The sequence below is a fragment of the Salvia hispanica genome, chromosome 1 (genome assembly GCF_029641045.1).
Source record: "Salvia hispanica isolate PSC_SH4W2 chromosome 1, Shi_PSC_v1, whole genome shotgun sequence".
In the NCBI taxonomy this organism is placed as follows: domain Eukaryota; kingdom Viridiplantae; phylum Streptophyta; class Magnoliopsida; order Lamiales; family Lamiaceae; genus Salvia; species Salvia hispanica.
The window spans coordinates 13641759-13711531 of record NC_142692.1 but is presented as its reverse complement, the minus strand read 5'-3'; the positions used below and the strand labels follow the sequence as shown (position 1 = coordinate 13711531).

The 69773-nt window shown below is 34.7% G+C and overlaps 10 protein-coding genes and 1 non-coding gene across 15 annotated transcripts; 7 read left to right on the top strand and 4 right to left on the bottom strand.

Annotated features, from left to right (window-relative positions):
- The first annotated feature begins 15781 nt into the window (after positions 1–15781).
- Positions 15782–17200, top strand: LOC125223671 (uncharacterized). The gene is made up of 2 exons (XM_048126924.2): positions 15782–16027; positions 16177–17200. The coding sequence occupies exon 2, from the start codon at positions 16335–16337 to the stop codon at positions 17070–17072; it is 738 nt and encodes a 245-aa protein (XP_047982881.2). The 5' UTR covers positions 15782–16027; positions 16177–16334; the 3' UTR covers positions 17073–17200.
- A 4489-nt stretch (positions 17201–21689) lies between these two features.
- LOC125222538 (GPI transamidase component Gpi16 subunit family protein) lies at positions 21690–25384 on the top strand. 2 transcript variants are annotated; one of them, XM_048125208.2, is made up of 5 exons: positions 21694–22100; positions 22402–23637; positions 24104–24250; positions 24333–24513; positions 25017–25384. In XM_048125208.2, exons 1-5 carry the CDS (start codon positions 21879–21881, stop codon positions 25196–25198), a joined length of 1968 nt encoding a protein of 655 aa, XP_047981165.2. In that variant the 5' UTR covers positions 21694–21878; the 3' UTR covers positions 25199–25384. The 2 variants fall into 2 exon arrangements, with proteins under 2 accessions (XP_047981166.2, XP_047981165.2); XM_048125209.2 differs by lacking the exon at positions 25017–25384 and having other exon boundaries at positions 21690–22100; positions 24337–24509.
- Positions 25332–26190, bottom strand: LOC125222539 (amino acid-ligase). Of its 2 annotated transcripts, none has more exons than XM_048125211.2 (2): positions 25835–26190; positions 25332–25733 (listed from the first exon to the last, which is right to left on the bottom strand). In XM_048125211.2, exons 1-2 carry the CDS (start codon positions 26094–26096, stop codon positions 25456–25458), a joined length of 540 nt encoding a protein of 179 aa, XP_047981168.1. In that variant the 5' UTR covers positions 26097–26190; the 3' UTR covers positions 25332–25455. The 2 variants fall into 2 exon arrangements, with proteins under 2 accessions (XP_047981168.1, XP_047981167.1); XM_048125210.2 differs by having other exon boundaries at positions 25817–26184.
- Positions 26191–26862: 672 nt separating this feature from the next.
- Positions 26863–30257, top strand: LOC125223447 (uncharacterized). 2 transcript variants are annotated; one of them, XM_089062186.1, is made up of 11 exons: positions 26863–27073; positions 27182–27268; positions 27422–27510; positions 27599–27687; positions 28073–28133; positions 28709–28776; positions 28873–28954; positions 29276–29353; positions 29439–29537; positions 29725–29844; positions 29941–30257. In XM_089062186.1, the coding sequence occupies exons 2-11, from the start codon at positions 27184–27186 to the stop codon at positions 30121–30123; spliced, it is 954 nt and encodes a 317-aa protein (XP_088918312.1). In that variant the 5' UTR covers positions 26863–27073; positions 27182–27183; the 3' UTR covers positions 30124–30257. The 2 variants fall into 2 exon arrangements, with proteins under 2 accessions (XP_088918312.1, XP_047982557.1); XM_048126600.2 differs by having other exon boundaries at positions 26865–27073; positions 27422–27498; positions 29941–30256.
- A 638-nt stretch (positions 30258–30895) lies between these two features.
- On the top strand, positions 30896–33278 carry LOC125218980 (Sterile alpha motif (SAM) domain-containing protein). 2 transcript variants are annotated; one of them, XM_048120814.2, is made up of 6 exons: positions 30896–31149; positions 31611–31675; positions 31774–32051; positions 32185–32256; positions 32341–32403; positions 32958–33278. In XM_048120814.2, the coding sequence occupies exons 1-6, from the start codon at positions 31037–31039 to the stop codon at positions 33006–33008; spliced, it is 642 nt and encodes a 213-aa protein (XP_047976771.1). In that variant the 5' UTR covers positions 30896–31036; the 3' UTR covers positions 33009–33278. The 2 variants fall into 2 exon arrangements, with proteins under 2 accessions (XP_047976771.1, XP_088912173.1); XM_089056047.1 differs by lacking the exon at positions 31611–31675 and having other exon boundaries at positions 30934–31149.
- Positions 33279–34539: 1261 nt separating this feature from the next.
- Positions 34540–34612, top strand: TRNAK-UUU (transfer RNA lysine (anticodon UUU)). Its single transcript has one exon. It is a non-coding gene; the product is annotated as a tRNA-Lys (tRNA).
- Positions 34613–35227: 615 nt separating this feature from the next.
- LOC125219707 (uncharacterized) lies at positions 35228–37341 on the bottom strand. The gene is made up of 2 exons (XM_048121750.2): positions 36496–37341; positions 35228–35830 (listed from the first exon to the last, which is right to left on the bottom strand). Exons 1-2 carry the CDS (start codon positions 36773–36775, stop codon positions 35460–35462), a joined length of 651 nt encoding a protein of 216 aa, XP_047977707.1. The 5' UTR covers positions 36776–37341; the 3' UTR covers positions 35228–35459.
- Positions 37342–40018: 2677 nt separating this feature from the next.
- LOC125219603 (uncharacterized) lies at positions 40019–42631 on the top strand. The gene has a single exon (XM_048121623.2). It carries the CDS (start codon positions 40679–40681, stop codon positions 42455–42457), a length of 1779 nt encoding a protein of 592 aa, XP_047977580.2. The 5' UTR covers positions 40019–40678; the 3' UTR covers positions 42458–42631.
- Positions 42632–53361: 10730 nt separating this feature from the next.
- On the top strand, positions 53362–56565 carry LOC125185173 (uncharacterized). The gene is made up of 9 exons (XM_048081669.2): positions 53362–53542; positions 53858–53938; positions 54092–54451; positions 54563–54658; positions 54995–55078; positions 55281–55460; positions 55627–55800; positions 55877–55938; positions 56017–56565. Exons 1-9 carry the CDS (start codon positions 53416–53418, stop codon positions 56425–56427), a joined length of 1575 nt encoding a protein of 524 aa, XP_047937626.1. The 5' UTR covers positions 53362–53415; the 3' UTR covers positions 56428–56565.
- A 152-nt stretch (positions 56566–56717) lies between these two features.
- On the bottom strand, positions 56718–59859 carry LOC125185694 (nuclear transport factor 2-like). The gene is made up of 9 exons (XM_048082273.2): positions 59657–59859; positions 59454–59527; positions 59226–59363; positions 58799–59060; positions 58458–58720; positions 58130–58298; positions 57905–58026; positions 57726–57791; positions 56718–57332 (listed from the first exon to the last, which is right to left on the bottom strand). The coding sequence occupies exons 2-9, from the start codon at positions 59505–59507 to the stop codon at positions 56991–56993; spliced, it is 1416 nt and encodes a 471-aa protein (XP_047938230.1). The 5' UTR covers positions 59508–59527; positions 59657–59859; the 3' UTR covers positions 56718–56990.
- A 3757-nt stretch (positions 59860–63616) lies between these two features.
- Positions 63617–65139, bottom strand: LOC125223588 (nuclear transport factor 2/RNA recognition motif protein). Its single transcript, XM_048126794.2, has 2 exons — positions 64691–65139; positions 63617–64295 (listed from the first exon to the last, which is right to left on the bottom strand). The coding sequence occupies exons 1-2, from the start codon at positions 65079–65081 to the stop codon at positions 63853–63855; spliced, it is 834 nt and encodes a 277-aa protein (XP_047982751.1). The 5' UTR covers positions 65082–65139; the 3' UTR covers positions 63617–63852.
- Positions 65140–69773: the final 4634 nt, after the last annotated feature.

The following is a 69773-nucleotide window of genomic DNA, read 5'->3' as shown; positions in this document are numbered from 1 at the left end:
ATCTAAAAAATAAGTTAACATCAAACATTAAAATCAGTTTTTGTTCACTTCCTCTTTCTACAAGTAAACTACTTCTTGTATTTGTTGTTTAGCTTATACAATTTGTCCATATTTGCTTCCATCCAATCATGAGCTAGTTGTAACATTGTCGATCTTTGGTTATTGTAAATTGATGCAATCATCGTGCAGCAATATCTTCCCCTAAGTATTTGGATAATCTTCAGACTACGAGCAGAAAAGCCGATATCCCAATCATTGCCCTTTTTCCCAACATAGGTCTCCATGTGCCTCATCAAATAGACACCGCAGTCCTTTATGTTTGTGGTTGTGGCCCAATCTAAATTCAGAAAGTTGAATGAAGACTTGTTTATATTTTCTCAAAGATCTACCAATTTCTTCTCTATGAAGTATGCTTCGAACATATCTTTCTGCAAAATATATAAATAACTAAATTAAACTACACATACAAAGCATTTCAACACAATATAGAGAATATGACATAGATAAAAGCATACCAGTAAAACAATATCAATGTCATAACTCTTCAACGGATCTGTATCTTTATGTGGCTTTATATTATCTATGATGTCAATGATGTTTTTCTTCATCCAATATACTACAAGGTAGTAATGGTTATCTGCACAAACTGGGAAGAAGACCTGTATGACATGAAATATATAATTATATCCATAGAATACTTGTTCATATTCTAACATAGATACCATTTTTAGATCTTATTACCAAATCAATTTTTCTCCAGTTGAAATCTGGTCTTCTTTCAACCTCATTATCTATCTGAGAAACAAAATTTCTCTTTGCCGTCGAAGCATCCCAATTTTCCTGCCGATTTGTTACATTGGAGTTCTGCAATTAACATTTTTGGTTAGGGAGACATCTGACTCAAACAGTTTACATATAATTTAAGATTACTTACACATGGAGATGTACTCATAAAAAAGCGAGAAAGTGATGTTGTTGGCCTTTCATTTTCTCTGTTGTTCAGGTGTAAAGCCCACGCGTTAATTACACACACATTAATTTCAACATGGGGCTTCAGTGATAAAAACAATTCCTTGGTCGCCCAAGTAAAATCATCTTCATAAACGCATGCATTTCTGAAATGAAGTTATACAAATGACATATGAACAATATTCATAAATTATGTTTACTACATAGAAAACTAAAAATACTTTTTAGATAAATGAAATAATTAAATAATGCATACTCATTTGTTTCTTCTGTTTCTAGTATGTAGTAGTAGACAGTTCTTTCATAAGATTCCAGGTATGTTTTTGTATCTACAGCTCTTATGTCAACTGGAGAGCCTAGGAATGGGTCGGAATGCATTTTATCATCAGACTCTTTCACACTAGCTTCTGTTAGAGGAATCTCAGAGAATGGAACAACAGTCTTCTGTCAGTGCAAATAAAATTCATGTTAGTTTCAATTAAAAATCATGTTAACTATATATACTAGTCATGTCAACAACTAGTATAATTATGTCAAGTATGGTGCATATTGTGTCAACTGCACATACGAGTTATATAAATTACAGTACGTACTATGTCTGCTACACACAGATCCATGTTAACAACAAATAAAATTCATGTCAACAACAATTATAAGACATGTCAACTACACATACAAATCATGTCAACAACAATTATAAGACATGTCAACTACACATACAAATCATGTCAACAACAATTATAAGACATGTCAATTACACGTACAAATCATGTCAATAACAATTATAACCAACTGTCAACCACACTTTCAAGCCATTTCATAAAAACAATACAATATTTAATTTTAGTTTCAGTTACTTTACTTTAACAATATTCTCTTCTTTCTCTTTTCCTTTCTCCTCTTGCTTTGCTTTGTTCATTTCAACATGTGCGTCATCCATTGAACTTGCAGCTGGTGGTGAAATAGTAGAGGCTGATTCACTATTGTTATCACCCATTGTGTCTTCTTTTGTTCCTTCTTCTTCTTTTTCTTCAACAGCCTATTAAATTAGTCATTTATAATTAATATTAAATTAATTTGAATTAATTCTAAATAACAAAAGACGAGATTTGGCTCATCCCTTTAGGATCAGAAACTGGCGATGTAGTGATATGTATTATGTTTCTTTCTCTTGTCAACTACGGTACATAATATGTTAACTACTCATAGAGGCTATGTCAACAACACTTATAAGTTATGTCACCTACACGTAAAAGCCATGTCAATAATTATTATAAATCATATCAACTACACTATCAAGTCATGTCAACAACATTTCTTTCATTTTATAAAAATAATATAATGGATTTTAGTTATACTTACCTCAACAATATTGTTTTCTTTATCCAGTGGATTTTCTCTGTCCGTTTCAACATGTGTGTCATCTTCATTCTCCTTATCTTCAAGTTGTTTCAACTGAAATATATTACGTTATGTCAATTATATTTTTATCTATAATATGCAGAATATTTTTTAGAGTTTAAGATAATTATTGTAAATTGTACCTGTACAAGATTTTTCTGATTTTCTATCTCACTCCCCTTGTTATCAGATTCTAGTACAGTTGTTGATATAGGAGACACTGATTCATTATTGACGCCACATGTTGTTTCCTCTTTTGATGCTTCTCCTTCTTCTTGTTCTTCATTATCTTGTTCTTCATGTACTTCTTCATCAGCAGTCTATTGAAATAGTAATTTATAATTAATATTAAATTAATTTCAACTTTGAGAAATGTATGTAAACAAAATGGTCTATGTCAACTACACGTAGAAGCCATGTCAATAATTATTATAACTTATATCAACTACACTATCAAGTCATGTCAACAACACTTCACTCATTTTATAAAAATAATATACTGTTTAATCTTAGTTTTAGTTACCTCAACAATATTATCTTCTTTATCCAGTGGATTTTCTCGGTCCGGTTCAACATGTGTGTCATCTTGGTTCCCCTTATCTTCCTGTTATTTCAATTGAAACACATTATGTTATGTTAATTATATTTTTTTCTATAATATGCAGAATATCTTTATAGTTTAAGATAGTTATTGTAAATTGTACCTGTTCAAGATCTTTCTGGTTTTCTGTCTCACTCCCCTTGTTATCAGATTCTAGTACAGGTGGTGATATAGGAGACGCTGATTCATTATTGATGTCACATGTGTTGTCCTCTTTTGATCCTTCTTGTTCTTCTTGTCCTTCACTTTGTTGTTCTTCATGTACTTCTTCTTTAGCAGTCTATTGAAAGGGTTATTTATAATTAATATTAAATTAATTTCAACTTAGAGAAAAGGTATGTAAACAAAATGATGTACTTACTTTGTTATAGCAATCTCTCCATTTGAAAGTTGGAAATTTAGTCAAATCTTCAAGTGCTTCCTTTTTCTTTTCAACAGTAACTAGTGCTTCACAGATTGTTTTACAGTTGTCAAATGCCTCATCTTTGTCTTGAAGAAATGACTCTGCCAATTTTACACACTTGTCTTCCACAGATTGAACAGAAGTTGTTGGGCTTCCAATTGCAAATCTAGCAATATCACACACTAATCCAAATAGATGATTAGTTTTGACGTGTGTAGGAACTTCTTCAAGGGTTTTTACTAGATTGGTCTTCCCATAATTTATGAGTAGAATGTATTTCATTACATTCTGCATGATATCTTTTGGGCTAACGCTTTGGGAAGACCCAACCCCACTGTCAACTACGTGTGGAATCTGTTGTTGAGGCTCCTGCTCCTGCTCCTACTCCAGATTACGGACATATCTTCTGAAGATAAGTCCATTACCAAATATTCCCACATCTATCTCCCGATCTTCCCTAGTCTGGAGATGTGTGCTTGTCCAGCCTTTCATTAATGGGAATGTGCGAGGAACTGAACGTTTGGCTTGTAAAACTCTATCCATATAGCAGAGCTGCATATAAAATACATATCAATAACAATTATAAGCTATATCAACTACATATACAACATTATGTCAACATTATGTTCACTATTAATAATCTTTAATGTGAAACGTAAAACGTACCATGAGCAAAGGAAGTGGTCCTGCAAAAGCATTCATCTTTTACTTTGACCAATTTTCCTTTGCAAACTTCAGAACAGACAATGTATACGAACACCAGTTGACATTTCGAATATTGTCCAGATCGTCAACTATTTCTCCAATCTTAGACTTTATTGTTCCACATGTTGATGGCTCAATCAATCCTGATTCTAATAGTAACAAGAACAATCTTTTGAACCATGGCCCTCCATCACTATCTTCTAACATAAGCTCTTCCACAGCTTTATGGCTAATATTTCCACCTTCTTTTATTTTACAATGTTTGGCTATATCTCTCATGAAAGACGCATTACTTTTACAGTTATCTCTGGAGTAATTTATCCTACCTCTCGGAAATCTGTATACCAGCTCCACATCGTCCTATGTTATACTAACACTCCTCCTATTATTTAGCTTTATCTTGCACTCTTTTTCATCAAAACATTTCACCAATTCAAATGCCAAATAGGTAGGAATGTAATCGATGTTGAAATGAAAAACATTCCCAAACCAAAGTCCTTGACAGCATTAATCTGGGCCTCATTCAATTTTCTCAGTGTTTCAATAAAATACCACGTCTTCCTTTTGACTAGAAGCCTTTTAGAAAAGAAATTACTTTTCTTTTTCTGTTCCTCAACCTCTGTATATATTTCATTCTGTTTTTTTCTTCTAATCTCAGAAGCAATTAATGGTCTCTTGTCATTTTTTCTTTTACTTCTAATCTCAGATGTAATCAACTCATCCTCATCAATTGATGTACTTCTTTTTTTCTTTTTGTTGTGTTCTTTTTTTCTGTTTTAAAAGCAAGTACAATAAAAATGTCAACAATACAGTAATATAATGTTAACCATATAACTATCTTGACAACCATTCAAACAAGCTCACATTATGTCAATAATTATTGTATAAAATGTCAATATCACTATTTCAACAAAATGCCAACAATACAGTATTATCATTTCAAAATTTATAGCAACTACAATCATACATATGACAATTGCCATCATACCCTGTTGACATACTTTGTAATCCTTTGACACTTCACATATGAATTCATTTTTGTGTGTACAGAACATATCTATTTTATAGGAACCATATGACTATATCAACAACAATTCAAACAAGCATACATTATGTTAAAAATTATTTTATAAAATGTCAATACCACTATGTGAACAGACATCTTCTAATGTCAATAATCATAAAAATTTAAATACATACTACTTAACCTCAGAAATATTCTGCTGTTGTTTTAAAAAAGCAAAAATCGAACTCATCAGATAATTAAATAATGAAACCTAAAAATAAAATCTTTTGAATAATCAAACTGTGTTTTTCAAAAGTGAAATTGAAGTCATACAATTAATAAACGAAAGAAAACTTTAACCTGAATTAGTCGTTTCAGTACTTTGTGTTGATTTGCTGTTGACCTCCATTTCTGACGTCGTTTTTCCAGGAACGGTCGACGATACAACTGAATCACTTGTGTTTCTTTCTCCGATTGACATTCCTAATACTCTCAGTGGCGGACACACAGCCAAGGGAGGAAGGGCTTAAGCCCTCCCCAAATAATTTTTTTTTAATATTTTGTACTTTAAAAAAATTCAAAATGTATGGAAAAATGTCTTTAGCCCTCACGAAACTACTGTATTTGAAGTCTAAAATGTAAAAGATTGAATAAGAAAGAGGGGCTGAAACTTGAAATTGCAGAAGGAAATTTTAAAAAAATGGTTGTCGTTGCTATTTGAAGAAGAAGATGAGATAAGTAAGGCTAATTAAATTAATAAAATGGTAAAATTTGCAAATGTCAGTCCCGTACCTATAGGCTACACCTATATCACATGTTCTACTTTTATTAGTGTTTTTAAAATATTTAATTGTTGCACAGTAATTTATAAATAATAAATACAGTAAATTCATCAAATGTTTATCTTTTGATTCTTTAGTCATTTTAAAATTTCCTATCATATATTATTATTATTTTTAATGATGGGGTTTCATCCACTACGATTAACATTATTTCAACTAGTTTATCAATTTATGTTTCATTCTATATCAATTTTACCTTAAAACTATTGTTGCTGCATAAATCTCTATTTTTAAAAGACGAAAGAAATTTATATTAACTAAAAAAATTTACTGTACAGCCCCTCCTCAAAAATATTTCTACGTCCGCCACTGAATACTCTAAATCGATTTAGAAACCTAGAAAAGAGATGAAATCGGGTAGACGAAGGGTTTTAATATGACAGAGTAGTAGAAATTTCTTTGAGCGGTAATCTATGTGTGAGAGAGTAGGTGGTAGAGAAATATTTATTATTCTGCTTTTTTATGACTTAGCGGAATAGTTTGTAGAGTAGATGGTTTTGAATTATATTTTTTTTCATCCATTTTATTAGAAAAAAAGGCAGTTGCCATTGTTAATATTTGAAAAAAAGGCAGTTGACATGACAATTATTTAGTTATTGGCATTACATAGAGTTTTTATATTTTCTTTTTTGTTTTTCACGTTTAATTTGCTTTATACTGAAATGTATTGTATGACCACAATTCATGAATATGTTCAAAATATTGAGTTATCTGAAATTTTATATGAAGCCTATTGACAAGCTGTTCACATTTTTGCTAAAAGTTATTGACATTTGATAATTAAGGTATGGACAAAATGTTGAGTTTTTATATGGAAACTATTAACATGTTTTTTATGATAATGATGCCAGTACATATTTAAAATTAAAAAATGAAGAAAAATAGATGTACATTTTTTTAGTTAAAACAATTGTTTTTGAGCTGTTGACATAAAATTCAAGTTGTTGACATTACTATTGAAGTTGCTTTACTGATTTCATAGTTGATATATTATTACAGGCTGCGTAGTTCAAATCGATATATGATAATTGTTTTACACATCCATCTAAAAAACATGATAACATCAAATATTCAAACCACTCTTTGTTCAAATCAAAATAAAACAGCTGTTTACTTATTGGTTCTACGGCTAAACCATTCCTTGTACTTGTTCTGTAACGCAGATAATCTTTGCTTGTTTGCATTCATCCAGATGTTAGCATGACATATCATATCCATACACTTCTTGTTGCTCTCTGATGTAAGCATTGCTTCGCAATATCTTCCTCTGAGTACCTGTAGAATCTTGTAAAGCCAATATCCCAATCCCTTCCCTTTCTGCCAAAGTATGTCTCCATATGTCTCATCGTATAAACACCGTTGTCTTCTTTATTGGTGCTTGTGGCCCAATCTAAAGGAATAACCTTGTAAGGAGACTTCTTTATATTTTGTGATAGATCTGTCATGTTATTCTCTATAAAGTATGCCTCAAACATATCTTTCTGCAAATATATAAACAACTAAATTAAAATTAGCATACAAAGCATTTTAGCAAGATACATAAATTATGTCAACAAAAATCTAAACATAATGTTAGCTATATTTAAAAAAGCATACCAGTATTGCAACATCAAAGCTATACTTTTCCAAGGGATTCTTGTCTCTAGGTGGTTTGGCACTATCAATTATCTCAATTTTGTTCATCCTCATCCAGAATACCACAAGATAGTAATAGCCACTTTTAAAAACAGGGAAGAATACCTGTATTGTATGTTAGATAAAATTAAAGAAAAGAATTTGACAACTCCTGTAAAAAACTATGTAGGTGAAACTGTGAGATCTTTGCACAAAAATAAATTTGTTACCAAATCAATCTTTCTCCAATCGAAATCTTCTATTGTTCTAATCTCCTGTTGAATTCGCGACACAAAGTTGTTCTGGGATTGTAATGGATCCCAATGAGGCTGCCGATTTGTTATATTCAAATATTGCATTTAACATTTTTTTGTTAGTGAAATTTGTCATCCAAATAGTTGACACAGAAATTTAGATTACTCACGCATGGGGATGTTGTCAGAAATAGGCGCGGAGGTGACGATTTTGCCCTTTCTCTTTCCTTGTAGTTCAGGTGTGCTGCCCATACATCAATTACACCTGTACTGATTTCTGAATGGGGTTTCAGAGATGAAAACACTCATTTGCTTGCCCAAACAAAGCCATTAATGTAGACACATGAATCACTGAAATGAAAGCGTGCAGACAACATTTAAATATCATTCATAAATTATGTCAACTCCATGGAAATATAAAAGGATTGTAGAGATTATTCAAAGAATTAAATTATGCATACTCATTTGTTCCTTCAGTTTCTACTATGTAGTAGTACATATCTCTTTCGTCTGGGTTCAGGGTTGTTTTCATATGCACGGCTCGTATTTCAAATGGTGAGCGTAGCACTGGGCTAGGACGCATTTCAGCACGAGTCCGTTTCTCTCTAGCTTCAGCCAGTGGAATCTCAGAGATCGGAACAGGGTTCGGATGCTGTTGCCAGTGAATTTAATGTTAGTTGCAATTACAAATCATGTCAACTATATTACACTAACTGTTTCAATAACTAATATGATTATGTCAACTACACTACATATCATGTCAACTGCACTACATATCGTGTCAATAACCGTGTCAATTACATTTTAACAACTATTACAAGCAATGTAAACAATAATTCATTCATTTTTTTACCTTGTAAACAATCATTCTTCTTTCCGTGTTTTCAGGAGTTTTTTCTTTTTCCTCATGCATCTTCTCTTTCCCTTTATGTTCTTGTATTTGTATGTTGGATTCAGGAGGAGTGTCATCCAGTGTTTCAATACCCTCTCTCATCATATACTCAACAATTGAGCATGCAGCTGCATCCTCCCTGTCTTCCTGAAACTCCATGCTATACCATGTCAATTATATTTTTATCTATGTCAACTATGATATCCACAATGTCAATAACAAATATAAAATTATATACAAAGATTCAAGAGTTTAATATAATCATTATAAACTGTACCTGTTCATTTATGATATCAACAATAGCATTTGTTGCCTTGATTGCTTCTTCATTGTTGCTGATTTCAAAGTCAGTACATGCTTTTGATAATATATGCAAGGCATTTTGTGTTCTTAAGTCTATATCAGCTTCATCTTCTGCTTGAATTTCAAATTCACTTCTCCTGTTCTCAAATCCTATAGTTGATGCTTGAATATTGACATGTGCATGAGATTGATTTGTTGGTGATGTCCTATCAGCTTCATCTTCTGCTTGAATTTCCAACTCACTATTCCTGTTTTCAAATTCTATAAGTGATGATTGATTATTGACTTGTCCAGGAGATTCAGTTGTTGGTGATGCTCTAATAGCTTCAACTTCTTATTGCATTTCCAACTCAGTTCCACTGTTCTCAGATTCCATAATTGATTCTTGAGTATTGACATGTCCAGCATATTCAGTAGTTGGTGATGCCCTATCAGCTTGAACTTCTACTTGAATTTCCATCTCACTTCCTCTGTTCTCAGATCCTAAAATTGATGCTTGTTGACATGCTCTGAAGCATTGGCTTCTTGTTGTTGGAGAGATGGGGATGCTGTCTGTGGAGATCCTAGTACGACTGTCAAGATAGGAGAGTTTGATTCATTATCACCATCACACATCATGTTCTCCTTGCTTTGTTCATCTTCTTCAACAGTCTGTCTGACCTCCTCAGGAATATCAACTGGTTATGTAGGTAAATTTTCTCTATTTCTTTCTTCTATAGCCTGTTCAAAAATTAGTTCAACAATGTTACTTTCTAAACTGTAGGAGTAATCCAGTGTCAACTAAGAGAAACATATATCAATAAAATGATGTATTAATCTAAATATAGGTTGATTATGTGCTTACTTTATCGAAGCAATCTCCCAATCTGAAAGTTGGAAATTCATTCAAATCTTCAACTGTTTCGTTTTCTTTTTCAGCATTCCGTATTGAATCAAATACCGCTTTCCAGTTATGAACAGCAACATTGTTGTCTATATGAAATGACTGGGACAAATGCAGGAAAGTGTCACTCACAGATACAACCGGAGATTTTTGGCTTCCAATTGCGCTTCTAGCAATGTCACAAACAAATCCGAATAAATCATTATTCTTGATCTGTGAAGAAGCTTCTTTGAGGACTCTAACAAGATTGGTCCTGCCATCATTTATCTGATTGATGTATTTTACGACATTTTTCACCATATCTGATGGGAGTATGTTCTGAGAAGAAGACCCCACTCCACTGTCATCTACATCAACACTTTGTTCTTCATTCTCTTGCTGCTGCTCTTCATTTCGAATGTATCTCTTCTTTATATTTCCTAAACCAAAAACTCCTGCACTGATCTCTCTATCTTCTCTAGCCTGAAGATACTCACTTTTCCATCCTTTCATTAATAGAAATGAGGAACAGGATGCTTGTCTTGTATAACTCTGTCTAAGTAGCAGAGCTGCATATGTTAAAAAATGCATGTCAATTACTATTGTGTCGTGTCAACTCAATACAAAAGCCACTTAAAATAACTAATACAGCTTATGTCAACTATAGTACGAGCTATATCAACTACACACACAACCTAATGTAATAATGTTAATAATCAACAATGCAAAATGTAAAACATATCATAAGGAAGGGAAGTGGTCCAGCAAATGCATTCTTCTCTGTGATTGACCAATTTTGTTTTGCAAATTTGAGAACAGATATTACATACGAACACCAATTTACATTTCTCACGTTATCCAGATCATCAATTATCTCTCCAATCTTAGATTTTACCATTCCACATGTTGATTGCTCAATCAATGTTGATTCTAGCAATAACAAAAACATTGTCTTAAACTGCCTTCCTCCTTGAAGATCATTCAACATAACCTTTAAAACATCGTTATGGTTCACACTTTCTTTTTGCGTACCACATTTCTTTGCTATCTTCCTCATGAAAGCTGCATTACTTTTACACTTATCTCTAGAATAAGTAATGTCACCTCTTGGGAATCCATATACAAGCTCCACATCCTCTTCAGTGATATGAATTTTTTTACCATTGTTAAGCTTTATCTTGCACTTATTCTCTTCAAAATTTGTTAATAATACTAATGCTAATATGCTAGTAGGAATGTAATCAATCTTGAAATGTAGGACACTCTCGAAACCCAACTCCTTCACATAATTAATCTGTTCCTCATTCAGTCTGCTTATTGCATCAACAAAATACATCGGCTTCCTTTTCACTAGAAGCCTTTGAGATAGATTTTCAGCAATAACAATCTGTTTTCCATCCTCTACACTTTTCTTTTGCTTTTTGTTAACAATAATTAACTCTTTCTGAGATACTGAGGTACTCCTTTTTCGCTTGGATGTTCTTCTGTTTTCTGGTTTAAAATCAAACATAATAAATCTATATCAATTATACAAAGTATCATGACAATAACAAGTGTACTCTGTTGACATCAAGTGTGTGTATATTACTAAAGTTATTTCATTAGATATACCAAGCACAATTAACAGAATTTCAGGCATTAAGTATGCTCTGTCATTAACAGGTATTTTTCATATATAGTTAGAACAATTATATTATTACTATTATGTCAATAGTTAAAGTTAACATAACCCGTTGATTATTTAATAAAGTTTATGGCAAGTATACTCTGTTTATATAAATATTACTATGTCAACTATTATTTAAACAAGCTTAGAATATGTCAATAGCTATTGGCACACTACTACAACCATACATATGTTTTCTACAGCCATCCTAACAGCCATTGAAACAAGCACACCCTATGTCAATAGCTGTTGACATACTACTACAGCCATACATTTGCATTTTTTTCTACAGCCACTCTAACAAGCATACAATATGTCAATATTATTATGTAAATACCTATTCAAACAAGCATGTCAACAGTATATTATTATAGCTATGTCAACAGCTAGTATATAAAATGTCAATAATCTTAAAAATTTAAACAAATCCTTAACTGGAAGGTGAAGCTTCTTCTCTTCCTTTTTTTTCAGCTGCATTTTTCGTTGCCATCTTTTCCGATTCTACAATCGCAAATCAACAAAAAAATTCAGCAAGTATCGAATTCATAAAAAACGAAATCGAGATGTTTATTAAAACACCAAAATTAAAGCAATATACTTAAAACTTGAATCAATTTCTTAACCTGAAGAAGTGGCTTCATGCATTGCCAATTTTGACTGCTGTTCCTCAGCTTCAATTGATTTTTCAACTGATTCTTTCCGATTTTCCTCTTCATTCGTCATTTAGATCAGCGAGATTTTGAATATCAGCGAGATTTTGCAGATTTTGAAGAGATTCGAGTTCTATGAATTTGATGAAGATGAGCGAGATTTGAGATTTTTGAAGAGAGATTTTAGAGAAACTTTTAGAAACTAATTTGAAATCAGTTTTGAGTTTTACGATTTTTTTTATTAATGAAATTACGATTTTACCCCCTTGTTGATATAATGTTGTATTTGTTGACATTTTGTTTAGATTGTGGATTAGTGGCTCATATTGCATCTCATTTCTCAATTTAACTAAATAATCTCAACCTAACAAGACCCTATATATATATATAGGGATGTGATCATATCATAACCCATATTTATGGTGATAACCTAATAACCCTCATTTTTATGGATGAAAAATATCATTTTATGGAACAGAATATCATTTTCTGGAATAAAAGTATCATTTTATGCATGCTGAAAAAATATCATTTTATTGTGTATAAATATCATTTTTAGTAAAAATGATACTTTTGACCCATAAAATGATAGGGTTATTAGGTTATCACATAAATATGAGTTATGATATGATCGCACCCATATATATATATATATATATATATATATATATATATATATATATATATATATATATATATATATAGGGATGTATTCAGGTCAGAACGCTAAGTATAAGTAAAACTCAAAACACTTGCAGTCCATTGGATCATATGATCTAATGGTTAGATTAATGCCACGTGTCATCTAATAATGTAGAATATTAGACTAATAATGTAGCTCGGATAATAATGTAGCATTTTAGTTTAATAATGTAGCATTTTAGTTTAGAAATGTACAGTTTTAGTCTTACAATGTACATTTCTAGTCCAATAATGTACCTCGCCTAATAATGTAGATTTTTAGTATCATAATGTAACAAATCACAGCCATCCAATCTAATGATCCAAGGGCTGTGATTTATGCTGTGTTTTACGCTAAGATGCTGTAAGGACCCTAACACACCCCTATATATATATATATATATATATATATATATATATATATATATATATATATATATATATATATATATATATTCAATGCATAATTGACAATTTGTCAATTCAAAAAATAGCTAAAATAAAAAAAAAATTGTCCATTAATAACGCAAAAGTCCATCCAACATGATTATATCCTATATATAGGGATTAATTGTGCTAATAAAATTCTAAGTATCATAAAGATTAGAATCCAATTGTACAGAAATTAGATTTGTTGTTACTCTTTATAAAAAAATATCACGACATGGTATTAAACAAGTCTACCACAACAACTGTCATGTATTCAACCTCCAAATTAGAGATTAAACCAGTTAGTGGTGACATTTTATAAGGGAGTGTTGGGCTTAATATGTTAATGGCTCTAAGCTGGGTTGGCTGACTCAGTTCCTAGTTCATATTTAAAGCCCCAATAATAACTAATTATGGAAAAGCCCAAACTTGCAGACCCAAAAAATAAAATCCTCTATTGATCAAGTCAAGCCTCCAAAATGTTTAGAACAAATAAAAAAACAAATAGGAATAATAATAATAATAATAATAATAATAATAATAATAATAATAATAATAATAATAATAAAAGATAACTACTATAGGAAATTTTGTAAGTATAGACAATAGATACCGTTACGGTTTACGGCTTTAAAATGTTTGTCGAAAAATATATTGTACTACATGATCACAAGTCATACACACCTACATGCATATGCATAATGTACCGCTGTGATTAATATCAAGGGCAATTATTGTCACATACACAATATGAAATTCAGAAATCATTAATACGATCCAATAAATTAATGGTCGATTTATCACATTAAATAAACAGAATCCGAAATGCTTACATAATTACCAATTTAGGAATACTGATGTTTGTCATTGATTACTAACTTTATTATCATCAGTTTTATCCTTAGATAGATATCATAATCTTTGAGAGGGATTATTCTACTAATCATCAAAGAGATGATAACTTTTTTTATTATTATTATTATTATTATTATTTGTGCTTCAGTTCATTACTATTAGAAATTTATAAATATTGGTTGCAGAGTGCAATACTACCAGGTGGTTCCATTTGTCAAGCGCAATATTAGTTGTAGAGCGCAATATTGCTAGCCTTATCTTTATTGTGGATGCTCTAAATTATATTCAATTATTTAATTGCAATCAGTTGTCATAGTTGGCGATAAGGTTAGTTATACTTGCACCTCAATTACCTGAACTCTAACCAATACTGGAGCACAATAATACTAGTATTTGGAATAATAGAACTTTTGTTCTCTCAACAACCCCACTGAAGTACTCGATATACTAGTATTTGACTGTTTCTAATATCTAATAATCTAAACCATATTTCTCCCCTAGTCACTTTGCTATACTTATTTTATTATAATATATTTATTCATTTTAAATTAAATTATGAGATTATTTTAGTCCTAAGAGGTGGGTATGACTCATTATCATATAATTATTCAACACTTAGAATTAAGTTGTGAAATTCAATCATATGAACCAAATATAATGCATATTGACTCATAAGATATTATCTTTCAATTTTTAATTGTAGTCAACGTCAAAAAAATTTAAAAGAAATAAAAGAAAATATAATCTTTCAAACCGAATGGACCCCTAAAGAATGAAATTAGTTCATAACACAGAGAAAACAAAAGTATGCTTATACTCAATACTTCCTCAATCCGTCATTAACTGTCACAAGTTAATTCTCTCAGATTTTAAGAAATACTAAGAAAAAGTGAGTGGATAAAATTAGTAGAATGTGAATCCTATAACGAGTTAGTCAAATAAAGCTTATTTACCAAAAAGTAAGTAATTAGTATAGTATTAGCGAATAAATTAACAATAAAATTAGTAGTAATAAATGATGATGGAAGGGAGAACCAAATAGGTAGGGAATATCATCCAATGGATATTGACTATCAATCATAGTAAAACATTTAGGGCCTCAAAATTTTTTATTAATTATGCATAAATTTAAATTGGTCTATACAAATACGATACTTAATAATTGAAATAAATTGATAGTTTGAATTGAAATTGATTCAAAATGTCTTGTTGGATTCGAATAAGCAGTAGTCCACATTCTATGTTGGTGATAAATTATTTACTTCGTCACTAAAATTTACACCACAAAAGATAAATGGAGTATATTATTGAATTGCTTAATTTGTTTTTTTTTTTTTTTGCAATTGAATTTCGACTTATCTACACCAAATTACACATTTATGTTGTTCTTTAATGTATTTTGCCAGATAACGACAACAATCTTTTCAACAGACAAAAGAGACAAATAAATATTTTTCCTTTGAAAGATATTTTTATAAAAATGAGCCATCTACTAATCCAATACAGGCCATACAATTTAAACTGGTACTCCAAAATTTTAAAAAAAAAATCAGGAAAACAAAAAGAAAGTGGAAAAGAAAATAAAGACCTTTTTCAGGTACAAAAATTTATATAATCATCATCTTATCACTCACTTTCTTGTGTTTTTGACTTGTGCTTTTTCTCATATTTATATGTTTCTTTCTCAATTATTTAGGCTATCTATATCTTTGTTGTTCATTTTTGTCTCTGAATCCCTATTCCATTTCACCTTTTCCCTTTCTCTAAATTTCGTCATCATTAAATTTCATCCTCAACTTCATCATAATTAAAAGCGGGTAAATTTAATCGCAGCATGCAAAAGCTGTTCGCCATTTCAGATCTGTCTCACTGATTTGATTTTTCATTTTTCAAGGTATCCTATGTTTATAATTTCATCCATCTACACTAAAGTGCAGTTTTGTTTCTGCATAAATTTCTCTCAGATCTGAGGCTTCTCTATTTGTTTGGTTTATACCTGTTCTTGTTCTCTGTTGTTTGGCTGAATTGATTTTTTTTTTTCAGATTTCGAGAAATCTCATCGCGTTTGCGAAGCTTCAATTCCTTAAATTCCCGAGGAAGAAGAAGTATTAGTTTCTTGTTTCTCTCTCTTGAAATTCCGCCTAATTAATCAGCTCAAATTCACTCGAATCTTGTGAGAAATCGGTGATTGATTCACGGCAATGGAAATCGTCGGCAGCGGCGAGAAGCTCTACTCTCAGAATCTGAGAGACTTTCTGAGAATCAAGGAAGAAGATCATCGGAGGAATCTCAACCAGAGCACCTCATCCAGTACCGGCAGCTCCTCCCGCCTGACACTAAGCGCCATTCTCAGTGACAGAATCGGCCAGCCTCCGCCGCCCGAGGTCGAGTCGAACCGGACACTGCTCGACGTCATCCGCGAGGACCAAACCATCAGTCTAGGCCGCGGCCGGGGAGATAGTTGGCGGAATTTGAAGGACAAGCTCCGCCTCCGCCGCAGCAGAGGGGCCGCCAACCGCCACTCCGCTGACTCGGACGAGTCGACTCGGCCGATTCCTCTCAGAAACCCTAGGCGGTCAACGGAGAGCGCGAGCGAGAGATTGGAGGCTCCGAGGAGGCAATCGACAGCCGAGGACAACGGTTCGCCGGCGGAGCAGCCGGTGAGGATGTCCTTGATGGCTTTGCTGGCGGAGAATGATGGGCAAATGGGGTACGTTATGGGTGAGGAAGAGAGTGATAAGGATGTAAAAGAGGAAATAAAAGAGGAAATCGGCGTGGAGTTGGAAAAGTGCTGCGTTTGCATGGTGAGACATAAGGGGGCGGCTTTTATCCCCTGCGGGCATACATTTTGCAGGCTGTGCTCCCGGGAGCTCTGGCTACACAGAGGAAACTGCCCTCTTTGCAACAATTTCATTGTGGAAATTCTTGATATCTTTTGATCACTTTTTTACAGCTCTGTGGATATGGATTCTTGAATCTTCATCACATCTTCTTCTTGCAATTCTCTTTTCTTTTTATAATTCAATTTTTGGTTTTCGTGGTCAATGGAAATTCTTTTTGCTTTTAACTGCTGGAAATTATTGAATTTTGGACAGCAATTCTGTTTGTCTTTCAGTATATTATATTACTATAGGAGTACTTTCTGAAGACAATTTTTATTTAAAGGGAGTTTTAAAATTGAATTGCAACAATTAATAAATTATTCATAGATAGGATAAATTGTATGTTAAATAAATTATTATATCAAATTTGTCATAAATTTAAATTTCTATTTTATAAAATTATTTTGTATTTGAATAAGCTCCTTTTAGATGAAAAAATAAATTTATGATGCCCTACTTATAGTAGTCCGTAGTTCATTAGAATTGGATTGAGAAAATAACTGTAGATTTAGAATATTATGGAGTAAATATTTTAAATACTTATATATATCTCGAATCATACACCAAACTCAAATCTATTTTTAAATTTTTTTATGAAACAATACCAAATATGGTACTACTATAAAAATTGTGTGAGACATATACTAATAAAATTTGAAGTTAATGTTATTGGTTGAAGTAAAATTACATTTTAGTACATTCTTAAAAATGAGTTTTTGAGTTTGAGTTTAGTTTAAATGCTTTGAGATGGAAATAGATTTCAAAAATTTATTATAATTTAAATTTAAAACTTACTCAATATTCCAAAATATTTTATTTTAATATTAATTGAATTAAGTTAAATTTATGAGTCTTCTTTTGCAAATGCTTATAAAGGTAGATCAAAATGAGCCTACATTTGAAATGAAAAAGGGCATGCGTGGTAAATTCTTATTTGTGGGACCATTTTTAGGCTCTGCAATTAAATTTTTTGAAAGCGTATATGTCTGTGTCTCTGTGATATCTTGATAGAGAAACTACAGGGGTGCAAGTGCAATTAGTTTAAATTGTTATTGTAGTTTTTAGAGCATCTCCAACTATTCCACAACTTAAATCTATTTTAATGTAAATCTCATACTAAATATTAATTTTCTTTAACCATTTACACTAAACTCAAATCCAAAAAAATATTTCTCACCCACTAATTTTTTATACTTTTCAATCATACCTATATATTTTTATCTAAATTACACAATAAACTCATGACACTTTGTTAATATCTTAAATAAAATAAAATAATATAATATTAGATTTATTAATTAATATAACTAAATATGAAATCTAGTGTTCATTGAATATTAAATTGCAAAATTTAGAAAAGTTAAATACAATAAAAATTTTATATTTGTTATGATAGCATATTTGATTTGAATATATTAATGTACGTATAGTATTAATTACTAACTAATAAAATAATTGTTTCCATTTTATTTGTACCGTTATTGTCTATCGATCTATATAATAAAATTGGATTCTGTGGTGGAATAAATTTACGGCTAAATAATAGATTTTTTTTCCAATTATATTGAATAATATAATACTAATATGGGTCCACCCATTATTTAATAACTAAATCAAATATTAATAAGATTAGATTAGGTTAATTCATATCTTCTTCTCCGCCGCTTCCTTCTTCTCCACGTAAGTTTTTTATTTCACTGTATTTTAATTCTCCTCCTTCTCTTCTTCTATTTTGATAAATATGAATTGATTTGGACTTGAATGCAATAACTCAAACTATGAAAAGTGTTTTTGGTATATTTTAGTGCAAACCTAAAGATAAGTATTTTTTCTTCAAAAACCTATAATGAGATTGGTTTTGCAGTACTATTGAAGGTATTATTCTATTGCATTTTAGGTTTTGTGTTGGAGATGATCTTATATCTAATAATTGATTTAGAGTAAATTTATTTAAGAGCATCAATATATAATTAAATATACCGTTTACTTATAAATTGGAAATCAAGCAGTAGTTACTTATAAATTTCGATTGAATATGTGATAGGTATATGATACCACTATTTGCTCAATGCTCATCAATTTCTGGAAAATGACTTTTTATAAATTTCGATTGAATATGTGATAGGTATATGATACCGCTATTTGCTCAATGCTCATCAATTTCTGGAAAATGGCTTTTTAAAATTAAATAATTAATACGCACGCCATATTTTTTTAAATAATTACAAAAAAACATTATATGATGATTAATTAAGAACAATGGAGGGAAAATATACTTTATAGAGGGAAAGAATACTTTTAACTATATTGAATTGAACGACTAAATTGCTTTAATGCGATCATCTTACTATAGAAACACGTATATTTGTTATACTCGTATTAGAAACATGCATATTTAGGGGGCGGGTGGTAACTTGAAAAGTAATTTTTATGAGAGTGGAGATAGTGGGCTTTTCATAAACACATGAATAGTTGCAGCAAAAAAGGTGATTCTATCGCGATGTCGCATTGGTGGCCCCTATTAACACATGAATAGTGCTAATTCCCCTAGTCCTTGAGCATGATTGTGTTATCAAGAAGACATAGATAAACAATATGTGGGGGTGGAAACCCACTTACTTCGTATTAGATAGTGAGGTTATTTTCATAACTATCAAACTCTGGAAAGATAATGTGAGCATTGCTATTTCACCCTATTTTTAGGCTACCATCTGCCCCTTATAATACTATGATCATATCTTAGTTTCAACCTAGTGTTGGACATTAAATTATCTTAGAGAAATGTCTAGTGTTGAGAAAAATAAAAAAAAAATGTCAAAAATCATGGGAAAATAAAAAATATCTGAAAACTTTTTTTTATGTACAAGCAAATTACCTTCTTTTAACAATAACTATGTTGTTTAAATGGACATTGTTTTTGCCATTATGACATTTTCGTCGGACAAGACAACTTTAACTTACAGAAAATTTAATTTCAAGGACAAATTTTGAAATTCGTATATTTAGATTTAAAAAACAACATTTGGAAAAGTATTAAATAATTGTATATCTATAAGAAACTAATCTATTTATTATCGTTTCTGGTATACACATTGAGTGAATCTCGTTTTATCCATGAATATGTAAACTATATTAGTATATTAAATGTGTAAACTACCGTGCATATTATTAGGGGTACTTATTCAGTTATCTGGTTCTCAATTAAGCAAGAAGCGACTAGTTTTGACTGGTTATTTGAAGAACTGAGAACTGGAGGATCGATTTACAGTTCGATACCGATTACATGATTTTGTCTTAACCAGCTCTTGATTCTAATTGGAGCCGGTCATTTCTTACCCAAGAATCGTATTTAGTTTCAATTTCGATTTTCTTTTTTATTTGTTACTAATGTTAATAACTTAATAGACGCTAATTCAATTAATTAATTCTAACCCTACATTCTACGTATTGATTTATTGAATATTTTTAGGTGTTGGATTTTCTTCAGATATTAAATTGTACTATAAATTTAGGTATTGAATGATTAATACTGTTTGTTTGTATTTTCTTTTTGAGTTGATTTCAATTTTTAGGTATTAAATTCATGAATTTGTTATATTTTTAGTTGTTTGATTATTATTTTTTTTCTCAATGAATTGTTAATATTTTTATATGAATAAATTCGAACTAAATTGAATGAAAAAAAAATCAATTCCTCGGTTTCTACACTAACCAATTGATTAGTGTTGGAATCGAATTTTTTTCTGAACTATAATTCCTTTTCATGGTTTGCTAAAAATTCACAATTGGTTAACCAATTTTCCGATCCAATTAGAAACGAGACCGGTCAAACAAGCAGGCATGAAGCCTTATGTTAATGAACAACAATTCCTAATCTAGTTTAGTCTCTATCTCATAGAAAGGTGGGGAACAAGGTAAAAGTGAAAGTGAAAGTGAAATGTATCTCTACTATGTGAATATAATTAATTTTTAGCATTTTCAATTAGAATTTATGGGAATAATGTGTGTGCTGACATTTTAGTTAGAATTTGTTGTGACAATAAATGCAAGTGTATTCATGGATGCAGAAATGGATGGTGAAAATGACCTTGCACAAAATTCACAAAAGAGAGGAAAAAAGTAGTGTCTTAGTTTGATCATGCATTTGTTCATCGATAACAACTTTCCCACATTAAAACAATGCTTCACCACAAATATTAAGCTGTCAATCTATCACCAGTTACGTAAAATAAGAAAATACTTATTAAAAAAAGTACAATAATTTACTGTGAAGGATGCCTGGACCCAAGAAATGGTTTTTTCTGTTGGCGTATTGTAAATGTTTGGAGTAGGTACTACCAATTATCTACTTTCTTGAAAAATTATTTGATATGTAGTTGAAATATTATAAGTAGTATTCAATGGCATAAAAACAAATCACATAAAAACAGATTTTATGCCAAATGGCAGTTTACCTGAAATATAATTGTCAACTACTTTAGGTGCATGCTAACATCATCCCAAGTTTTTAGTTATAAAGACGTGTTATATTTTTAAGAGTTATACTCCTACTTCATATTCAAAAGCAGTTTACGAGTATTTCTAAATTTAGAATAAATAAAATTTTTAACTGTGCTGTTTATAAGCTCATTATATTCTGGTCCCGACAAATATTGAAAGCCCAATAAGCTTAACCAGATTTGTATTTGACCCGGGCAAATAATACATAAACCGGGTCATTAGATCCGGATCTCCCAATTTGAAATCGGGTTTCATCGAGCTCTGATCGATCTTCCATGGCGGAAAGTGCAGTCACCATACCTTCGCTATTCGAATTAACAGTATTTTAATTCCTATTATATTCTAGCAGTTTGATGAGACGCAATGAGCCGCTTAGAATCCTGCTTGTTGATGTTTCTCGCACTGTTTTCGGTCACACAATCGATAAATGTAGAAGAGCTGAATGAAGAGTTTACGGAGTCGTTGCTGCTGAGGCCACTGCCCGATCGAAAAGTTTTGGCTCATTTCCACTTCCGAAGCAGTGCGCCGCCATCTAAAAGTTATGGCCGCCACCATCACATCTTCCCCAAATCTATTTATCAGCTGGTAAAATTTGTTAGATTAAAGCTAAGTTTTCCAATTCAGCACTAAATTTAATATCTGGACAATTGTTTGTCTTGTTGATTCGTTTGTCACGAATACCTATTGCTAGTTCCCGGGAATGAGTTTGTTTTGTGTGTATGAATTTTGGATTATTTGGATTGGTTAATGCTGAGACTTAGATATGGATGCACTGGATCGAACTCTTAATTAGACCACAGATTATTTTGAACTAGCGAAATCTGGCCAGTTTATCAAAACTGGGTAAAAAAGTGCAGAATTTTGAAGTGTTGTTTTGCACAAACAGGTTCACAAATTCCAGGTTCGAGAGATGGAGCTTTCATTCACGCAAGGACGCTGGAATTACGAAAGATGGGGAGGATTTGACCCGATATCGAGCAGCAATGCAAAGCCTCCTGGAGTAGAACTATGGGCTGAGTTTGATGTTCCTCGAGATCAAGTTGATGAATCATGGAAGAATCTGACTCATGCTCTTTCGGGGCTCTTCTGCGCCTCAATCAATTTCTTGGAGCATTCGACTAGTTACTCTGCACCTCAGTGGAGTTTTGGATCGGCTTCAGGCAAATTACGCTATGGCACATTGCCTCGTGAAGCTGTTTGCACAGAGAATCTCACACCATGGTTGAAGTTGCTTCCCTGCAGAGACAAAGCTGGCCTTTCTTTACTGATGGACAGGCCTTCCATATACCGGGGGTATTATCATTCGCAGAGGTTGCATTTGAAATCAGATGAATTTGGTGCATCTGAGATGAGTACTGGAATGGTGCTTGAACAAACGCTTACAGTTGTTCTTCGACCAGACACATTTTCTGGGCAAGCACTGCAACCGAGTTGGTCTTTGAGCTCATTATTTGGAAGGTCAGTTAGCAGGAAATGCTCTCTTTCTAGTTCTAGTAATGTGTATGTGCAATTTGAGCAGAATTTATTATTGGAGGGGGATAAATTAAAGAAAGATAGTGAAGCATCGGAGAATGCTATTTCTGTTGGCAATGGCTTCGAAGATAATCCCCTATTTGAATTATCACTAGCTCCAAAAAGGGTTATAAAACAATCTGGGAACTTGCAGAAAGCAGGCTCTATCCTTTATGAATTTTCAGTTGAGGATTCCAATGAATTCAAACCATTTGATTTGGGATTAAACTGGAAGGTGCCTGTAGCCTGGTCATGCCCTCAGGCACCCTTACAAGCTAGCCGGTTTTTAATAGGAAGTGGGAACGAAAGGGGAGCTATCGCTATCTCAATGAAATCTACTAGGAGCAACAAAGTAGAAAAAACTAGTAGTTATGATGAGAATGAATGTTGGCTCAGAGTGGGCATCTTCCAAATGGTACCTTGGTATGTCAAGGTCTACTATCATACACTGAAATTGTTTCTAGATGGAGTACCTCAATCTTCCATGGAAAACATAGAGAAAATACTTGTTTCACCTTCTGAAGACAAGTTGTCCACTGGAGTGATGGAAATGATCTTGAGATTACCCTGTAGTGTTAATACAGCAGCATTGACTTTGGAGTTTGATAAGGTATGTTCTGTCAATATCTTCTTTAGTTACTATATGAATTATTATCTGCATGCTGCTCAGGAAATAAATTTAACTACTCAGTTTAAAGCAACCATTTTATATTTAAAGAGTACCTTTTTTATGCATGAGATCTAATTTTTTACACTACTGAAGAAATGAAACGTGGAGCTATAGTGCCTTCTATTTGCCATTTTTCCTTTAAGCTCTTAGTTGTTAATGCAATTAATCTCTTGACAGTTAATTCCAGGTGCAAAGAAATTATTTTGACTCATTACTTAGAAACATTGAAGTGTGAAAACTTATTTCCACCATCGTGAGTGCTTCTCAAATGGTCTGGAAAAGTAGTTTAGTTTTTACGATTTCCACTATTTATTTCTTTAATTTGTGTTTAATTCAGCTCACTTTTTGGTGACACTCTATTCAGCATTGTTTTCCCTGTGTTTAATTCTTATTGCTGTTCCAACAGGGGTTTCTTCACATCGATGAATATCCTCCAGATGCAAATCAGGGCTTCGACATTCCATCAGCAGTGATACACTTTACTGATTTCGTAGCAAACATGAGTTTTCATGATGACTCCTTAAAACAAGTACCTATATTGTCCAAGTTACAGGTACTGATACAAATAATTGGATGCATTTAATGTATTTCTTCATAGTTTGGTTCACTATGTAATTCATGGCTTCTCCACTTAGGAAGAAGTTCCAGTTGTCTCGTACACAGAAGTACTCCTTGTGCCTTTGACAACGCCAGATTTTAGCATGCCTTACAATGTGATAACAATTACATGCACGGTTTTTGCTTTATACTTTGGATCACTGCTGAATGCTCTTAGAAGGCGAGTTGGTGAGGAAGAAAGGCTTCTAACTGGAAAAGGTAATGTTGCACTTTCCTTCTTGATATGCTACCTCCGTCCTTTAGAAATAGCAACTATTCCATTTTAGTCCACCCCTTACAATTAGGAACTTTTTATTTTAGGTAACTTTTCTCTCTCTAATGAGGTGGTACCATTCCCCGATACTCCAATCATTTTTTCTTTCTATCTCTCTTACTGTATCAATTGTACATTAAAACCTTTGTTATATCAAAAGTTTCGATTTTTAAAGGACTGATGTAGTATTCAGTAACCACAAAACCAATTACCAAGAGATAGAAAGAGCATTTATTGATAGGTTTTTGACAAATCGAATAAAGTAAAAAGTTATCCTGATTAATAAACAGTTTAGTTAGGCTGATAAGATGAATAGTATCATGAAACATTGACACAGTCGATTTCTGCTACTGATTCTCGTATATTGTCTTATTCATATACGCTACTGCGTGAGTTTCTTGGCATTTCAGCACAGTTCTGACATGCTTGAGTTATTGTCTCCTTGCAGGTGCAAGGAAGGCAGGCCCGTTGACGCTGATGATATCTAAACTCTCTGCTAAGTTGCGAAGGAAGCCATGGGAACCTCCGAAACAATCAGAGTCTGGGAGGTCCTCCTCGAAGTATAAGCTACTAGCAAAAGTCGTGTTGGTAGCCGGTGTAGCTGCTGCTTGGCAATTCTATTTTCAATGACAGCAGCAACCTCCCATGTATGATTATGTATCATGAAGAGAGAGATTAGCTAGTTTGAAACCTCATGGAGCACATTTTTTTTGTTCTCTAATTCAGTCAGTGATCAGTTTTCTATCCTTGTGATTCACACATATTCCAGTACCATAGATTTGTTGTCATATATCAAAAGATGATAGTTTCATACCACGCACACTCTCTCTTTCGCGCACACATCATATTACAACAGAAGCAAACAATTGGCATTTTTCAGGTTCTACTTATCTTAGTTTCTTGAAAGGTGTAGCAGCAACGATCTCATCAATTTGCATTCGTTTCAAGTTTCTGCTGATAAAACTGCACGAAAACTGGCCTTCATCCGATCTTGCCCTCTTCAGACGACTTCCGTTTTCCAACCCCCACTTTCTCTTCAGACTCAACCCACTGGATTTGTTGAGATCACCTGGATTGCTACTAGTGCTGCAATGGTGCCTTTTACTCTCTCTAAAGCAGCCTGTGTCTCTGGTGACATCTGCAGCATCTTCAACTTGGTGGGATCCTAATCAATAAAAAGAAGGAAAATTCACAAATCAATATGGCAAGAGATTAATAGTCCTCGAAAAGAAGTAGTTTGAGACAGACTTTTGGAGCAAATCTTGCCGTGAACGAGGAGAGGGGCGGCGCCGGAGGGCAAGCCACGGGCGGTGAAGAAGCGAATAAGAGAGTTCCAGGTGAGAGAAGAAGCGATGTGATCGGGGGTTGTAGCGATGAAGTAGCCGTTGAGCTTGAGGGTGTTGGGGTCGAGCCCGAATGCGCGGGCTATGGACCCGAGGTCCAGTTTCTGGTCATCCACTGCAGCTATTTCGATTGCTTTGGGTAGGGATGGGCAATACAGCTTTACTCTTCTCTCTCCTCCTTCCATCGCCTCTTCTATAGAGAGAAGCCGCAGTTTGTGTGATACTAATCACTACTAGTTTTGATTCTGGCTTACTATGTGTAGCTTCTTTCAGTTCATTCTCGAACCGTCTAATACACTATCTCTAACAAATTTATTTCCTTTTTTATAAATTAAAATATGAGTCTATAAAATACACAAAAAAAATGAATAAAACAAAATATTATTTTGATTCACGTAACAGATTAATTCTAAAAACAAAAATACTCCCTCCGTCCGCGAATAGGAGTCCCGTTTTTCCATTTTGGTCCGTCCACGAATAGGAGTCCCGGTTCATAATTACCATAAATGGTAAAGAGGCCCCACATTCCACCAACCCATTCCACTCACATATCATTTAAAACTAATATATACAAGTGGGACCCCTATTCCACTAACTTTCTTCCACTCACTTTTCTTAACATTTCTTAAAACCCGCACTGATAAGAAATGAGACTCCTATTGTTGGACGGAGGGAGTATTATTTTGTACTCACTATGTTCGTCGATCGATTGTAATATATTTATGATTAACCATTTATGCGTTGTTTGTGGTTCATTATTTTTTTTAATTAACAAACTATAATAAGTGTCACGTTTTCTCCCCTTTCAGATAAAAATTACTTTGTCAGTTTTATTATACAGAATGTTGTTCCCCAATTTTTAAATTTTTTTTTTATTGGTCTAAAATTTGCTAAAATGGGATTTCTTATTAAAGTCTGGCCATAAGTCCAAAACCTCACAAAACTCTCAAGTATAAAAAAGAAAGAATTTAAAGTTTAGAACTAAAAGAAGAGAGCGGAGAAATGAAGAAGCTGAATTGGGTTAGCAGTTAGGGCAAGGAATCGGAATCTCAACGCTTCCAATGGCGGACTCTTCTCAGAAACCTTATTCACAAACCATCCTTCACCGCCTATTCTTTCAGCCGCGGAAAAATTGTTTTCTCAACCCTGCAAGTTGGAAAGAGTAAGCGCTCTCTCTCTTTTAGTTTATGGAAAAATTATTCAAATATCCCCATTTTTCTTCACCTAGATTCTTGTAGTTCATGTTGTTTGTTGCTTTTTTGGATATTAGAAATGGAAGTAGATGAGAGAATGCTGGGCGAACTCGAAGCGATGGGATTCTCCAAGGCACTGGCCGCAAAGGCACTTACTTCTTCTGGTATATTTGCATCCTAATAGAAAAATAAATGTTGAATCTTTCTGATAGCTAAGAGGATTAACTATCTGCATTTGGCCAATTCCTGCTGGATGTTTACGTCCTTTGATGCTTGCATATTTTATCATTCATCAATTAACTCCTAAACTTTTGCAGGTAATTCAAGTATTGAGGATGCTATTAATTGGCTTGTTGATCATGGGGATGATGCACCTACAAGTGAACCTTCACCGGTACATTTCTTTGTATGAGCTTTATTAGTATGCGTTCCTGCTGCGCTTCATCTTATGCAATATCACACCATTTCATACCTCTGTCTTCTTATGCTACAAGGGGCCTGAGGTTCTCGAAAACATAGTCATTGAAGCATTTCTCCCCATTCAGATTTCTGAACAAGTTAAGTTGAGAGCGCAAGAGCTGAGGTTAGTTTTATGTGCTCTTTAATCTTTATGAGGAAGTTTGCTTTATGATAAATGTATAGTATTTGAACCTTTGCTGTATACACTTTTCACCTTCTGCTTTCACTGATCGTCTTCAAAGTCAAATTAAACCATTATGCACAAAATAGGTGAATTTGGTCAAAATTTGCGAGAATAAGGCATTATCATGACTGATTGTCATTGAATTAACAAAAATATCCTTAAACGTTTTGCTTAGTTAAATATGGGTGACATGTGGCATCACAGTTTGATACTGCATTCCTAAGATTGATATTTAGTCTTAGTTATGTATAGTTGACTTTCTTACTTAAAGATTGGTATTTCCTTTTCTGATATTTTCACATGTTCTGAACTCTTCTAAATGCAGGGGTCAAGCACGTAAAAGGAGAGCAGAGCAAGATGCAAGACTAGATAGAGAAAGGGAGAAGGTATCACAGACAACTTCTCTTTATATCTTACATTGGTGCGACAATATTAGCACGTGTACACTGAGGTTCCGTTCGGTTGCGTTGACTCATTATCATATGATTATCTATCTAGGATGTTGTGAGATTATTTTAGTTGAACGGGGGTGGCTATGAATGTCCATCTAGGATTAAGTTGGGAGATTCAATCTCATGAACCAAGCAGAAAACATATTCAATCATGAGATATGATCTTTCACACTGAACGGGCCCCGACTAGTTAACATCACCTTCTGTGTTGTACTGAAGCATTTTAAATTGTTGGTCAAAGAGTCCTTTAGCAATTGTTGAGGACTTCAGGAAGATAGATGATAAAAGAGAAGAAGCTCATAGATCATATATTTATTCTGTTAATTAGTATAATATGTTTCTTGAGTAATATAGGCATTATGTCTGTGCCTAGTTGTTTCATTTGAAGTCACAATATGTTTTCGCTTCCTTTCTCTGATCAACAGTATAGACTTACAGGTTCAGATGATTGGGTTTACTTCAGTCAATCTATTTGTTATTCTCTCATCAGATACCTTTGCTATATGCAGGAAAGAATTCGAACAGGGAAAGAACTGTTAGAGGCTAAGAGGATGGCGGAAGAAAGTGAAAGGAAAAGGTTTGCATTTTCGTTACATGTTCAGTTTTCAGACGTTCGTCTTTTGTACTTTTGGTTCCTATCATATTTCTTTCATTTGCCTGGAGTCGGTTTCAGGCTTCTATCACAACGAAAAGCAGATAAAGAGGAAGAGAAAAGAGCACGCGAAAGAATTCGTCAAAAACTGCAGCAGGACAAGGTACACCCAAATTATTGCATGCCAAGCTCCCTGCAACTTACAAAGTCTCGTTTCTACCAGTTCGTTGCATTATAAATAAATACTGTGAAGCTAGAAATATAGGGGCAAAAAAAAAAGGAACATTGAACACTAGTAGAGAAATTATACTCCTCACCACACTAAATTGCTTTGTGAGTTTGCTTCATGATTTCACTCAACATTTTGTGTTCTTTGCACCAGTCATCTGCCAAAATGGCTGAGAGCTCTCAGATTATGAAATTATCTATTTCTACCAATTGAAACGTTGTTACTCCTTATACTATATTTCCTTTCATATGGTAGTTAGAAAGACGCCGAATGCTGGGATTGCCTATGGAGACTCCTGCATCAGTGAATACTGAATTGCCACAACAAACAAATGTATGAAACACTTGAATTTTGTGTCACCTTTAGTTACTACTTAGCAGGTCTCGTGGCTCCTTACATATTCATATTTGTAATGCAGAACCCAGAGCTAGTTGATCCTGCTGCTTTGCCCGAAACGCCTGCGTCAGCAAGAGAGTCCATGAGAGAATGTTTAAGAACTCTTAAACGTCAAAATAAGGTAGCTAATCTCAACCCTCCATTCAATGTGAGGATATTACTTGTACACTGAGAGAAGGCATATGAATTGCTCCTATTTCTTCTTTTATTTTTCCAAATGACTCTAGTACTAATGAATTTTTCCAATTTAGAAAAAACTCAAATCTTACCATCTAGCTGTTTTAAAATCATGGCATCTGATGTGCTAGGATGACAATACCCGAGCTATGAGAGCATTTCAAACTCTCTTGATTTATGTTAAAAACGTCTTCAAGGATCCTGACGAAGAGAAGTTCAGAAAGATCCGCATCAGCAATCCTGCATTCCAGGTAACTTGCTCGTTTCCCTGGTGGGGTCCATTTCCCTCTCTTGAGAACGGAAAACAGTTGTAGCGATGTTGATGTGTGTTTCTTGGCTTTCAACAGGAGAGAGTCGGAAGATTCGAGGAAGGTGTGAAGTTTCTTGAGCTCTGTGGGTTTGAGAGAGTTGAGGGAGATAACTTTCTGTACATGGCTCGAGAAAGAGTTGACAGCAGCTTGTTGAAGTCTGCTGCGGCAGAGTTGCATAATGCATTGACAAATCCTTTCTTTGGACTCTTCTCAGCATAACTTGGCCTTGAATCTATTTGATACTAGTACTAGTAATATTGATTTGAGAAAATGCATGTGGAATTTGAATCTCGAATTTTAAGTACTTCAAAATAATGGAGGGATGGATGAAAATGAAACCAAATGTCTGATATCGTGTTTTCAGAATAAGTATCAACTTTTACACTCTTCCACTTCCAGAATGGAAGAAATATACAAACTTGTTTCTGTTTGAGAGAATAGAAATATACACAAACTTTGGTAACAATCTACAGTATACTAAACCATTTTTACATATTACTACTACAGATTAACAAAAAAATCCTCGTTTGTAATTTCATAAAAAATAAACGCATCTTATAACATCTGTACTCATATTTCAATAATTTTTATAAAAAAACTACTACTATGATTTTCCTTAAAAAGATAGAAATATTAATATCGCATTGAATTTATACCAAATAGTGAAATGCATGCTCATGGTATCTTAATCAATCCATTGTTACTACATAGTAGTTGCAAAAATTATACTCTCTCTATTCCATAAAAAATGACACCCTAGTAAATGAAACAAGATGTTTTGTGTGTTAGGTGGAGAAAGAAAATAATATTTTTATATTAATGTGAGAGAGTTTTTTCTATAAAAAAAAAGTGACATTTTTTATGGGATAAACTAAAAGATGAAGTATGACATCTATTATCTATTATGAGACGAATGAAATACCTTTAATTGAAATCTACATTTCAATTGTATACTCCTATTTAAATATTCTGCATCTAATTCCAAAGGGCTGACATCTGGTGTATCAGATTTTATGCATTTTCAGTTTTATCACTAAAATCACAAAAACATATTCCCCCTCTTTTCCCTTATGATTAGGCTATTTGGGGCTTAGGGTTTTTGAGCAGGAAAATTTGTCGATTTTAGTGCACAATGTACGCTGATCAAATTGAGGCTCAAGCTAATAGCCATAGGTCGGTCAAGGATCGCCTTGATGGAAATTCCGCCGCTGGTCCCGGCCGCCGCAGACCTATCTTCGGCAAGAGGTTAACTTCCACTTACTCGTCCTCTTAGCAGATGGAAATTTCGTGACTTGCAGTGGTAGCGCAGCTGTTTTTATTTCAATTAGAAGTAATGCGAAACTTCATGATTAGTGGCTACGAATTATTTGGATTTTGGAAAATGTTATGCACTAATTTGGGAGAATTCGATAGGTTTGTGCATAAAAGTTACGCTGTTTCTAGTTTTTTATTAGTTCAGATGCCAAACTTCCTTGTGTTCCTGGTAAATTATGAGTTGGGGTTGGGTGGTTTTGGATAGAATAGTCTCTTTCTTGTAGAGGACATTTAACTCGTGAGGTTCAGATAATATGCTGTGTGAAATGTCTGTTTAATTGGAACGAAGCAGGGCAACTTTTCTTGTGGAAGAAGTGTCCAGAAGATCACTGTTTTTCCTTTCCTGGAGCAAATGAGGCCCCTTATTTAGCAAATTCAATTATTTAATGCAGACAAAGAGAAGATGATGACAAATGGGCACATGACCTTTATGAGGATAATGAACCCCTAGTCTCAAGTATGGATATTTTTTTCTAATTAAAGCCTCATTAAATCTTGGTAGTGCTGTGTTGCTTTGGCTGATATGTCTCTGGTTTTTATCCATGGCCTGTAAAGGTCGAAAGGTTGGTGCCAGAGATCTTCGCCTGAAGCTCCAAAGAAAGAGTATTGATCAAGCTTCACAAAGTGTGGGAGGACCTGGAGGTGGAAGGGATCTACGTGAGAAGCTCTCTGGTGCACTCTATTCTCGTCCTGTTGAGTACAAGCCTCCAGCTGTGCGGCCAAAGCCTGCAATCGAATCTAGTAAACCACCTAGGAAGAGTGTAATATCTCAAGCCTCTGCACAAGAAGTAAAGGTTTCTAGCTCTGTATCAAAGAAAAAGGTTCAGCAGAAGGTAAAACACTATCATCTTATCCATTGACTGTCTGAGGGTGTGAGAGATGCATGTCACTTAGCGTCTTCTTGTAACTTGGCATGAGGTATTATCCTTCAGGATGGAAAAGTATAATTGTGTATTCTATATGCAGGTCAATTCTGTGGAAAGTTTCCTGCAGTCTCTGGGTCTTGATAAATATTCGATTACATTTCAGGCTGAAGAAGTATGATTATTTTATTTCTGTTTCTTTTCAGTTATCAGTCCTGTTTTTGGTTTGATCAATTAGTTATTTGCTCTTATTTCACAGGTTGATATGGCAGCGCTAGTACACATGAGTGATGATGATCTTAAAGCTATGGGAATTCCGATGGTGATTATTTCCTATTAAGCTTTTCTTATTAATTAGCACTTCCTTATTTCCACCCTAGAGTCCCATATTTCTTGTTAAATATGTCCAATATTAGTTTGATTGTGTTTTCTTGTGTTGCTGTCATAACTATATACTAAATGAGAGAGATTAAGAGGAGGGTTCCTTAAACTGTGCTGGGTTTTTTTCCTCAACAATGATATAAATAATTGTCTAGTCATCAATGCTGAAGTAAGAATTGCAGCTATTCGAGCTCTAGTCAACTACTATAAAGAAAGGAAAAGCTAAATAACTTTGTAGAGTTTGGAAGCCATAGACATTTGACAGTATAAAAATTCATTTCAAAATGTAAAAATGTCTCTTGAGGGCCACCTCATGTACATTTTCTGATCCTTCATTTTCTAGTTGTACTTGATTAACCTTTTATGGTCAAGATATGAGAGGCTATATTTTACTGCACTGTTTTGCTATACTTCCATTCAGGCTGGCGTTCTTTGCATCCTGAGATTTTGTCCCTAGATCTGGTCATATCTCAAGTTCTGCCACTAATGTTTCAGGGTCCAAGAAAAAAAATACTTCTGGAATTGGAGTCGAAGCGTGAGGCCTGAGTGCAGCAAGCCCATTTTGGATTCTTGTATGAGGAGCCGTATCAATTGTTTGTGAGCCCTAAGCAGGGTTTTTCATTTTCTTTGTGTTTCTACAACTTCCATGGTAATTAGTTATCTATTGTAGTTTCATGTTTTTGTTGGTGAAAGTTTGGCTTGAACGAGATATAAATCATAAGTACTATTCTTCGAACCTTCGTTAGATGTTCAGTTGGTCATTTTGTTACATGATGACCCCATGATATTCAATCAAATAAAAACGTTGTTATAGTGTGGGGGGTGTGAGTTGTTAATTCAATGTATACATATAGGTAGACGTGTGAGGAGTCTCAAACAACCAATATCTGTCAATTGAAGATGAAGTTGGCTTTATCTTTTGTGAAAAAACACATTATTTGTATTACTTAATTATGTTTAACGTATGAGGAGGGTATTAGTAATGTAACTAATGCGATTGTGAAGAGGACTCAAGTGGTAATGTTGTTAAGGAATCTCATACTGTCTGCTGTATGATCAAGTAAAGCTTCCTATAAGGAATCGACTATGTTCAAGTTTTAAGTCTGTTGTGTTATTATTATTAGTGATATATCCAGAATTTTAAATTTTAGATTGTGACAATAATTACATAATACTCCTGTATCGCCATCGATAGGAGTGGTGAGAGTCAACTCCCTTTTTATTTTTTACTACTTTTCATTTCTCACGCTCTACGTTGGCTTAGTCATGTAAGTATCTTTTTTCTTTACGTTCAATGTATTGTGAAAATATGGATAAATGAGCTATGGATTGTGCAAGTGTAAATAAAAGAGACTACCGAATATGAAATTGGATTATAAATATAAAACTTGTGGGGACAATTATACTTTCTTGTTTTCACATCAATACACTACTGATTATCATTACCGTACACCTAGTCACTGAAGAACTTTTGTAATATCAACCGAATTTGATTTTGATTTCTTGTACTCTTCCCATTCGTCTTTAGGCAAAAGTGTTTCTTTTGGCCACTGAGGTTGAGAAATGATGCATTTAGTAAATTAAGTTATAAGAAAATAAAATATAAGAGTTAAAATAGATAAGTGACGAGAAAATAAAGTAGAAGAGAGAATAAAATAAATAATTAAAAATAGATAAACTAAGTGATAGAATAAGACATGACTGATTAAATATGTTAATAATTTTGTCAAACTAAAAATGACTCAAACTCTAATACGAGTAACATAACCCAAAAATAAATACTAGTACAACTCCACAACATAGCACGACTGACGAATTATTAGTGCCTTAATTTAGTACTCCATTGTGTCTGATTCATTAATCAGTGTTACCAGAAAATATCGGTAAAATAAAGTTTATTACAAAATATTAACAATGCAAAACGATACAAGGACCAACAAATATTTCATTTCAGTTAGACTAAGACATGAAACAGACAAAATATTTGTTTAATTATTTTGCAAGTACTATACTTTATTTTGCGAATATTTTCTGGTATCATGATTAATAAAATTTATTGTGGAGCATTAATTGTAAAGCCGTCTTAGCTCAGCTGGTAGAGCGCGTGGCTTTTAACCACGTGGTCGTGGGTTCGATTCCCACAGACGGCGTTTTTTTGTTTCACAATTGTTTTTGTTTTGAATTTTGATTACAAATCTTTGTAAAAAAAGTCAGGAAATGATGAATCTTATAACAACTTGTATTCTTATAAATTGTTGATGAACTTGAGGGGAGTGTTGGAAAAAGGAAAGTAGTAGTAGTATAAATGGTCGCCCACATTGATTATTACAGTAGAGTTCCTAGAATATTTCATAAGTGTAGAGTTCCTAGTTGAAAATTGAAATGTAGTCTCAATACTCATTTATGGGTGAATTGTACGAGATTCAAATCTCCCTATAAATGCTAGGGAGATTTGCATATCAAAACACACATGAAAAATACATCAGAAATATATCTATTCTTATCCGAAATGCCTAATCAATCTTTCTACATCTCTCTCGATTACCATCCGTAAGAGTTTATTATTGAATTAATTTTTTGATTTTATTTTGATTAGATCTCTGCTTCACTTATTGTTATAGCATTCACTTCAGTTTCTAAACTGGAGTATATTTAATTCTTTGAAATATGACTATTAAGGGGTACTAGGAAAATAATTGAGTTAAGAAAAAATTGATTATTGGTCATTTGAAATATTTATAGCTTGTTCATGCATAGACTACGGATAAAGAATGGTTCTATTTGGCTTAGATTCAATGTGAAAACTCAAATGAACAATGCTAGAAACTTGAACAAAATCAAAAGTCTAGCAACACTGACAACTAATCTCTGAAACTGACAAAATAATATGTGAACACATTTAGTGACTGAATGACTAACTTTCCCTCCAATCTATTCCATGAAAACGTGCCTCTAATTCCTGTTGCTTAATGAAATTTCAAGATTTGATTCTAACTCTCAACTTCTGTGACCTAGAGCTTGGTTCTGAAGTTTTTGGTTATCTTCCAAAAGTCTGTCGTATTCGAGTAATAGATCAGCTGCTTGTTTCTGGAGTGCAATAACGTGACCTTCTGCAGTCTCGACTTTCTTGTCCTTTTCAGCTGACTCCAACTTTAGCCTATTCAAATTCTCAGTCAAACTCGATATCTCCTTCCGTAGCTTCTTGGCTTCAGCCGAAGCTTTTTCTTCCTTGGCCATCAGCTGTAGCTTCTCTTTCTCAAGATTCTCCACTTCTTGCTTTGAAACTCCGGTGTCACTCCTCACTTTCATCAATTTCTGGATGTAGTGATGCATACGATCAATCAAGAACCCGAGGAACAGAGAAAAGCCTGCGAGATCATACACAGTCAATGTTCAGACCAGTATTATTGCATTGCAGCGAGCCAACGACATAAGGGAGTCCATTACTTTACCATTAATTACACATATTTACAATCATCTCATAACTTCTTATTCAGTAAAATTACACACTGCTATCCATGAGCTAATATATAATTTAGATGAAAATGACACTTTCTATCTCATCTTTCCCCTCTCCCTTAAAATGCAAAGGCCGGTTGGATATGATCATCGTTGTTTACATGTTTAAAGAGAGAATGAGTATAACACTAAATCACACAAACAAACTGGAAATCATGTGATAAGCCCTCACAAGATAAGCAAAAAATCTGAAAATCTAAGAAGGCAAGATTATCACTTTTCCACCACATGATTTCACTGCCTCCCCTTATTTGCCTATTCCAACTCTTTTCACTACTTTAAGCAACGAATTTACATATATTGTGAGTATCATCCACTCAGAGTCTCTCACTAGTAGCATTGAGTTCTCACATAGTAATTCTAGACATCTTCAGTAAACACAAAACCAATACATTTCACTACATCATACATCTAACATAGACATCAAAGAAACAATCCAGAATTGGAAGGATACATGAATCAATCAAGAACTAAACAAAGAAAACATAATCCATGAAGCAACCAAGGACCATACCCATAAGAGTTGCCTCTAGCAAGTTTGTCCTCCAAAGAACTTGATCCATTGGCGTCATAGTGCCATGTTTGGTGCCCTTGTTCTGAATCTTGAGAATGCTATATAAATCAGACAACAAAATGGCAAAGATAGTTCCAGCAATGGTTAGAACTGTAGCCCTTCTCATCTTCACTTGATCTAAACCCTTTATTACAAGCTCCCTAAATGGACCAATCTTCACCATTAAAAGGAATGCGATCAAACCCTCCGCACTCACAACCAGAAAGAACAAAGGAATCATCTTTGTAACAACAAAACCACTCCTATCACAAAAGGCTAAACCAAGTTTCAATTTTTTTTGAACTGGGAACAATTTTCATGGAAAATAAAGAAACCACATCGCCGTTGGGTAGATTTTTTCAAGAAATGTGCGGGCAAGAAGAAGCGCAGAGAGCAAATCGTTTTCTTGATTGAAAAAAACCCTTCCGTTCTAGATATCTATTCAGAGTCAAGTAAGAAACTGTGTTCGAAAAGAAAAAAGAAAAATCAAATCTTTGAACTAGTTGGTATGAAATGGAGGAGAATCTTGAATTCCTATTTTTCCTCATCCAAGAAAGTAAAACCCCACTTCTCTTTCAGCTTAATGCGAGGGGTCAAGGCCAAGGATCTGTAAAAAAAAAAGTGAGCTGCCAAGCTAAAAAGAACACAATTTTGAAAACCTACCTCTCTTGTTACTATTATTAACTCAATTCGAGATTAAAGATTTGAAATCCACTCTCTCTATATGCTTCACAGCTAGGATAGGAAGGTTTACCAAGGAGAGAGGAGTTATTACAGAAGAGTGAATTCAAAAGTAAGTAGTTTGAGTTCTTGGTTTGGGCACACAGATTTATGAATTTATCATAAGGTTTTAGGAAATGCAAAATGCTGATTTTACAATTTTGTGGGGATCGACTTTGAATGTTGACACACATAATTATGAATACCAAAATGCTCATTATACCAATTTGTGGAGATCGAATTTGAATGTTGGAGATCGATTTTAAACAATATCGATTTTAAATAATTTATTGGTTATACAAAATTTGGTTCTTTATCATCATCATTATGAAATATCATCAAAACGCTAATTTTGTCCAAAATTATACACATAATATTTGCGTTTTAAGCATTGAACGTTCTAACTCTCCGACCCCACCCTCAAGGAAATGGTATGGGATGATCTTGAACTTGGGAAGGTTCTAGAAGCCATGACAGTAACCATGGCACGCCTTTAGGTCACGTCTAAGACTAGCAGTTATAAACATCTCTTCTTGTTAATGTAACATGAAAAAGGAGGGATTTGGGGAATGGGATGATAACGATTTTCAATCGGCTGAAAATTTCACGCATATATTCAACAAAGTGAGAGAGGATTGGAACAACAAAGGCGGGAACAGTTCAATTACTTCAAAAACATCATCCGTTATAGAAAACCAACGAGCGATTCATCATCATTTGCTTCCTCTTCCTCTACCTCATTCTTGTTAACTATTTTTGCAATAAATTGGTGTGGTGTTCATTTGTGTGCTTTTTTTGAGATGTTTTTAGTAATTTCATTCTTTATCGTTTTTGTTTTTGAATAGATATAAGTTGTTTGTGTGTGTATTTGTGTTGTTATATGATTAGTTTTTCGTTAATGTACTTAGATTTTATATCTTTGTCATGTTGTTCTCATTTGCCAATTGCATCGTACTCCCTTGGTCCAATAAAAATAGATACTTTTAGGACAACACAAATTTTATTAGAGAAGGGAGTCCTCTTATTAGAGAGAGAAGTTATCGAAAATAAATGAAAAAAAATTATTGTTATTATAAATCATGTTGGGATGAAAAAAATCAGAGATGATTATAAATGTGTGTAATGTGCTCGAACTAAATACTACTCCCTCCGTTCCGCTTTAGGAGTCCCGGTTGAGTCGGACACATGTTTTAAGAAAAAGTGTTTGAGTGTGTAATAAATAAATATTGTATTGGATGTTGGGACCCATTTTTAATTGAGTGTCCAATAAATAAATGTTGTAGTGGATGTTGGGATCCACTTTTAACACTTTTTTATCAGTTGTAGTGGATGTTGAGACCCGCTTTTGACACTTTTAACACTTTATATGCATTTTTTATTAATTTATCTCAACCGGGGCTCCTAAAGCGGGACGTCCAAAATTGATCAATTGGGACTCCTAAAGCGGGACGGAGAGAGTATTTGCGTACAATTTTATAGTCGCCTTGTGAAATTTTCAAAATATATTACTATTTCACTTACTAGTACTCCCTCCGTCCACGATTTAAAGAACTCTTTTACCATTTTGGTTTGTCCATGATTTATAGAATCATTTGTTTTATTCCACTTTTAGTATGTGGATCCCACATTCCAAACTTTTTATACTTACAATCCAATATAAAACTAATACTTTAAACGGGTCCCACATTCCACTCACTTTCTCCCTTTACTCTTATTGACAAAGTTAAACAATTTCTTAAAACTCGTGCCGAGTCAAAATGGATCTTAAATAGTTTGCGGAGAGAGTATATTCTAGTAGTAACATATTTATAAAAAATTTCAAATTTTAACGTATACATTATATTCTTCAATGATGAAACTAAATTGTGTTTCTTTATTTTAAATAAATACTATATCCTCCGTTCCATAAAAATAAAAATAAATTTGTTTAATCATTCTCAATTCATCTATCAAAAATTAGTCCACTTGTAATTAGTATTAACTTCTTTTCACCATAGGTTAAGTTATACTCCTACTACTATTATTAATAACATTTGCCTTACTTACTATCACCATTTTAAGTACTACCATTATTTTCTCTCTCATAATCTATTAGTAATAAATTAGTTATAATGTTTTAGTTGTATTTTAATTCTCGTAGGAAAATTGCAATTCCATTATGAGAGCATCCTCAATGCATGCAGATGTCCCATAGCCTTTACGACAAACTTCTCAAAAACACTCCTGCCACGTCATTAAAGACATTCCATAGCCTTCCCCGCACAGTGGCGGACATCCCATAGCCTTCCCGCGCGGACTTCTCGCAATAAAAAAAATTCACAAATGAACCAAATTAAATAATATACGGAATTAATAAACAATGTACGATATTAAAATTTCGGCACGAATACGGGAAAAATGCAACGATTTTAATTTTAAAAAAAGCATACATATGCGTTGAATCTATATAGTTTGCAACGAGCCGTATATATAGAGTTTGAAAAAAAAAAAAAAAAAAAAAAAAAAAACAAAATTGTCGGACGTCCGCATGCCACAGCGGCGGACGTCCCGTAGGCTTCGCGACGGATGTCGCGCGAACGCCGCGGAACTCCCGTGTCCGCACGGGACGTCCGTCCCTAATGGCAGACGTTGGGCACGCCGGTCCGACGCCCGGCTGACGTCCGGCGCTCTGAATGAATATGAAATAAATAGATGGGTCAAGTTTTTGAGCCCAATTATTTTCATACTTAATTTGACTATTTGAGGATCTGAATTATGAGATGCATTGAACAAAACATGTTTCAAATCCTAAACGCAGCGCCAATTTATGGAGGCAAATCGAAATTTCAAAACATTTCTAAAATTTCCAATCTCCATAGCGAGCTTAACAGTCAAAACGAATTCAAAGTTTCAAACCACTTTCTCCTTCCCTCTCTCTTTGATGTCCAATTACCAAAAGCAGTAACCGCACCTGAATCTGGGATATTCAGGTAAATTCGCGAAACCCTGAATCAGTTCTCGTCGTGTTTTTCGGCGTCAGCTCAGTGTGTATGTGGGCCCCAACATAATCGATTGTGCTTTGTAAATTTTGTGCATTTTTATTGGGTCGGGTTTGCCTCTTAGCTGAGGTCACTCATCGCTATTCGATGGCAACTGGTCGCAAAGATTTGTCTTTTTTTTTATGGTGAGATTTTGATTGCAGATTTTAATCATGGACTTCACGACTGTGCTTTAGCTTAGCAAAACCCTGGGTAGATTACAATTGTTATAAACCCCCCTTTTGTTGTTTGATTGAGGGTTTCATATAATTTGATATTTTCTGTTTGTCAATTAAGGAATATTCCCCCTTTCTCTCATTTTCTGCATTTTCTTTCTTATACCCCTTGATTGGATCTAGGTTGTGTTTGGGGGTAGTATTGAATTGAATTCCAGTTTTAGATTGGGAATGAGGGAGCTAAGTATTGAGTCGTTTTACGCACGGCTAAGAGAGTCCGCAATAGCCTCAGCTTCATCTGCCCCTCTTCTAATTTTCCCTTCAACGTCAGATGTTGATTCACTCTGTGCGTTAAAAATTATAGGGAATGTTCTTGAATCTGATTCAATTAGGTATGCGTGTTACCCTGTTTCGAGTTTCAAGGAAATCCACAAGTATGCAGGGCCTAACCTGAGTTCATCCTCAAATGAGCCCATAACCATTTTGTTGATTAATTGGGGTTGCCATAGGGATCTTAGGAGGGACCTGCAGATTGGCCCCTTAGCTCGAGTTTTTGTCGTTGATAGTCATAGGCCAATTCATTTACATAATTTGAGTGACCAGAATGACTGTGTGGTGGTGCTTTACACGATGGATGATGAGAACCAGGCCGATCTGGTTTATGATTTTGACGTGTCCACTGTTGCAAATGCAAGTGAATTGAACAGTGATGGCGAGGTTGAAGAAGATTCGGAGAGTGAGGATGAAAATGAGAGTGATATTGAGGAGGGTGGGGAAGTAGGTAGAAAGAGGAGGAGAGATTCTGAAAATGAGGGGAACCCTGATAAGCTGTTCAAGAAGTTGAAGAGAGACTATTACTATATGGGAACTTACCATGGGAAGCCATCGGGATGCTTGATGTATGAGCTGTCGCATTCCCTAAGGAAGAACACAAATGAGTTACTCTGGTTGGCTTGTGTGGCTCTAACTGATCAGTTTGTACACGAGAGATTAACTGAAGAGAGATACCAGGCTGGGGTTATGGAACTTGAGCAGCATATTAACAGCTCAGGAAACTTGGATGCTATTACATCAGTCACGCTCAAGGATGGCACAAAGGTCACTGTGCCCGATTCTTCCAGAATTGCTTATGAGGACGAGCCTAGGTTGATGTTATTGCAAGAGTGGAACTTGTTTGATTCAATGCTGTGCTCATCATACGTTGCAACTAAACTGAAGACCTGGAGCGACCCCGGGTTGAAAAATATGCAGCTTCTTTTGGCCCGGATGGGGTTTGGAAGAGAAGAATGCAAACAGAAATACCAATACATGAGTGTAGAGATCAAACACAAAATGAAGGATATGTTTCAAAAGTTCCTTCCTGAGATTGGGCTCAGGGATTTCTACTATAGGGGTTTCCTGCTATTGCAGGGGTATAGCTCAAAAGTCTCTGCTGCAGATGTGGTGTATGGGGTTACTGCCCTTCTAGAGTCATTTGTGGAGGCGGATGGGTCTTCTGGCTCGAAGCAGTTTGGTGTGGCATATGATGCTTTGTCCTTCAACAAGGTCGAGAAGCTGGAACTGGGAATGAGACAGGCCATCAAGGTGCAACGGGCTGTTCTCAGACAAGGAAGCACAGCCATAACAAAGAAGGGATCAATAAGAAGTGGGAGTAAGTTCAGATGGGTAAAGCTTGAAGACTCTGCAGATTCAAAGCTTTTATGTCACCCTCAGGCTCTGACTAAATTAGGGTTCTTTCTGATGGATGCTCTACGTGAGAAGGGAGCAAGAATGAAACCTCTGATATGTGTTTGCTACACTGAAGAACAGAAGAAAGTGCTGATAGTTGGTATATGTGGGAAGCCACGGCTTGGTGCACGAAATGGAAATGCATTTGGAATTGCATTCAGAAGTGCAGCTGATGAAACCGGAGCTGAGTACTTCCACGAGCTCTTTGAATCGTCATGGATAGTCTTGGAGGCGGCTGCAGTAAATTCATTCATGATCAGGTTGACCGAGAAACTGTTGTAATTGTGACATCGTTTCAAATTTGTTTCACTTGTCTTTTTTCATTTAACAGTAATTCTGTAATTCATAAATGTCATTCTTGTTCTACTAGACTGATGATTTCTCTAAATAGTTTTAGCTTACATGTAACATTAATTACCACTATTCAATAACTAGATTGAATACTTCCAGACTATAGTTTCCTCTTTGAATACAACTCCAGAATTGGTTTATAACAGAAGGCATGAGATGTGTATCTTGATCAACTCTATATCACCTTGAATATATGAATGTGTTGGAGAAGTAGGACATCTCAGAATCATCAATCTTTGTAATATATTTTGATGCTGCTTATGTAATACTTATGTGATTTGTTAGAGGTGTGAATCCAAAATTTATTCCTATGTTTGATCTGACCTTATTTCGGGCCGGCGGGTCGTTAGACAGCTCTTGATATCTTATGAATTACTGTATTTACTTCATGGACTGGAATATAGCATGATAGTGAACCTGGGGTAAAATTTCGGGTCTAAAGTAGGATAGAACTTGGATTAGGTTTTTATGTTAGTATTGTTTTGTAGCATGGATAATTTTCCAGAAATATTGATTATTTTGAATGTAATCAACAACTCAAAAATCGACGAATACTTCCAGAATCGAAAATCTATGTATTGAAGATGAGTTTGAGTCCAAAATCAAGAATCTAATTCCAAAATTGAGAGTTTCATGATCTGAATAAATAGAAATCGATACCACATCGACACCAAACCTAGAAATTCATCCATAATTTGAAAAAACAAAAAAAAACCAAAATACAAAAATCGGAAGAACAAATATGCCCCAAACATACAGAAATCCACTACAAGAAGACTAAATTGCAGAAATTATTATGAATTTGGATCTAGATTTACAGCAAGTACTCCACCAATCCCTCCCCTGCAATGTTTTCCAGCATAATACAGAGGGCATAGAGTCCGAAACCAAACGACGCCGGGCGCCGCCACTATCGCTAGGTGGCGAACGACGGCGGCCATGGAATAGAGGTCCAAGGTTCATGGAATAGATGTTGACGGAGAGGAGTGCTCAAGAGACAGAACAAATATGGTTTGTTGATGGCAGAGAGAGAGAGAGTGGAGTGGAAGAAATTGAAGGCGCTGATGGCAGAGAGAGAGATTGGAGGGGAAAAAATTGAAAGGTAAAGAGGAAACTTATTAAAAGTGAATAATCCAACAATTTTTGGTGGACTTTTTTCCCAAGAGTAACAGTGGAATTTGGCACTGTTTACGCCGGGCCTGGATAAAATTCGATAGGCCCGTCGGGCTTTCCCAAAAATTATCCATAGTACAAAACATAGGTTTAGAATAGATTAAATGCCCCAATCCATACCTAACCCACGTACAAAACAGGCCCTTAGTATAAATATCCTTTCAAAACCTTGTATCTCCGTCCCAAATAGTTGGAGCATTTCTTTAGGGTACGAGATTTTAAAAATAATTGTATTAAAAGTTAATGGAGAGAGTAAAGTAAGAGAAGAATAAAGTAAGAGATACAAAGAGAGTACAGTATGAGGGATGATAAAATTTTTGCAAAAAAAGAAATAACTCAACTTACTTGGACAATTTAAAAAGGAATACAACAACTCAATTACAACTCAAAAAGAATACTACGACTTAACTACCTTGGGACTGATGGAGTAGTATTGATTGTATCTCTGAGCCAAAAATTTGGTCTCCTTTTTATTAATTTATTTTGTGTTTAAGATTAGTAGGAGTATACAAAAAAAAAATAGTACTACAAACTCAGTGTTACTTATATAAATTAAAAGATAAATAATCATCGAGATCCATACTTTTAAGTAATTGTTGCTTCGTGATTTACTTCAGCACACAAAGTTATTAGTGAATTAGTAATGATTTCGAGTCTACAGTAAGATAATTGCCAATTTTCATGACAACTGGCGACATTATAAAAACATAAATTTATGAAATTTATATAATAAAATAATAATGCAAACTAGTGAATTACAGTAATTATGGAAAGAAAAAAAAGTAACTAGTTGAAAGTAAATAGAATTGAGTTGTATACATGGAAACAAGTATCTGAGATGGATTCTCATTAGATTGATATCCAATCCATTCCCTATAGGGAAACAGACTTCCAACTATTATATATAGCACTAGTTCGATCATTAGAAATTACTCCTCTCCTACCATAATTTTATAGATCATTGATCTCTCCAAGAATTATGGAGAAGAAGCAAGCTGTTGTTGAATTGAGGTTATGTGTGGGAATTGCTCCAAATCCGTGCCCCAACCCTCCTCCTACTCCATCCCCGGGCATAGTAATCGACGCGGAGCCTCTCCGGTGGGCCTATCCCGCCGCGGAGCCTCTCCGGTGGGCCTATCCCGCCGCAGAGCAGCCAAGAAACAAAAGGAGGCAGGGCGCGGAGGCGGATGATCAAAGGGGCAAGCGGCGTAAGATTATAAAAAATAAAGAAGGCGAAAAGGAAGAGGAAGATGAGAGTGCGTTGGTTCCCACGGTGGGGCTGCTGCGGGGGATTGAGTCGAGGGGAGGGATTGGTAAGCCTGTGTTGTTGTTCAAGAAGAAACTGGAGAAGTCTGACGTCGGGGCGCACCACAACAGGCTGATGGTGACGAGGAGGGAGAGAGTGATGGAGTTCTTGACGGAGGAGGAGGCGGCGGCGGTGGAGAGCGGAGGAGGGCTGGGGTTTGTGGGAGTTGACGATATTGGCAATGTGTATCATGAGTTGGTGTTGAAGAAGTGGGCGAGCATGGACATGGTGGTCGTCAATTCTGTGGGGTGGAAGAAAGTGGTTTCGAATAATAAGGGGATCAAAGGGGATGTTTTGGAGATTTGGGGTTTCAGAGATCGGAATCACAGGCCTTGTTTCGCCTTCTATTTTAGAGTCCGTTTGGAATTGACATTGTAGAAATTGTGTTTTTTTTTTTGTTTTTTTTATTTGTTGTTTGTTGTTTCAATTAATATGATGTTCTAGGTTTTATAATCAGACAGCTTCTATTACTTGATGTTTGTGGCGGTAAAATTAAATTGAAAAAAGACTTTAATATTTTTTAAAAATAGAGCCAATTGCTTAATCAGCAAATGCAATACTATTTACATATTAAATTAAACAATTTTTGTAAACGCCTTGATCTAGGGTAGCTAATTGTTTGTTTTAATTAATTAATAAAACTACAAACCGATACTATTACTAAACGAGTATCTATCTATATATTTATAATATATTATGATACATATCTTATATAAGCATCATTTTTGTTTAGTCCATATTTAATAAATGACGAGGATCACTACCACAAAACAATACATGTGATGAAGAAATTATACTACCAGAGGCTGAGGTGGCAAATTAAAAGGCAATGTTATACTTCATCAATCACATATAAATAAGCCAAATTTCTTTTTTCGTCTGTCCCATACAAATATCTATATTTATTTATAAAAACTTTTTCTCCTTTATTTTAAATTTATTATTTGTGGATCACGCTATCCACTATCCACTATACACTATTTTAACTATTTTTTCTTATTCTATTTTACTTACCAATTACGTAATAGAACTCGTGTAATCTTCAATTAGTCTATTTCTATAGGACGAAAGGAGTATGTATATCAATTGTGCGAGAAGATAGGATATGTACTTTGCTCCCTAAATGAGTGCCCAAAATCAACTTAGTCAAGGTGGCTGTCATCAAAACAAATATGTTGACATGAGGTTTGAACCATATTAGCCTCCTCTCAACATATTTGTTTAGAAATGAAGAAAATATTGATTATTTAAAGAAATAATTAATGCTACAATTGAAAAGCAAGAATAAATCTAATCGATGAAAGATTATAGAGGTAAATATAAATCACTACTTTCTTTGTTAATGTAAAGAGTTGGAATGTGATAGAGTTGATATCCGAACATAATACAATGTAATCTTTATGATTATTTGTATCTTTTATTATCGACATTGTCTTTATTTCCTCTTTCTAATTTCTATCATGGTATTAGAACAGTTAACTTTCAATAACTAACTGTTAATTCATTATTTATAATACTTAAAAAAATTTAATCAAGTTTAAGCTCGTCCCTATATATAAAAAAACACGGTTGATACACAAAAAGAACAAAAACTTAAAATTTCAGGTGGCTCCATTAGACAAGTGAAATTTGCCAATGCAAAGTTAAAGTGGTTTTTGAAAAATATAAGCAAAAACTGCAGAGATTAGCTCCTCGTTCCGAGTCAAAACAAGCTTCGTGACACGAGTCAAAAAACTGACATTGATGAATTGGAAAAGCTTTTTGATATAAGGTTTAATTTTGTTAATGTATATTGAAACACTCATGAATACGAGAATAAATTGTTTATCAAAATGAAATTGTCGCATGTTAAATAATGTAATGTCTGATAGTAATACTTAAATTGAGGGGAGTGTTGAAATAAACAAAAAGTAATGATTAAAAGACAAAATAAGACTACAATACAATTAGAATAAGAAAGGTGAAAATAGTTAGCAGACTGTGACATATTAAATCAATCCCCGGCCTATGGCTATGTACTGATTATTTAATGTTCAAATTCAATGAATTATACAGTATATAATAATTCTCTGGAATTCCCGTCGTTCACTTCTATATTAAAATAAAAGGGCAGCCATATGATAGATGTATATGTAGTAATATATTAACACAAGGAGGCGTTCGGTTTACGAGATTCTATTCAGGATTAAATTTGTAGTGGATTTAGTTCATGAGATTCAACTTCACAACTCAATTTTAGATGAATAATCATATATGAGATAATTAGTCATAGTTAATCCTCTATAACTAAAATACAGTAATACACAACTTAATCCTAGATTATATCTTGGTATTATTTTATCTTGAAACCGAACACTACCTTAGTTTATGGCTGATCAATATGTTGGTTACATGTGAACCCCTTATTTTACGTTTACCTATGGAATTGATAGATTAATAACATAAAATAAGTAGCATGAAAATTTTATAATCCTCGAAAACAAAGACTTAACAGTTGACCTAAACCATGTTTCCAACTTTCGGCTCCATAAATAGTAGGCTAGCATTTCTTCATCAAATAAGAGCATAATGGACGAAGAATTTCTCCGGCGTGTGCAAGAGGATTTTGAGGAGGATATAAGTGGGATGCGGCGGCCACCGCAGTTACCCTCGCCGGATCCTACTATCCACAAAAATAATAAAATGAAAAATGAAGGTAACAAAACATTTACTCCTCTTTTACATGATTTGTTGCACATATAAAAGATTTTTAAAATATTAATTGTGCATTTCAGGCTACAACCTCAAAGCAAAAGAGAGCTCATCAAATGAAGGCGGCAATATTAGTAGTATTATTGTAGCCGGAAAAACTGAAGCCAAAGGGATAAAATTCACCAAACCTCATGTACACGATCCGCCATGTCCCTATTGTAGTGTACGAAGTTCCAAATAAAACGTTGTGTTTTTTTTTGGAAAATTTTCCACTTTACTTTGGAGGAATCAATATCAATCAAAACTCAAAATCAACACTAGTATTCGGATTGGCCATTCGGATGTTCGATCGATTTTTTTTCCTAATTTGAATTTTGATTTTATATAAATTTGTAACTATCTGCAAACCGAATAATCTTAAAAATTCCTAAATAGTGTATTTTATTTTCTGCATTTTACTTTCAACACCTGCACCCGACGAGTTGGGTACCCCTCACCTGATTTCGGCCCAAAAGATAGTCACAATACCCGTCCCGCACCGTGTCGAGTATTATCCGATTGGGTATCCGCCCGATGCCGCGGGTACCCGACCCAGCCATTCTTTTAAAATCTTAATATTGTTGTTATTTTTATATTTTACTCCATAATATACTATTATCGAATACAATATTTATTTAATCCAAAACTTTTCGATTGTTAATCATAGTCGAATTGAATATCAGATTCTGAAAATACGGTAAATAAATTCAGTCTATACTAAATTTAATAATTTGATTGAATTATTCAGAGGACAACTTTGAATAACAATACGTGATCAAATTGAATTATTCAATTTGCAAATATATTTAATGTTAATAAAATGTTATTCAATTTTCAATCAAATAACAATACGTGATCACATTGAATTCGAATTTGATGTCAAATTTCTGAATATCTTATTTCATTAAAATCTAATTTTTTTCAATTTCTTTTTTCCCCTAGCTATTTTTTCTTTACTTTTGTACTTCGAATCATAGTTTATTTTCACGTCCAATTTTTAAAGTTTAATTATTTTCTTAATTATATTTTATTGATATTATTATTATTACTATTAAATGGTACTACTAACTTTATAAATTACAGTAAATATGTACCATAAAATTGATCTAGATACATAATTAAGTACAAAATTAATAGATATAGAATAGTGTCATGTGTTTTAAGTGTAACAAATTATTGTTTTAGATACGAATTACATATATAAATTGTTTTTTACATCAAACTCTACGCACTGAAGTTCTGCAAAAATATGACGTTCTTTAGGGTCACTACAATCTTTCTTTAATTCTTTCTTCATCTGAGGGTGGGTTATTTTAGTTTTAGGTGAATGGAATTATGGAACGCATGAATTGGGTTTGTAAAATTTCAGCTCGGTTAATTTTTTCTTTTGATTATGGCCAGTTAGGATCCGATCCGATAGAGCTACAAAACTTGATGGGTCGGGCCACCTCGACCCGACTAATTGTCACCTTTACGGTTATTAATCTTGGGCCGATTATTAATTCTTAGGTTTCTTAATTATCCAACTTCCCTCAAGTAATTTACGATTTTTTGCTCCTTTGTTGGTTTTAAAATTTATTACAACAGAAAAGTATATCCAGGAGGAATTATGAAACCGTATCAATTTTTAAATAAGTCACTGGCTATAAGTAATTACTACTTTTACTAATTTAAGGCTTGCTTCGAGATTGAAGAGTAGTTTTCAACTTTTCGTGACCTTCAATTAAATAAATCCTTTTGTTCTTTAAGAATATTAAATAAACCAATTGAGAACGAAAAGTTTGTTAAGATGCAAAATTTTAAAATAGAATTGTCAAAGGTGATGTGAGCATTATGAAATATATCTATCGTCATAATTTGTCATCATCAGTAGACCAATTAAGTACTACTACAATATACTAATGATACTAATGTGGTGGTACCATGATTTTCTCCAAACAAACATGGTGTGTTATATGTGAACATTTTTATTTTAATTTTAGGGTCACCAACAAGCTGTAATTTATCGCGTTAGCCTATGCCTTACCACGTGATTGGATTTTTAAGTATTTTATAGTACTAATGCTGTGTTAGTTTACCTTTGTAGGTTACAAATTAGATATTTTAATGCATTTTAGGTTTAATTGTGTGCGTCTTTGTAGTTTACAAGCAATATAAGCGTGTTTAAGCTTAACTCTCGTTTTATTAGTTGCTTGATAAGTTTCGTTAGGTTATAAAGAAAATAAAATAGTAAAAATAAGTTACACCAATCTTTCAAAGCTAATAGTCACTTCATTTTGAAAGATCTTTGCATAAATATCTTTCCAATCTCAATAGGAGTCAAGTAAAAATAATTTACAGATCATATTTAAGAAATTACCAAACACATAAATACGACACTCGATCGACTGACGTGTCAACTGCAAACCACTCAACCGAGAGGTTCGGGAACATGCCACTTGATTGAGTGGTGTGTCGAGAGAGTCCATAACATGTCACTCGACCAAGTAGCACGCAAACTACACACCACTCGACCGACATAAAAATTGGAGGTTCTTCCACTATAACTTACATTCACTCGATATAAAAGTTTACAAGGTCCTTTTTAGTGTGGAGGTGGTCCTTTCACTAACTCATTACATATTTACATTCACATTCTATTATAAAATTACGAATATATAAAGTTGAATCCACATTTCACTAACTTTTTACATTTTCTTCTCTTTAAATTTCTTAAAACCCACAACGAATGTAATGTGGACAATATTTGGTGGATGGAGGGCATAGATGTTTTATATTCTAGAGTTTAATTTTATTTATGCTATTTTGTGACATCTTGCATGACCTGAATAACTCAGTAATTATATTGTCTATTTTTCATGCTCTTTAACTCAAAATTATTATTAATACATAAATTTGGAACTCTATGCTTAAAACCGTTTAGATGATAGACGATATTCTAGGGTGATCAATTAAGGGAATTGTACAACTCTAGCTAGTCCTACCACTTTTACGTTAGTCTATTAAGAAATTTATTACTGTACCTAAGAGCATCCATAACGCTATGGATCGCTCGCGAGTCCCAGCCCGGGGGCAGCGTTAAATGGTGGAGCGTTACAGCCTGGGCCGGTCCCGGTGACGCAGTTACGTCCCTGGGTTGCTCCCGAGGTCCGGCCCGGCTCAGCGTTACACGGCGTGGGACGTGCCGCAATGCGGCCCGGCCTGGTGTTATTTGGGGTTCGGGCTGGACCGGGACTCAACTTCAATTTTTTTTTATTCGGAAATTTATCTATAAATACCATTCCATCCATTTTCATTGTAATTCAACTTCATTTCTCTCACTCTCACACTAAAATTCGGAAAATGCCTCCTCGCCGTGAAGGTCAACGAGCAATCGAAGCTCAAATGACCCGAATGTTAGAGACAGCGATGCCCGCAATCCAAGAAGAAATCAACAACGAGGTGAAACGCTATCAAGCTGCTATTCAAGCGTGGAACGAGCAATTGACTTATGTTTTAATGTTTTTTTTGGAATTTTTAAATTTCAATGTTGTAATTTTCTATTTTCCGACTGAACAATGAATTTTTCCGATTTTAATTGTTCAACGTATTCCATTTTACGAGTAAAATAGGTTGTAGTTGTGAATAGTGCAAAATAATAGTTGTAGCCCGAGTTGTGGCCTGCAAGGTTAATGGAGTTATGGCATATGACTCAAATTTAGGGGAATGATGATGTGGAGTGGACTTAGAGCCTGGATTTGGGATGGGGTTATAAATGCCCTGATTATCTGTACTTTAAAATGATCGATGTTCTAACTAAATTTCACTTGTTACTATTTAAGCTTTACTCTTGTTTCACTTCATCTAATAAAAAAATATGGCGTCAAATGTATGATAAATGTAAAACAAATTAACAATCTCCACAAGACCACAACCAGTCCACTACATCCAATCAAAATATCAAATTGATAAGTAGGAGTATATAACTATTTGTAAAAAGACACAAGTACTGTTGGTTTAATGTGAACCTTCATTGATTTAGTTTTGGTAAGCACTCTGCTTGGGTCAAATCTGACCTAACTAGAATTTTTTTGCAAACACGGTAATTTGTATATTTGTAACAATAATTATTTTTTTAAGATGGTTAAATAACTTTAAATTTAAAGGTTGCGCCATGTAAGACTCAAACCTGATTTGACCTTAGGCATTACCTCTCTACTGCTTGACAACTCACACGGACTATTTGTAATAATAACTTTAGTAACTTGAAAGCAGTGTTTTAAAAACCGGTTTGGACCGGCCGGTTGGCCGGTTGGACCGGTCCGGCAGCGACCCGGTGCTCATGCCGGTTCAGTTCACCATGTTGGGCCGCTGAGAGGTTGAGCCGTTTTGAACCGGATGAACCGGCCGGTTCGACCGGAAACCGGGAACCTGTTTTTGACATTTTCAGCTTTTTTTTCAAAAATTTGTGTCCAATGGGATTCGAAGCATAAACCTCATGTATATAAGTCCAACTCCATTACCACTCCACCACTTTAATTGTTATGGTATAACAATAAGTTTAATTATTCTTATAATCAATTAATAAATTTTCATTCATTCTATGATTAACTATTATTTTTATAAATTGATTAATTCATTATAAATTTATAATTAATTGTAAATAAAATATATTAATTAAATTTGTTATTTAATAAACTTTAATAGTAATCTATTACACTAAATTTCAATATTGTCATACATATATTTAATTAAATTTATGTTTTAATCATACTTATCTTCAATTAAATTTAATAATATTTTCTTTTTTACTAAATTATATAAAAATATATATGAATTTGATTAAAACTATATTTTATTATATAATAAATTTGATATATTTATAAAATATATATTTAATTATATATGCTACAGTAAAACAGTCCGACCAGTGGTTGAATCGATCCGACCAGTTGAACCGTGAACCAATAGCTTCACCGGTTCGCTTGCCGGTCCGATTTTTAAAAGATTGCTTGAAGGTGCCAGCTTTTATTAAGAACACAACACAGACTTTTATTGGAATAATTACTCTAATCATAACGGCAGTCATTTTTAACAAAGTAATTTATTTAAAAACTTTTTTCTTGGAGCTCGTGTTGAATTAGAACTCACAAAATTTTTTTATCTTAAATTTTATAATTTCACTTCGTATTAATTTGATCATAATTTGTTAAAAGATAATTTTGATTTGAAAAAATTGGACAGGTTTAAACAAATAGAAAAAATTCATGATTAGGCCGACCTCGTCGCACAAAATTTTCCTAAATTAACCTTAGTTTGTCACTAGTGTACAGTCTACAAGTTGTTACACAGAAGTGGTTTTGTAATTCCCATCGTCAAGCCGATCAAAATTCCTGTAGTACTATTATCTTATACAATTCATTATTTTTAAATTTAAAATTACAGATCTATGCTAAGCAAACATGTGAAGATTAATTAATGCAAGTCTAACCATAAGTTTTATTGTTAGACATAATTTTTACTCGTTCAGCATATACGTAGAATTTTTAATTCTACAAGACATTTAACATAGTAACATGTTTTAGTCGCTATATATAGGAGTAGGCGACATTATCATTTTGCATCAAACAAAAATTGAAATCGATAAAAAGTTAATTTTGTGTGACAACAGAAGTCGCTGTTCTTAATTTGACGGCATAGAATGGCAGATATGGAGAAAGTGAATGAGAAGGAGGAGGAGGAGGAGTTGCCGCCGCCGCCCTCAGACGTCACGGATCAGGTTGAGGACGATGCTAACGATATGGCGCCAGTGGATCAAATTAACAAAGGTAACATAAGTATATAAGTAATGTTTATAATATCTATCACCAGATAAACAAAAACATCGTTTTGCTCAAATAAAATCAATTGCTCTTGCATATTTAGTGTATTTGAAATAGGAGAATCCTTGTGCTATTTGTAATGTTCCTTGCATATTGTTTCACTAACTAATTAAAGTGACCAAGCTCATATTTATCATGGAATAAGATGGAAATAGAAACTGTTAATCTCCTTTTTTTATACACACATATGTATAACTATGATTAAAATGTTCATGTTTTAGTATATTATGCAAAAACGTTGAATTTAATTTGTTTCAAAAGCTGAGACGGAAATGCAAGAGACGGAGATGACGATGAAAGCTGCGGGGTTGAAAATCGGAGGGGGCTTCCGGTACACTCAAGGTGAGAAGATAGACATAATAATAACACTCTCCTCAGAGAGAGGTCTTGGGTCTAATCCCATATCTCTAGACTATAACTATAATCAAGAATGCCCTTAAAAATTCAAGTTTTTATTTTATAATGTACCACGTTTAATTAATTAATTTGTTGCAGAAAGTAAGGTTGGAGAGCAAGAGGAGGAGGGTAGTGAGACGAAAAAGGGGAGTAGTGAAGATGGAGAGAGAGAGAGGAATGAGACGATAGAGTTTGAAGTGACATATGTGGACAATGGGGAAAAAGAGGTTGAATTGGTGTTGGATTTGGACAAGTTCAAGAGATATGCTCCACACTGCCACAACTGCAACCATCTGGCTACCAAACTTATTCTTCGTCGGAAGATTCCTGATCCGAATCCGAACCCGAATCAGATTCAGACAAAAAAATATTGGTTTGTGGTATGGTTTGAGTTTTTCTTCGTTTGGATTTGGGGGAAACTGGATCTCACTCCAGGCAAGCAAGTTCATCAACCTGCAGGTGATCACATCATTAACTGCATTGCCTTAATTTTTGTTAATCAAGTCTATTAATTTTCATTTTCCAGTTGGCTATATAATCATAAATTTGTGTGCTCTTTCTTTTCAATAGATTCTGGAAAGAGTGCAAACAAAGAAACACGCAAGGAAGGTGGAAAAGATCTACTTCCAAACCTACCAAACAAAAATGGAAATGATCCTAAGAGAGGTATTAAATCAAACTTTTTTGTGATCTATATATGCATCCATATATGAAGTTGTCAAAACAATCGTCATAGTAATTAAAAACTAGGATGAATTAAAATTACGCTCACTATCGTAGTTATAACAGCGAGAATAGTTTTCATACATAATGTTAATAGCTTGAGAATTTCATTGAAACTATTTAAAAATTCATGACATTTTTGACATAAACTAGTAAAATAGTTTAAGATTTAAACTAATAATTTTTCTAAAAACTAAGATGATGACATTTCCTTTATTGAAGATAAATGATGCATTTTATTATGCATTAATATATTTATGCGCTCTCCCTTCTCTTTAGGAAAAATCGAAAACGAAGGAGGTGGAAAAAGTCAACTTCCATCAATCGACCAACCAGACGAAAATGAACATGAGCCTAAAGGAGGTAATAAAATAAAAATTACTTAGTGTTTGTGAACTATATATGCATATCTATAACCAAATTTATGAAAGAGGTAAAACAATAATGTTGGTGACTAACTGAAAAATGCTAGGACGACATGTTGTTTATTTACTCTATTTTTGAAATTATAAACTACCAATGATGAATTTATTGAGCAGTAGTATATTTGTGCTCTCTTTAACAGATATTGAAAATGATGAAAATGATGGAAAACACAAGGTAGAAGGGGAAAAAGATAAACATCCATCAACCGACAAACCAGACAAAAATGAAAACAAAGAATTACGAAATGAGAAGAAAAATGAGAAGCAGCAGAAGACTAGGAGAAGTGAATCAGAATCAAGTGATAGTGAAGCTGATACAGGTGATAATCCAATCAACACAGTATCTTATATTGGAACCATATATAGGAAGATGTATTATATATGGAATATGATAATTTTGCCATTTTAGGGAGATGTTATGAAAGTGGTGAAAAATGATTGGTTATGGAAGAAATTGTTGTGTGTTTACTAATTTAAAGTGTTCAGATGAGGAGGAGGAGGAGGAGGACACGAAACCGAAGATTCTAGAGTTACTTACAAGACTTCGTGGTAGTCTAAAACTAGTGGAGATCTTAAAATGCATTGTGTACGGAGGTCTAATCGAGTCCATCACCAGCTTGAGCGTCGTCGCCTCTGGGGCCGCCACAGATGCCTCTACATGTATGTTTTTACATTCATTCAAATATATTACAGTACATCATATTAGTAAATTAATTATCTCTTGATGACATGACAGTGAATGTCTTTGCTATTGGATTGGCACTCCTATTCAGTGGCCTCATTGCTATTGGAAATATGGTAAGGAATATCATTCGTGCACGCCACATGTTATGATCCGACTCTGATTTTTTTTTATTTGTTTTTTGGTATTAACAGCTTGTTGAACTAAAGAGGGGTAGAAATAAACATTACAAGGAGCAACTTGGTGGTAGTAAGAAGAAGTTTGTATTTCACTCCACATTAGTGATACTATCATACCTCGTTTTCGGGCTGGTAGCCCCCTCTACTTTCGCCTTCACCTTTGTCGACAAGTACGCCAAGATTCTTGCTGCGGCTGCTGCGGCTTTTTCTTGCATTTTCATCCTGGCGATTGCCAAAGTTTATACTAGCGAAGACAAACATTTTCCCCATTCCTACATTGAGATGGCCTGCAACTATCTTATCATTTCATTTTTTACCTCGGGAATCGCATACACGGTCGGGTATAGCATTGAAATGTACGTGCTCAAGCTTGGATTGTTTACGTCAGTTGAGCGCGTTAGCTGTTACCATGGTGAGGCCTACTAGGTAAACCAACGAGCTGATCTTCTATTTTGTTTGTTGTTATTTTTGTTTATGCACTAGTTTCATGAATAAATATGTAATCCATGCGTTTCCATTTCATTCACATTTTGATATAATGAATTATGATATCTTTTCATCAAATTAATACTTCCAAGCTTTGCTTCTCATTCTACTTAAACTTGTATTCGAGTGGTGAAGGAATTGTCAATTGAAGAAAAATTGGTGGGAGTAACAACAAAATTATATGCTAGATAGCGTAGTGCAGTACAAAAAATTCCCATAAAGAAACACACTGAAAGAATAGCATAACATTACCATTGTCATAAGCAATGAATCCAACGGGAAAACCAGTTTCATTCCAATGAATAGGCTATTTTTTTATATAAAAAAGGGAACCTACTTAATCTCATCCTACTGATAAATAATTTATACCCAAAATGGGAAAATTGTGAACAAAATCGGCAAAGTGGGGTTAGCTGTTGGACAAAAATAATTTTGAGATGTAAAATTCCCTATAAACTAAAATAAATCCTAGTTGAAGCAACAAAACTGACTACCTTCATCGCTCAAGCAGTAGCAGAAACCCGAGGTGCCATACTCTTTGTGTTACCATTGGTGAGGCCACCTGTACGGTTCATGCGACCGCCTCCATTGCTACTCATGTTTTCAGACCTCTGATATCCATCACGGTTTGAGGACCTGCCACCCCTGCCGCCAAACTCACCCCTGCCATTAAAATCACCCCTCCCGTATCCCCTCCCACCTCCATAGTTCCCACGTCCTCTTACTCCTTCATTTCTGAATCCAGCACCCCTTCCTGGTTGAAATCTCCCCTTGGAATTTCGAGTGTTAGTAGACCTCTTCTCCTCAACAAATGCTTGACGTGAACCAATTGTCACTGGAGAAGCCTGAAACATCAGGTCAATGAAAGAATTATAAATCACATTCAATGATTAGCCACAAGCTTATGAAGAAGTACTATATGGTTATGGAGTTGTTTCAATGTATAAGGTCATACACCAAATGGAAATGAATAAGCTTATTCAGTAAACATGGAGGAAGCTTTGTCATTCATACAAGCCATGTATCCACAGGTGAAGAAGTTGGACACATTATAAACAGAAAATTATAGTACTAAAAAAAAGTAGGAAAATAAGCTCAAACTAAAGGTTGTGCACGGAGGCGACTCAAATAAAGACCGGCAATAACAAACAAATTGGATAGCAGTGAAAAGATTAGTCCACATCCAAAAAAAACTTATACAGGTTGCTTCATGTTGCGTTATAGCATAAAATACATACCTCGAGAGCTTTTTGTACAGAACTTGCATCCTCAAATTCCACAAAGCCAAAACAAAACGCTTGTTGCTGTGTCAAGAATGGATAGGATTGTTAATTTGCATCTCTAAAGAATGACACCATAATAATCATCCCAGCATGTTTCATAATTAATCAAAACCATTAGTCAGACTTGAACATACTCTGTTGCTCCTAACTTGAATTCCATCGCTCTTGATGGTACCAAATTTCTTGAATACTTCCTCAAGTAAGCTCTCAGTAGCATTCATAGGGAGACCCTTTATGTATATTGAGTAGCCATCAGCTGGATAAAGAAAGGACTGGTGTATTAGAATAATAGAAGAGAGCATGACTCAAGCCTAGACAACCAGTTTCTTATAGGAAATGTAAAAACTAGAATATCATGCCTTCACCCTCAGCGTTGTTTCCATTATCAACAGCTTCTGAACCAGAAATAGGTCCATCGGTTACTGTGGAAGAAGGTGGATGCATTGGCTCTACAATCTTTGGTGGAGGTTTCCTAGGAGCCACTTGCAGGCGTGGGGAAGATGCAACACTTTCCTTGAGATGCATCACCTGAACATCATGTAATCTATCAAACATCAGAAATAAGGAGCTGCATAAACCTAAACAAACCATGCACACAGAGTTCAATCACCACTTCTCCATTATGATAACAATAGAACTATGACACAAAGATGAATAGCTAAACTCCATTACTTGTATCCAACTTACAATAGATGCATAAGATTTCTTTGGCAATTCCTCAATTTTGGCACTAGATTGAACAATCATCTGTTCGTCATTTTCTACTTCATCAACAACCTCAGCCACCGGGACTTCTTCTTCAAGGATCGGCACATCACCATTCTCAAGTGAATTGTAAACTTCTCCTGCCACAACTTCTTCTGCGGGAGGTGCGGCATCCTCCGAGAACCTCTGGCTATCCCCCGAATCAGGGACATGATTGTCCACAATTGTTGCTGGGGCAGCAGGCACTAAAAGCGCAGGAGAGGTTTATAAGTTTACAATAGGCAATGAATAGGATAAGTATGAAAGTAAGGTATATAGGTTACCTGGCACAGTGTCATTGAGCACAGCTGGGTTCGCAGGGACACTATCCAGATACCGAAGCATATCATTCAGAACAAAATAACCATTGTCCTGAGGGGCAAGGAAAAAGGACTGCGCAAAATTGCGGCATGACTTGTCCTTCCCCATCAGATAGCCAGTTACAAGAACATGAACTCCACCACTAAAGGACTCTTGAGAATCTACTGATTTAACCTCTGCTAAGAAATCAAGAGGTTTGAGGGCAAGAATCTTCTCATTTATGGCCTGTGCAATCACATCAGAGATCTTTTAAAATCTATTAACAGTTCCAACTTTCAAATACTCAATCAAGAATCAACCTTTACTAATTATTTATAAATTACGCCTCAAAAGATCACTATTTCAACAATTCAAAAACAAATAAATAAGAGGCAGAAGGAGTGGAATTACTTGCATAGTGGTGGTGATGGTCATGGTGCCATCCTCCTGTGGACGACCAAGCTTACTTATGTCCTGATAAAACCGATAAACATGTTCCGGCGTCTGATGCAGAATATGATAATACTGAATCACAAATGCGCTCGCAACCTATCCCCACAAAAGGAACAAAATTAATAATACTACCATGAAATCAAAGACATAAATAACGAAAATCCAAAAAAAACAAAAAAAACTTACAACTTGCGCAGTAACTGGTTGCTGAGCTGCTACCTCTGCTGCTGCCGCCGACATCTCCGATCTCACGAAACGACCTATGACAACCCAAGACATATAAACAAAAAGGTACGCTCCCCCGCGCTTAAAGACCTAATGGATCTTTTCTGTACCAATCAAATCAAACAAAATTCTTACAAATACGCGGAATCAGATCGTGGCCGTACCTGGAAGCAAATCGTAATAGCTGCTCTACAAACTCTGATAAGGCGCCGCAGCTCCGGTGACGGAATCTAGGGTTTGGACGGCGAAAATAAGGCGCAACGGTGGATCGCGAGCGCGGGCAGTGTGGAGAGAGACGGAAAATGAGGGAATGAAAGGGTTTCTACAGATTTATTCTAAAAAATGAGAGAGAAAGAGGGAAATCTTTGCGTGATTTATAATAATATTTCTTCCACTACTTATATTATTGAACTTCTTATTATCAACTTTACAATAATTAAAGACTAACTCAATGTGTTTATGCCTCGTGTGGCAACATAATTACGATTTACGATAATTTTTAATAGGCAAAACGCATTCTTTAATAATTTAATCATAATTTTCATTAACTCGTCGTACCATATTTTCCTTTTAGCAGATCCTTTTATTTTTATATTGAATAACATAAATCATTGATTGAAAATTCACATAGTTTTTCTCCAAAAGATTCGATTTTAATACCGTAAAAGTGTTAATATTTTCTCCAGGATAACAAAGATGATATTTTTATAGACTAGGCTACGTTAAAAATAAGAAATTAAAAAATTCCTTAAGTTTCGATAAATAGGGATTATACGTTAGCCAAGATTAAAAAAGAAAAAGGGACTTAAGAAAAAGTTGTACAAAGATCTAATGAAATTCATGGTGAAAGTATAAGGATCTACTAAAACAAAAAAAATTGTATGAGAATGAAAATTATGATAAAATTGTAAGGGTCTAAAAATGTGTTTTGCGTTTTTAATACAACTATTAGGAACTCAATAATTGCACACATTTATAGGAATGCATTTTGCTTAGCTTATAGATGAATCCATCGGATAATACTCCATTCGTCCCTCATTAATTATCCATTTTTGTTATTTTCGTCCGTAACGCATTAAGAGCATCTACAATGGATGCCCTAGTGGAAGCCCTAGTGAGAGCCCTAGAGGTTGCCACGTTAGCATACCCTATCTTTCTGCAATGATGGAGCTCTAGTGCATGCCCTATCTCTTATCCACTTTTCATTTCAATTTTAAATCATTATTTTTTAATTTTGTTTTTAATTACTATAAAATACCAAAATACTATTATTTTAAACACCACAAAACTTAATTGAAAAGTGGAACTACATCATACCTAAAAGAATACATTAAAACTAAAATACTAAAAAAAGAAAAAATCAAACTAGTCATCTAAATTCAACCTCTGGGCCAAATTCTTGATCATATTCTTAGTCCTCTGTCGGGCTTCCGAATCGGTTTCTTCACGAAGGCTGTTTTGGGCGTCAAGTATAAACCTATACTCAACCACCTCGTGATAACCTCCGAACTCCTCGATCGCCCTGTCCATGAGCTGAGCAGATGGAGGAGGCGCAGCCTGCGGCGGGGGGGGGGGGGGGGGGGGGGGGGGGGGGCGCCGATCCAGACTCGCCCGCCTTCGCCTTCCCTTTGGCCTGGGCTTTGGCAGCCTTGGTACCAATGGGACGTCTAAAAGTAGATGTAGGCGTACCGGAACTCCTTTCCGGCTCATCGTTCAGATCCACAGGAGATGGGCTGCTGCTCGTGTAATCGCCAGCGGCGGTGTTCTTCGTCCGCTTCGGAGCCGAGGATCCAACCGGTATCCCTCCGTTGAACTTCTCCTTGTCCTTCAAGATCAGCCAAACATTGTACAGCTTGAACTGCCCGAACTGCCGTTGGTACTCGGACAACGACTTGTTGAGGACATCCTCCATGCTCTCACCGCTAGCCCTTCCGTCCATGTTCCTGTTGTAGATATAGCAGAAGTTGTTGATGTGGACCTTGATCCGATCCCAACACTTGCGCAACTGAACCTTGGTCCGCTTGAACGCCCACTTCGGTTTCACCTCGTTGTAGCGTTCCTCAATGCGATCCCACATCCTGGCCGAAGTCTGGTTGTTGGAGGATATCGAATCCTCCGATACATCGACCCAACACTGAGCCACCTTCAGGTACTCATCCAACTCGTAGTCAGTACGCCCTGTTGCGTACTCCTCGTTCGGCTCGTCGTGTGGGAGTGGGACTGGAACCGATGGCGCCTTTTCTTTCCGCGCCATCTTCTTCCTCCCTTTCTTCGGCGGCGGCCGCACAGGGGCAGGAGGTTGCCCACAACTAGGCTCCATATCCTCAACCCGATACTCCTCAGTGCCGAAGAACGGATCGAACTCAGAGTCCGAGACGAAAGTGGATCCTACAGATCCGGGCGTCTCAACCCGGTAGTCTTCGTGGCCGGGCCACCGGGCGCCGCCGCCTCCTCCAAATATCGGTATATCGTCGTCGACATTATTCGGGCTTGGGTATTGACTCGCATCCATTGTTGAAAGTGTGGATATTGAGAGAATATAGAAGAGAAAGTGAAAGGTTTGGTGAAAAGTGAAGAAAATGGAGTATTTATAGTGGTTTAAATTAGGGTTAAATAATTATAAAAAAAAAAAAAACCGAAAAAATCGGGCTCGGGCGCGCCTCTGCAATGGGCGCCCGATCTCACGCCCGATCGATCGGGCGGGCGATCGGTCGCAACCGAACTCTCGGTCGCGCTCGGGCGTGACCGACGCCTGCAATGGATGCCCGACCACGCCCAAACCCGATCTCGGCCGATTGGGCGTGCGATCGAGCAACCATTGTGGATGCTCTAATTGTTTACTTTCACTTTTATAATAACTGGTAAGTAAGCTCTATATTACACTAACTTAATTCACTCACATTTTATTATAAAATCAATAAATAAAAGTGAGACCCATATTCTACTAACTTTTTAAACTCACTTTCTTTTACATTTCTTAAAACTCATGCCGGAACCAAAATGGACAATTAATGGGGGACGGAGGAAGTATATTATTTTTCCTATCTTGTAAAGTAAATACTACCTCCTACTACTCCATCCGTCCTCTATTAATTGACGCAATTTAACTGGACACGGATTTTAAAAAATATAATGGAAAGTGAGTGGAAAAAATTATTAAATGTGAGTCCTACTTTTATATGTTTATATAAAATGTAAGTGGAATGTATAATTCATTTCTAAAAATAGTAAAAAGTAAAGTTACCAATTAATTATGGACAAAAAAGGAAATTGGTGTCAATTAATGAGAGACGAAGGGAGTATGGAGTTGGTGAGAAAACCTCGATACACCTACTCCTTCAAAAAAAAGTGAATACCCCCGAACAAGTTTTGTTGGCGTTTAAGAAGTTCCACACAAAGAAATTTCCATATCTTTTTTATAAAAACTCTCTATGTTCCCTATTAATAGAAACTCTTTCATTTTTGGTCCATCCCTATTAATAGAAACTCTTTCCTTTTTAGTCCGTCCCTAAAAATAGAAACTTTATATTTTAGGAAATTTCTTTCACTCTAATTAGGTGGGATCCATTTTTCACTAATTCACTTTTCTTTCTACTTCTCTCTTATTATACTAATTTTGCTTTAAAACCCGTACCATTTCAAAAGTTCCAATTTTTTAAGGACGAATGAAGTATTACGTTTCTATATTGTTTAAAAATATACTGAAGTTTTAGTTTCTCGTAAATTTGTTGCACGCATCCTACTTTGATGGGGTCAAGGATCACAGGCAAGAATCACAGTTAAATCATTACAAAAATAAAATTAAAGAACAAATGAAAATGGGTCATTGAGTAAATCGGACTTGAACACCGTCATAGACTGCATCAACAAGATATAGAACACGCCGTCCACTTAAATAAGCCCAAGTAACCGCATATTTCTTTAGTCAATATTTACTTTTCTAATACAGGCCCATTCATTCATATTGATTTCGTGTTTGTAGATTTTGTATTTGAAAAATAAATACGAATAGGCTTCCAATATATTTTGGAGCTTAATGTCTACCACATGTAGTACTACTATAAAATACACTTTATTTGCTTTTACCATTTAAATTCACATTTGGAGCATATACTAATAAAATGTACACAAAAAAGTTAAGATTGCAAAGTTTTGAACAATTAACTTCTACAACTAAAAAGCACTCAACAAATAACTTCAAGGGGTCAAACATACTCTATCCTAATTAGTGTCCCATTTCGTGTTCGAAAAACGATGGTCAAGTCAAGATAATCAAATGGAACCCTTTGGTTCTACAAGTGATGTCGGAAAAAGAAAATTCTCATGAGTCCTAGCCTTCTACTTAACTAGCAAGAGACATTCACCGGATGGGCGAGGGAACGATGGTGATATGCCGGAGAGGATGCGTGACGTCCACACCTCCTGCGTGCTCAACAAACTGGGCAGGCGAGAAGAAGCTGCCATGGCACACGCACATGATGCTCACCTCAGATTTCGTATACTTGTACAAGAATCCAGTGATGGTCCGGCCATTGGGGCCGTTGCCTGTGGCGGAAACGCAAGGCATTTGTAGAATTGAAGCGGCCCCATCTCGGCCAGTCGGAGGTGGCTTGATCATGCATATGTCTGTCGTTGAGCAAGTTGTGTCCGATTGTGGCTGTTGAATGGCGGATGCCTTGGTGCTCTGGTCTTGACACACGCGTGCTGGCTCTGCATCGGACGACGAGTTGTTGATTTCGAGCTTGTCATTTTGGTGTGTGCCAAAGCTACTCGAGTGACTTCCGGTATCACTACTACTTCCCCCTGAAAATTCATCAACGACATACATAACAAGCATTTTAGGGCTTAGAAACGTTTATTCTCAATTCTGGGCAATGCCAATGCCAATGCCGTACATACAAAGTTCAAGAATGAGTACATATGTAATCAACCAACAATCTGTTTTATTCACACAAACTATACTACTATTCAATATCATAATGTTGGAATACATAAGGTCATTTAGCTAATTGAGGAATAAACCGAACCTACTTTACATCACTTGGAATACGGATTTCATCTAGTAAGAATCGAGTATTTAAGAATTTTGGCGGTGGGATTTGTTTTGTCAATAATAAATAAAAAAAAAAGTAGAACTAGTGTGAAACAAATTCATTAAATGGGACCCACAAAACGATAAAACTATCATCGGTACTCACCTATGTGGGACGTGCTCCGATGATGCGACGAACTTGGCGGCGGCTGTTGCCCGTCCCATGCAAAGCCGTTTCCGATGGGTCCCCAAGAAACCTTGGAGGAGGAGGCGTTAGAGCTCCTCTCTCTCTTGGGTGCGGGCGCTGCTCCTTCTATCTCTTTATCCTTCATCATGCCTCTGGATTTCTTGAATTCCCTCTTCATCCGAGCTTCCCTCCTCTTCATCGCCTGCATCTCTCTCCTCTTCTGCAGATCGTCGTTTTGAGCATTATCAAATTCCTCGGAGAGCCTCCCCTTTTCCCTTTCTAAACTAGTCTTGCTCTCTGATTTCGCGTAGCAACCCCCGATGGATAGCTCCAAACTCAGCTCCATTTCGTTTTCCATTTCTCGCCCCATCTCATATATCTTAGAATTTGGAATTGGGTTACGACATTGTCGTTGGTATGTATGTCAATTGTCAATCTTGTGTTTTGACTAGGTTTGAATGGTTATACAAACAAGCACAAATTGTGCAATCTGCCACGTGGAGGGATTACAGCAGTCGAGAGGGCGGTTATTGACACGCAAGAGGATAAAAAGGTTGCTAGCTTCGGAAGAGGTTCGGAGTTAAGTGCGGATTTTGCTTCTAATTAATCCCTATTAATTAGCGGCTCCTACAAAATCAAAAGATTCCACATTTACAACTTACAACTTACAAGAACCTTTTAAGTTTTAAGTTTTAACCAATTTAATTAAATACATTATAAATATGTAGTTGTGAATAATATGCAAATTAAAACTGAAAATAATACTCCAATAAACAGAACATCTAAACTCAAAATCAGTTTCAATTCTAAATTGGTTTTAAAATAACTAAATCCCAGATTTTCTGTCAAAGTTGATTACTGATGATTAAAGCCGAATTAGTAGTCTTATTATTCAACAATTTTTTGCTCTGCAGGACACGTGTCATACATACCTCGTTTGTCGTGTCGCTTGCGGACAAGGACACGTGGAAGAATCTAGATGCCCCATGCGTATCTGGGCTGTCGCATTCGTTGTCAGTTGTGAAGGCAACGTGGCGGACTAAAGTGCCAATACGTGCCATGGGGCCCGCTAATCTAGTTTAACGCACTTCTCCACAGCTATGATATAGGCTTTTCTTGCTGGCGCCAATGAACCTTTTTCTCGAACCGCAGTACTCTTTTTGTCCATTTTTTATAATCTTATTTTTATTAGCTTTGAATTTAAGAAATGGTGTGATTTTATAAAAAATTAAATAAAATGATATAGTAGAATGTTAATCTTAATTTGTATGTTCTCCCTTCGTCCCTTTCTAAGTGAATCATTTTCCTTTTAAGAATATCTCATTCTAAATAAAATATTAATAAAAATAGAAACACATCAATCTCTCTATTTTTTTCCTCTCTTATTTTGTTTTCCTCACTTAATTTACAAGACAACACTATATAAAATCTTGTGCCTAAAATAAAAATGCTTCACTTAAAGTGAGACGGGGGAATGTTAATTTTATAATTGAATGCGAATGTAATAAATTAGATGAACATTAAATCCGCTTACTTAGAATGAGGTAAATAAGACTTTAAATTGTAGACACCCCAAAATAGCAAAATAGAATATTATTTCACGCACAGAAGGAGTATTATTTTAATAATGTATATTTATATTTATATTTATATTTTTATATTATATTTCCATTATTTACTTATGCATATGATGCAATTAACTGCAATAATCACACGAGATATAACTCATATAAGGTTATATTATGTTGATGTGAATTTGGGAAGTGCCAAACCAATAGAAGGAACGAAGACATCCAATGAACCACACTAGAGCTGAGATCTGTTTCAAACATCAATATACCTATCAAGATGGTGGCCAAATGCCCTTCTACGACAACCATTGTCTTCATTATCAAAAGAACTTCGCGTGAGTACCTTACACACCTTAATCGGAGTCCGGATGAGGAGGTTATGGTCGTTTTACGAAAGTCGCGTAGTCCAATAGGCAAAACGCCCCGACTCCAGAGAGTTTACCCGACTTCGGCGAGGAAAACGCCCGACCTGGGTTTTTTTGTGTGAGTTGCGTTTTTGAACGCTTTTTGTCTCTCTTTTTTAGCATTTTTATCCTCTTGTATAAATACCCATGTCTAGGGGTTTTGCCATTAAGCTTTGAACATTATTGAAGAACAAAGACTCCATTTGTGAGCACCCATCTTTATTTTGAAGATTTATCAAAATCCCTTGTGGTTGTATTCTAATCTATTGTCGGGCTTAGGTTGAATGTTAAGGTATGCTTGCTAGTTCTTGTGTTGCTAGTTGGTGGAGCCATTAGGTTTTTGTTTGTGAAAGTAGCCATTGAGTTTTCTTTCTTGAGCTTTAATCTAAATCATAACACTTCTCATCATCTTCTTCTTCTTCTTCTTCTTCTTCTTCTTCTTCTTCTTCTTCTTCTTCTTCTTCCCCAACTTTTTCATTGTTATATTTCTTGTTTGGGTATCTTTTGCAAGAACAAATCCGGGCAACATATGGTTCTTGAATCCACAAGATTCACATTATATGTCAATGCATGTATAAAGAGAACTATACATTATACTCTCTTCGTCCCATAGTAGATGTCACACTTTGGAAATGGCACGAGATTTTAGGAGATGTTATTTTGTGTGTTAAGTGGTGAGAGAAAATATAATTTTATAATTAATGTGACAGGAAACTTTTTCTAAAAGAGGAAATGTGACATCTTTTATGGGACAAACTAAAAAGGAAAGTGTGACATCTACTATCGGACGGAGGGAGTACTTTTTTCCGTCCCAGTCTAAGATAGTTGAGTTATTTAATTTTTTGTCAAAAATCTTATCTTCTCACATAGTACTTTACTTTCTCTTCATGTCTCTTATACTTTATTCTCTACCTTATTTTACATTCTCAACTTTAATCTTTAACACATCAATTTCTTAAATCTCGTACCCAAAAGACACCTTGGGACAAAGGGAATACTATGATATAGGAAAACTAATAAAATGTCTCAAATTCATTTGTTTTGTTACCTAACAATTACTCACTCTGTCCCCGAATAAGAGTCTCGTTTTAGTCCATCTGCGAATAAGAGTCCCAGTTCACTTGGTAATGAATCTCACATTCCACTAACTTATTATATTCACATTTTTTTTTAAAACTAATATGTACAAGTGAGATCCATATTCCACTAATTTTTTCCACCCACCTTATTTAACATTTTCTAAAACCCGCGCTGCTAAAAAATAGGACTCCTAATAGCGAACAGAAGAGAGGGAGTAATATACTTTGAACATTTGGTTTAAAAGATAAATTCTCAAGATAGTCCTAGTATTAAATTTGAAATGTAACAGTACCTAGTATAATTTGCAAAAGCTTTAAAGGATTTAACATAAAAAAAACTAAAAAATTATTAGATCTATATATATTTGTTCTCGAACGGCAATGTAATATTTGTTATTTTTATCAATTTATTATCAATTTATTGATATGTTAGTAAAGTGGAAAGTGAATAAAGTAAGAGAGTAAATAAAGTAGGGAGAAAAAGTAAGAGAGAGAATACCAAAAAAGGAAATGACTCATTTATCTTGGGATGTCCCAAAAAGGAATGTGAGTCGCTTATCTTGGGACGACGGGAATATCATTTTTCCAAAATAGGTGAAAAAAGAAGGGTGACATATGTTATGAGACGGGTGAAGTAATTACTATTATTGAAATTTTATTTGCAATATAGGTAATTATGCATTTACAAGTATTTTGAATGATTAGTGTAAATTAATGTGAAAAGCATAAGAAGGAGCAATCATTATGGGAGTTCTATTATAACGCAGAAAAAAAAGAAAGAAAGAAATGATGATATTAATGGGTGGACATCCATTGTGGGTTCTCTAAATGACACATAACACAAGTGGGCAAAAATTGTACTCCCTCCGTCTACAAATAAATTTATCATTTTGACATTTTCATCTGTCAATTAATAAACAACCTATTTGCTTTTTTATAACTTTTGGTAATGGACCTCATATTTCACTAACTTTGTCTCACTCTAATTTTATTATAAACCTAATATATAAAAGTAGTACTCCATCTAACTTCAATTCACTTTTTCAATTCACTTTCTACTACATTTTTTAAAACTCGTGTCCGATCAAATGTGCTTTTGTAATGATGAACAAAGTAGCTTTTTTAAAGAGACCCTATGACATGTGGCCACTTGACATAGGAGTTTAGGACCATGTGACATAAGTTTTAATGTGCAATTGGTAAAGTAAGAGAGATATGGAAAAAACACTCCCTCTGTTCCCTCATAGTTGAGTCATTTTTTCATTTCGAGAAGTTCCCTTATAATTGAGTCACTTCCATATATAGTACTCCCTCTGTCTGTGAATAGGAGTCCCGTTTTTTCATTTTAGTCCGTCTGCGAATAGGAGTTCCGATTCACTTTTACCATAAATGGTAATAGGGTTTTACCTTCCACTAAACCATTCCACTCATGTTTTATTTAAAACTAATATATACAAGTGAGACCTCTATTCCACCAACTTTTTTTTCCAACCACTTTTCTTAACATTTCTTAAAACTCGTGCCGCCTATAAATGAGACTCCTAATGGCGGACGGAGGGAGTAACTTTTTTCTCTATCTTACTTTACTTTCTCTTACTTTATTTTCTCTACTTTATCCATTTTCTACTTTATTCTTTCTACATTTTTCTCTCTTACTATTTTATCTATTTATTTAATACACTCAACATCCATTTCTTAAACTCAGTGTCGAAAAGTCTCGCCTCAACTATGAGGCAACGGAGGAAGTAAGAAAAAGAGAGTGAAAAGGAAGTGGAAGTAGTATTCGTGGACTGTGGGTCCACATTATTAGTAATATGTAATTAGTTAAAAACTAACCATATTTAGAAATTGTCTAATTTTAGGGGACAACCCAAAATGGTAAAGCTAGTCTATTTTTTAGAACTAAGGGAGTATTACAATTTGAATTTTGAATTACGAACTCCATTAGAACTACTAAACCATGATCAGATTATCTAAAACATGAATTCTCATAGGTGCGTGTGAGTTG

Bases quoted from the DNA above. Each gene is read 5' to 3' on its own strand.
- LOC125223671 (XM_048126924.2), top strand. From the start codon at position 16,335: ATGGAAATCGTCGGCAGCGGCGAGAAGCTCTACTCTCAGAATCTGAGA.
- LOC125222538 (XM_048125208.2), top strand. From the start codon at position 21,879: ATGAGCCGCTTAGAATCCTGCTTGTTGATGTTTCTCGCACTGTTTTCG. The intron at 23,638-24,103 runs GTATGTTCTGTC...CTGTTCCAACAG, and splicing joins TGACTTTGGAGTTTGATAAG to GGGTTTCTTCACATCGATGA. The intron at 24,514-25,016 runs GTAATGTTGCAC...GTCTCCTTGCAG, and splicing joins AAGGCTTCTAACTGGAAAAG to GTGCAAGGAAGGCAGGCCCG.
- LOC125222539 (XM_048125210.2), bottom strand. From the start codon at position 26,096: ATGGAAGGAGGAGAGAGAAGAGTAAAGCTGTATTGCCCATCCCTACCC. The intron at 25,734-25,816 runs GTCTGTCTCAAA...TTTATTGATTAG, and splicing joins CGGCAAGATTTGCTCCAAAA to GATCCCACCAAGTTGAAGAT.
- LOC125223447 (XM_089062186.1), top strand. From the start codon at position 27,184: ATGGAAGTAGATGAGAGAATGCTGGGCGAACTCGAAGCGATGGGATTC. The intron at 27,269-27,421 runs GTATATTTGCAT...AAACTTTTGCAG, and splicing joins AAAGGCACTTACTTCTTCTG to GTAATTCAAGTATTGAGGAT. The intron at 28,955-29,275 runs GTACACCCAAAT...TTCATATGGTAG, and splicing joins AAAAACTGCAGCAGGACAAG to TTAGAAAGACGCCGAATGCT.
- LOC125218980 (XM_048120814.2), top strand. From the start codon at position 31,037: ATGTACGCTGATCAAATTGAGGCTCAAGCTAATAGCCATAGGTCGGTC. The intron at 31,676-31,773 runs GTATGGATATTT...TGGCCTGTAAAG, and splicing joins TAATGAACCCCTAGTCTCAA to GTCGAAAGGTTGGTGCCAGA. The intron at 32,257-32,340 runs GTATGATTATTT...CTTATTTCACAG, and splicing joins TTACATTTCAGGCTGAAGAA to GTTGATATGGCAGCGCTAGT.
- LOC125219707 (XM_048121750.2), bottom strand. From the start codon at position 36,775: ATGATTCCTTTGTTCTTTCTGGTTGTGAGTGCGGAGGGTTTGATCGCA. The intron at 35,831-36,495 runs GTATGGTCCTTG...ATGATCTCGCAG, and splicing joins GCTAGAGGCAACTCTTATGG to GCTTTTCTCTGTTCCTCGGG.
- LOC125219603 (XM_048121623.2), top strand. From the start codon at position 40,679: ATGAGGGAGCTAAGTATTGAGTCGTTTTACGCACGGCTAAGAGAGTCC.
- LOC125185173 (XM_048081669.2), top strand. From the start codon at position 53,416: ATGGCAGATATGGAGAAAGTGAATGAGAAGGAGGAGGAGGAGGAGTTG. The intron at 53,543-53,857 runs GTAACATAAGTA...TTGTTTCAAAAG, and splicing joins AGTGGATCAAATTAACAAAG to CTGAGACGGAAATGCAAGAG. The intron at 55,801-55,876 runs GTATGTTTTTAC...ATGACATGACAG, and splicing joins CGCCACAGATGCCTCTACAT to TGAATGTCTTTGCTATTGGA.
- LOC125185694 (XM_048082273.2), bottom strand. From the start codon at position 59,507: ATGTCGGCGGCAGCAGCAGAGGTAGCAGCTCAGCAACCAGTTACTGCG. The intron at 58,721-58,798 runs GTAACCTATATA...CTGCGCTTTTAG, and splicing joins GCTCAATGACACTGTGCCAG to TGCCTGCTGCCCCAGCAACA. The intron at 57,333-57,725 runs GTATGTATTTTA...CTGATGTTTCAG, and splicing joins CTGTACAAAAAGCTCTCGAG to GCTTCTCCAGTGACAATTGG.
- LOC125223588 (XM_048126794.2), bottom strand. From the start codon at position 65,081: ATGGGGCGAGAAATGGAAAACGAAATGGAGCTGAGTTTGGAGCTATCC. The intron at 64,296-64,690 runs GTGAGTACCGAT...ATGAATTTTCAG, and splicing joins TCGGAGCACGTCCCACATAG to GGGGAAGTAGTAGTGATACC.